The sequence below is a fragment of the Tenrec ecaudatus genome, chromosome 5, assembly GCF_050624435.1.
Source record: "Tenrec ecaudatus isolate mTenEca1 chromosome 5, mTenEca1.hap1, whole genome shotgun sequence".
NCBI classification, from domain to species: Eukaryota; Metazoa; Chordata; class Mammalia; order Afrosoricida; family Tenrecidae; genus Tenrec; species Tenrec ecaudatus.
Genome location: NC_134534.1, coordinates 55,991,029 through 56,063,117, shown reverse-complemented (window position 1 = coordinate 56,063,117; position 72,089 = coordinate 55,991,029).

Here is a 72,089-nt window from a genome sequence, read left to right as displayed (position 1 = left end):
CTCTCACAATGTCCAGATCCCTTAATGTCTGATTTCAAAAAAGGATTGTGGACATTAATCAACACATGCCTGCATTTTCTTAGAATTAAAAATATCTCGCTAGACTTGCAGAAGTCTCTAGTCTATTTTTTAAATTCAATATATAGTAAATTTCCCTCCCCTTTATGTGATTTTTGTGTATGCATGTTAATGGTTTTTAACAGAGCTCACTCAAGTATATTTTAATTTTAGGTGGCTTTAGTCACAAATATAAAACCTTGTTTATTTCAGATTTAAATTTTATTTTGCTTTGTTTTCATGACTCTACTTGATGACTTGGAATTGTGACGCTGGAGGAAAATATTGAAGGTGTCACAACTTGCTAAGGAAACAGACCGATCTGTATCAGAACACTGCTGCCAGTGTTTCTTAGAAGCGAGGATGGCAAGACTTTGATTTACAGACTGTGGACAAGTTGTCCAAAGAGATCAGTCCTTGGAGAAAGCCTTCATGTTGGCCAAAGGAGAGGGGCAGCTCAAAAGAGGACGACCTCATGGAGACAGAGTGACGCTGTGCCTGCACCATGGGCTCCGGCACAGGAACGGCTGTGAGGCTGGCTCAGGACTTCCTAGTGTTTGCTTCTGTTGGGCAGAGGGTCCTTTTGTGTTGGCACCAACTCCATGGCACCTAATAAAAACAAACTCGAAGTGAACGGCTTGTTGTAGAATATCATTTTTTTAACACAACTCAGGTCTTGGCTTCAACGCTTTTCAGGAAGATATGGGGTTTCATTTCATAGACAATGGGGACATTTCATTGTTTGCCTCATTTTCTTCCTAGAGCAGGTTCTATCAGATGAATGGGAAAAAGAAAATAATATATAAGAATTGTCATTGTAGACAGGAATATCCAGGACAATGGACTGTTTTAAAAAATCTAATCGTTGTATTGGGAGCTCTTACACAATATCATAATAACCCACAGTTCACTCACATCAAGTAGAATTACACAATTGCTACCACAACCAGTTTCAATACATTTCCTTTTTTCTTGAACTCCTTGCTATCACCTTAATCTCCCCCCACCTTAATCTCCCACCCCACTCCCTAAGAACTATGATTATTATTATTAATTATTGCTTAAAATAGTCCCCCCCATATCTTGAATGGAGACATGGAGGAAGGGTGGGAGCAAAATGCAGTGTCCTGGGAAGAGCATTGAAGGCAAAGCAGCGAGCACTGAAAGCACAGAGGCCTGTGGTAGAAATGTCCAGGATTAGAAGAAAGCGATAGAGAAATCAGGACAAGTGAGGGTGTTCAGATTATGGATCTTATATGCTGTAGAGAAGATTTCGGATTTATTCTGGGAAGTAAACACTGGATGGAGAAGGAAATAAGTAGCACTGGGTTATTTTCTTCAATAGTTTTATTGGCACATTATGCCCCTGTCATGCACTTCAGTAGTGCAGTCACGTTAAGAAGAGTTGTACAATCCTCACTACAATCAACTTTACAACATTTCTTCAGTCTTATATTCATTGTTATTACCTCCCATTATTCCCCACCCTCACCGGCCAAGGGACCCTTAGCAAGGGACTGTTAATCCAGTTACTGTCTCTACTGATTTAACTATAGAGGATTTAATCTACAGAAAAAAATTATTTAAAAGCAAGCAACAAAAAATCTTAACAAGTATAACAAAGTGAAACAGATGAAAGCTTCAATAGAAAAGAAAACAGAAAACATTAAAGACTAGAACAAAATAAATAGATGATAAGGAAAATTTAAACGATGGGGTTCTGAAATTTAACCTAGCTGCACCTACAACCATCCACTTTCCAATGTGTCTGCCTTTTTGGCAAAGCCGTTCACCTCCTGGTCCATGGTCATAGGGGATTCCCCAGGAACTTGAGCTCACATATTTCTCCTTTATTTAAAAAAACCCTGACCCTTTATGTTTACAATAAACTGGTTGCGTGTGGTAGGAACAAAAGTGGAAGCTTAAAGGGTATTTAGAACATTGCCCCTGCCATGGAGTTCTCTTTGACGCACAGCCACCCAACAGGACCGAGTAGAACGTCTCCTGTGCATGTTCAAGGCCAAGTCTTCATAGACTTAGACGGCCTTGTCGATCTCCCTCGTAGCGGGTTCAAACCGCTGATTTCAAACCGCTGGCTCTGCAGTTAGTGGCCTATCACAGGCTCCCTCCTCAACACAGATTCCCTTCTGACTCAGAGACCCAGGACTGAATGTCACAGAGGAGTCCGTCCAGGGAGAAGGAAAAAGAAGACGGAGAGAAGTCTTGTATTGACAGGAAATGGCGAAGGGGGCTGAGAACACAGCGAGTCAGGAGGACAAAGAGTAAGCGAGCTCCTGACCGTCAAGTGAAGAGCCTGCTTCCAGTATGAGACAATGGCCAGCTGCCTCCAACCGGTTGAGTGAGATAAGACTGAAAAACTGTCCGTAGATTGTGGCACAAGGGAAATCATGTATGGCCTCGGAAAACACCGTTCTGATCGCTCTGAGACACAGTGCTGGGAATGAGGGCTAACTGACGTGGCTTTAGCAGAGAATAACCGTAAAAAATGGAAACAGCAAATCCCGATGATCAAGTCAAGGACATTTTTTATGTTTGCCAACTGTTTTGTTGATATGTTCATTTATTTAGCTTGTGTGTGGGAAGGAGCAGTGCTGTCCAGAGAGGGAGAGGCATTTCGTGGGGACAGAGAATATAAGGTGGAACGTGGTGTAGTATGTTTTTATAGTGATGGGAGGCATGCGGTGGCAGCTGAAATAACGATGCGGACAAGAGGGGGCCCAGTGTATCAGTGCAGGAAGTGGCTTTTGTGAAGAGCCCTAAGAAAGAGATCCCTGTCAAGGGGTACAAGTCAGTTACTTTGGGAGGTGCAAGCATGTAATTCTATTTTCGGGGATTAGGTCAAGAAGTGGAATAGAGGTGCAGACATTTTTATTTTTACAAAACATTGCCTAATTTGTCTTCAGATGATCTGTGCAACTTACAGTCACCAGCATCATACCAGCTACACTGGCATCATTCTACCATCATTGAGTATGACACTCCTCAATTTCCAAAATATGGTTCTAAACTGGAGCTACATGTTTATTTTATTCTGTATTTTTCTCATTATGACAAAGGTTAACTTTTATAGGAATTCTCCCACTGTGAGTTGCTTATCCATATATGATGTTTGCTTTTTATCAATCTTCTTTATTTTCTTCTTTTTTAAATGTTGGTTTGATAGTCCTTTGCATAATTCATATTTGACACCTACATTGGCTGTAGCCATTTGAAATACTGTTTTTGGCCTATCAATTAGAGATTACATTTGTTGTCTTTCTTTGAGCACAAATCCATGAATCATTTATTTTCAAGTTGTTTCACCTGATTGTTTGCAATTTAGTGTTATTATTTAAGAAATCTAACACCTGCCATTTGATCTCCTTTTTGACTCATTTTAAAATTGCTCTTGTTTTTAATAATTTATATTTTATTCTTACCTTTTATTTTATGATTTCACTTTGTTATTGTTGTTAGTGTTTTTGTATTTTTGTATGTTTTCGGTATGTGACGCCCAGGACTACGGACTCTGCAGAGGCGGTAACTGAATTAATGGCCCTTCGGGGCCACTGCAGGGAGGTTGGGGGAGAATTAGAAGCTAATATCGAGTTCAAATGGGGGAAAGTTTTAAAATAGATCTTGGTAATGATTGTACAACACTTCTTGATAGGCTTTAACTATTGAATTGTATGCTATTTGGATTTTATCCCAATAAAACAATTATATATAAAAAAATTCCTTTCCAATTACTAGACCACACAGATCAACATCTATAGTCATTTCTATTAGGCCTAGAATTTGATGACAATCTAGATGTCAAATTTACACATAAGTTGAGGAAGGGATACCGTTTTCTTTCCTCTATATAATAAACATGTGCCAAATAATCCACTTTTATTTAACCGATAACTTGTGTAATTAGAATGATCTGATTACTGTCATATTAATCTTTTGTTTTCACAATAGAATCATATAGTTTTATTTACTGTAACTTTTTATTGTAAAGTCAGCTGATATGTAGGTAAATACCTTCTTCTTTTATCTGAAATTTTTCAAAGGTGACATGTAATTAGGATAAATGTATGCATACATAGAGTCTAAACACACATACACACACCCATATTTATGAGTTAAGTTTGAATTACTCTTATGCATTTGCTTCTTTACTCTGTAGCATAGACTATTAATAGAATTTGGAGAATGTGCAAGGTCAATTGAAGGTTATACTCCAAATTAGTGCTGTCATGTAGGCTTCCTTCTACTGGCTAAAGAAGTCATTGGTTAATCCAGATTCAGGCTTGAGAGGTGGGGAAATAGCCTCCACCTCCTGTGGTTAGTGATGGCAAAGTGACAATGCACGCAGGTTGTGCACCACCAAATGCATTTTATAATCAGTTAATAAACTCTTCAAACTTCGACTGACATTTCAATTGGAACTAAGAACATTCTCTATATTGATTTGGAGGACACTATCATTCGTGCAAGATTAATTGCATTCATAGTCCCACTTAGTTTTCTATACCTATACCCCTTGCATTGTCCCTTTGCAACAGCTAACAGCATAACAGCCCACTGGTCTTAGCTAAGCACTTTTTTGACTAGTCTATCGTCATTTGGTCTCCAAGCATGTGAGATACCTGCCACGATCGACAAAGCTCTCTACGTAGGTCAACATAGACTGTAAGTGTATTATTGGCCCACTCATGACCAAACCCACTGAGTTAGTCTTTCTATTTTTAAAAGATTGTATATATGTGTTTTGAGCCACTTTGTTTTAACATAGTTTGCTAAATAGCCCTAGTTAAGCGATACACTCTGATTTAACACCTTTCTTGTTATTCCGGTCTTCCTTCATGTGTTTTAATTTATTTGAGACTTTTATTATGATTCAGGTGATAGCACTCCCTTGTTCTTCTGGTCTCAGGGTTGTTGAGGCACAGGAACTGCAGCAATGGACTAACCCACAACAAACTCTGTGACACCGGTGCCGGGCTCAGAAGTGTCGCCAAGTATCAGGGTCCTCCCGATAGAACCTAACAAAACCACTGGCTGAAGAATGATACATCAGGCCAATTCGCATCCTGACGCACTCAGAACATGTTCCTTTAAAAAGTTCTTTGCGTCTTGGAGAATGGGAAGTCTCACAGGGCTGTAGAGCAGATGGGGTAAGGCTTCCCAAAGAAATGATTATTGGACAGCCCTTACTTCTCTTGAGGAGTAGCCGGGCACATTGCTATCATGGAGACAAATAAACTCTGGGTACAACTTCCCTGGCTATTTTCTCACCAATTCAGTTTTCCATTTTCTTCAAAGTTCCCCCGGATTGTTCCCCCTGATCATCCTGTGTCCTTTGAGAAGATCTTTCAAAATGACACCTTTGGAATTCCAAAAGCCTTCTGAGATGACCTTTCTGTCTTACATTTCCAGTGCTTGAGCAGATCCCCATGGAAATCAATGCTTCGATTAAAAAAGTTAAGCTACCCTAATAAGACAACTGTGTTACTGAGAAAACATGTTTGTAGCAGTGATAGCAGAGCCGGGTTTAAGCACATCTTGTGTGTAACGCAACCATGCAAGCATGAACTGGAAGCCTGGGAGCCGTGCTTTTTGACTTATCCTAACGATATACCATCCATCTGGAAGACAGAAAAGCTGTGCGGGTTATCCTAAATTTTGCTTTGTTTTACATTTTGGCTTGTAAAGCTGGATTGAATAAAAGTCCTGCCTGGTTTATCCTCACCCAAAACTCAATCTTCATAGTTATTTGCCTAAAGAAATAGGTTTAGCGGAGGATGTGTTTTCTAGCCGTTAAACTTTAATTGGATAATCTGAACCCAACAATTCATTTGAGCTTGACATTTTGTTTTGTTGTCTGTCATTCTTATCAATGAAGTTTTGCCATCCCAGCTAAATGTGACATTAAATGTATAGTTGTAAGACTGCAAAATAGGTAATTCATACATTGTAGGTGCTTTCTTTAAGAATTTGCTCTTCAGTAAAGCTCTCAGTGTGTCATTAACCTCAGTCTGCCACTCTGGATTTACTGTGCCAAATGTGCAGTTACTTTATAAAGGTGTCATGAAGGAATCTAAAACCCTCATCAAACTTCCCGATCAATCCCAGTGATGTAGCTGTGAAGACACACTGAAAGCCTTGCACTGTAGACATGTATGTGAGTAAATATCAAAGAGCCAAATCTTAGGAGCAGGGCTGGAAGATAGCACCAGGTGTTCTGTTTCTATGAGATGGGCATGCCAGTTAACTCTTATTAGGAGTCATTGGGATGCACTGAAGTAAGTCTCTGCCTTGCTGATTATTTCAATTAAGCAGGCATTCCATTTAACAGAGTAATGAGTAAGTAGGACTCTCTAATTGGGACACTCAATTTCTGCTCAGTGAATTGTCATACAAAAGTTTATTTTCTCTTTCCCTCACTACACCATTCTTTCCACTGTGGATTCTTGGACATTGATAATTAGCTGTTCAGAAGTGATTGCTTTATCTTAATACATGGCAATTTCACATTGACTGCTGAGAATACTTAGTTCAACCATCCTAAACTTCTTTCTTCAAACTCATCAGTATTATTCAATAAACCAACATTAAGGGCTTATTTCAAAAGTGCTACTCAAACTTCTGTATAGAAAACGGTAACGATCGTTATGCCCGGAGGACAGGGTGACAGGTAGTTGTGAGGGGCACCATGGCCTTCAGAGTGACATCTTTGCTTTTTAAACCTTTGAAGAGGTTTTTCACAGCAGATTTGCCTAACGCAATGCATCATTTCATTTATTGGCTATTGCTTCAATCAGTGTTGATTGCCGATTGAAGTATAATGGAATCCTTGACAGCGTTAATAGGTTTTCCACTTATCATAATGGGTCTGTTGTGAAGATTTGTGTTGCGGTGTGTTACATTGATGGTGACATGTGTTACCTAGTGAAGGTTGTAATCTTCAATCTTCCTTAGTAGATGCTCACAGTTTTTTTTCACTTTCTGAAAGCAGCATTGTGTAATCTGTGACTCACAGGTTGTTTATGAATCTTCCTTCAATGTTAATAAAGCCTGGTGTTGAAGATGATTTGCTCAGTGTACAGACTGAGTAGGGATGATGAAAGGATGTCACTTCGACTCTGATCTTTTCTGGTCTAGGATTATAGATATATTTGATTTGCCTTTTCTTAGCCCTTATATTTCAATGGGACACATATTTATTTTCTACAAAGGAAAATAAAATGATAGATATTTTTAAAATCACTTCTTTTTTTTTTCATTGACAGAATGGTTAAACATTCAGCTGGTAAATTACAACTTGGTTTGGTCCCACCCAAAGTTTAATGAGAGAAAGCTTTGGGAGTCTAGTTCTACATATTATAGCCTGGAAAACCAAATAGGGCAGTTCTACTTTGTCACACGGAGTCCCTTTGAGTTAAATCTATGAACAGCCGTATAACAATAACAACTGTAAGTGAACGTCTCAGCATTAGGGGATGAGAATACAATTATTTAAAAGAGTAAATAACCTGAAATGAAAAGGACAATAACTAGATTTCCTTGTTCTATCAGATGTTTAGATCTACTCAGCATTGGCTTTAACTTTTCTTGCCCATATCCATCAGCAAATGTGCATGTGATCCATCTGCTTTTCTTACATAAACATTGATTATAGACCTAGGAAATAAACAAACCCTAGAGTTACAAAGTAACCTTAAACACGAGCAATTTTCCAAGCTTTGTTTTATAGAAGATACTGGGCTCCAAGAGCAGACATTGGAGGCGAGGTTGTCTCTTTATCTATAGCCAGGTTCACCTAACCACCATGTGATTCATTGCTTAATTCTTGAGAACCAGGAGCTCTGGATGAAATAAGAGAGTTTTGTTATATGACATTATTGCTTTACCAGGGTTCCAATGAACTCTCCATTCACTTTTGGGTTAGGAAACCATAGATATCTTATTAATCTTTTCAGAAGTCAAAGGCTGACCCAGGTAAAACACTTGGAAGCACGTCTTTCATTAAGACTTAAAATCGGATAACTGTCCCCTCAATCCAGACCTAGAAACAAGGGCCTGTCCACTTTGCTTTAGTAACTTTTGTAAAATTATCTTTTGTTTCTGACAGCTCAATAAGGGAAAAATGCCTGAAGTATGAAATATGAGTCTGAAGACTTAGAAGTAATAGAAGAATGAGTGAGAAGAATTACTTGTCATTTAGCCTGAGTTTTGTGCAGCTGCAAAAATCCAGTCCAACAGATGCAGCTGCTTCGACCTCCTCTGCCTTGTCATTCTTCCAGCCGCATTTTCCTTAAAAAGTGTCATCGACTATTATAATCATTTATCTCATGTAAAAATAGAGTGCTATCTAATTTGAACAAAGTTATTCTTCATAGTTGTCGCCTCAAAATTGCGAAATAAAGTAAAAAAAAAGGTTGTATTCTTGTAACTACAATCTTGGCTACAGCTTTTACCAACTGCATTTCATTATGTCTCTGGGCAGTTCGGCAGTTCCAGAGGATGTAGACACACATTTCCCCCAAACTTGTATGCATGCAAGTTAAATAAAAAGATGTGATAACTGTATGCATATATATTATATATAGAGTATATATAGTGAATTGTTTTCTAAAATGACAGTAATCCTGAGTTTATCCATAAGAGAGAGAAAGGCAGCTAGACCTGATTTTAAGGCTTCAAGCCAGTGTTCCCTGTATGCAATCTTTTCAGAGACTCATTGGATTGCACTGCTGTGTAAGGGCCAGCAACTTTTCTAGCTCCCAGTCTCCATATATGAGAGCAATTGATTCAAAACTTGATTGTAAATGTGTATTTATTTCCAGTGAAATTTACTCTGTCAAAGTATGATGCATTTGAGGGTGTCCGATAAATAGTGTTTTGCTTCTTTAGCCATCCACCCACCCTCATACTGGTATCTTGAACCAATCAAGAAAAAAGAGAGATGAGAGCATTCGTACATGGAGGCTACAAATCTTGCTAAGCGGCAGAGATCAACACACACACACACACACACACACACACACACACTTGTGTTTTTAATTTAATGTTAAACCTCAGAAACAGAGCTGGAGTGGGGCAGGCCTTTCCTCCTTCATTTAGGACACGTGTCTCCTGAGGGAAGTTCACTTCCAAGAGTGAAACTCTGTTCCACTTCTGTGCAATTCTCCTTTCATACCACAAATGGGACAAAAAGCGAAGGTGGGAATTGAGAGAGGCCAGAGTTGTTATATGAGTGAGCAGATTCCCCACAGGCAAACAAATTAGAAATGAAGGGTTTCCCCCAAGGTCACCCAGGTTGAAACTCCCCCAAACTTGCATGTGCTATTTTAAAATTCTTATTTTATCCAACCGTATTTTTATGTTATATAAAAACCAGTGAATATGTAGCTAAAATGAAGGCTTAATGCAAGCCGTTTGAGAGAAAAGAACAAAACGAGCTTACCTCCCTTGCCTGGCTGCCAGGCAGAGTGGTCTGGGCCAGTTGGCAACACTATCCCTTATGTCATTGTTCCATGATATGAAAAATTAGGGGATGTTTTGATCATATCGAGAGTTGCAGCAGACGTCTGATTCTGATTTATTTATCTTCTTGGGAACTGCAGATGGTCAAGTCTCTCACTCATTGCCTTTGGGATCCATCCATTTCCTGAGCTGATGGAACTAACTAGCTTGTTCTTCTTGGTACACCTGTCTCCTATTGACTGCAGAGATTGCTGATTTGCCATCAACATTCGGTTTAGGATCTTGGAGCAGATGCTTATTTGTATTACCTGTCCAAGGTCAAATTCTTGGGGAAAATAGACACGAACCGTGCTTTTCATTTTAATGGATATTTTCATTTTAAGAAAAGCAAAATTTTCGTGTTAACTTTTTCTGCACTTTTGTTTTTGTCCTCTCCTCCTTTATTTTATTACTAGATTAAAAACAGCTGTAATTTTCAGAGCTGAAACAGTACAATAAGAGCACTAGCACATGATTCAGTCCAGTATTTTCAAAATTGATTAAATTATCATGCTATCCTATCTGCATAGGCTATCTTTAAAGTACCTTAAAAGTCACATTTATTTGTTACCTACATCGAATGCACATTTTTATGTATTACATAGATGTTACATACATGTGTACATAGTATCATTTAAAAATTACATAACTAGCCATGGCAGTTACATAATCTGTCAATTTATGAAGGGGTAGAGTCTAGCCTATCAATCATGTCATAGGCAATGAGGCCTTGGTGTGGCCATGGACTTCTCCTGAATATTCTGGGAACTCCTGTCTTCCTCCCTGGAGGAGGGACACACACTCTCCCTTTGAAACATTCCTGTTGACAAGCCACATGGAACTACACTGATGGAGCCCCAGCCCTGGAGTGGAGGAGTCACGTGGAGAACCATGCCAGTGCTGAGATGCTTCCATCGTCACTGGATCCACAAGACTTTCCACCCACTGGCCTGTGATCTTCCTGCATTTGGCATCATCGCATGTGTTTCATGAGTCTGAAGAGGAATTTATGGACTGGTATTGGACATATGGGCTAATACTGGACTATGCACTTGATCTGAACTGGGTTGAGATATTTTCTTATACAACTACTCTTTGATATAAAGCTCATTCTTATACACATATAAGTGTCCATGGAATTGTTTCTCTAGTCAACTCAAACTAACACATTAGCTAGCATATTGCTAGTACACCCAAAATGTGGTCCTTATACATTAAAAGTACCTTTAGAATTTAAAGATTATATGCAATGTGGCTTCTGAAACTATGCCAGTGGACTTTTATACTTTGTAAACTTGTGAGAGAATGAGAGCGGATATGGCAAATGATGTCTTTGTATTATCATGAAAGGAGTTTTCATTGCACCCCCCCCACAGCACTTGGGATTCCCCCCAGAAGGTTTTGGATCACACTTCGTCCTTTTGAGTTGCTACTTATAGTTCATTTCTAAGTCTTTTTAGAAGCATTTCAAAATCCTGGTCGAAGATGTCCAGCTCAAATACCAGCTCCCCTGGGCAGGCTTTATGAGTCCTCTTTTGTGCGGCTCTTACATTGCTTTTAACAATCACGTAGACTTCTACTGAATGTTGCTTCTTTCAAAGCACTCCCATGATACCTTATGTTTGATTTTAGTGTCATGCCAATCACAGTCTCCTTTGTGTTAGAGTTATTTGTGGACCATAAACTGCTGAGCTCCTAACGCAGTGGGGAGAGTGGAAAATGTACATGCTTTGGATTTGAATAGCTCTTTGTTGGAATTCGCTGGACTTAAAATGTTTGCTAATCTCTCTAATCCTTATTTGTAACATAGGCTCTCTATTTTGTGGCTTCTTTGGTAATTATGTGATATTTTTGCCTGTAAAATGCATTGTCTGGAGAGCATATTGAGCATTCTATGAATGTATTGTCCTTTGATGTTCTTCTCCAATCTGCACCCAGGTATAATATTTTATTCATCTTTTAATTCCCAGAATTCATCATTTATTATATATTTGGCTTTAGAGAATGCAGAATTAAAGATTCACTGCCTCTTTCATAGTACAAGAGGTTATTTTAATTATTATTAGTGTCACTAATCTAAGAACTCTGTAGTACAAACGTTGCATAGTTGAAGAGTGAGTAAGAACTATTCAGGAAAAAAGAAGGAAGAATAGAAAGTTCTTTGGAGACATGTTTCCACCCCTGGAAGGGGTGGGGGTGGGGGTAATGAGGGGGCAGTATTATACCATTTCTGAGAAATCTAATCGAACAGAACAAGTATGACTAGTTTGATTTGAGAGAGAAGAAATGAGTCAAAAATAGGCAACAGAACTTCTATTGGACAGCCTTTCTGATGTATTCAAGAATCCAGAATTGACCCATGGGGATATGAGAATACACGGAAGTATTTTGAGCTTCAGGGTACTTATGTTTTTAGTAATCTCTTCAGTTATACAATGGAAAGAAGGAGGGTAGTAAGCTGGCAATATGGAGAGTGAAGAAGATGTCCTTGTAAGAGTGCTGGGGGCACTGTGTGTCTTGTATTCAGTCACATACAGATGATTAGGAGAGTAACCTGTCTGAAACACCTTCAATTGCTTCTATCCAAGTGGTCATCTACTAGAGATTTATTTTCTTTTCCTTGATATTCTGTTTAATTTGTACTAATTTATTTAGACAAATAGCATAGCTTCACATAGTTAGGTATTTATTTAAATATTACTCTACACGGTTTTTGTTTAATGGAGAAATTTACATCAGTGACTACACTTGTGTTGCCCATGGAGACAGAGAGGTGGTTATGTAGGCAATGTGTCTGGAGAGTTGTTTTCTGAGGGTAGCAAAATTTTATCTGGGGTTAGATAGGAAACGCTACTACTCAGAGTAATAGTTTTGCTTATTTCTTCTGCCTGATAAATAGGATGATAGTAATCTAACCAATGATGTGCGCCCCAGCAACTAAAAATATACCCTCTATCACTTCATAATATATTTAAATGATTTAAGCTCCTTTTCAGGGTGCATGGGACTAGGTTTTAGCCCCTTCCTTTGACCACCTGGCTTCTGAAGCCATCATTTTCATCTCTGTTTTCTTTTCTTTTGCATCCTGGAAAAAAATGATCCACAATAATCTTTGAATTATTAATTAGATGCAGCACTATGTCACCTTTTTATTGCATTTGAGGCAGATCAATTTTTATTATAAGAATTCCCCTGGAATAACATATTCCAAAAATTGAAGGAAAATGACACAGACCCAAGAATACTTTACCCAGCCAAATTATCTATTAAGACAACCTCAAAGAATACATAAACAGAAACCCAAACCTACCAAATATCCTTGCCGATCCAGTATGGGCAGAAGATGAACACTCACTGAGGGCAAATAAGAGACCATCACATAGAACAACTCCACCCATAGGGTGACAAAGAGGAAACAGCCCCCAGGATAGCATCAGCTCAATAGTGGAAAGAAGGCAAACATAAACCACACACACAAAACAAGCACATAAGATAGGCATATAGGAAAATATCCAACACAAAAGATACAACATGACATCACAGAGTCCACAAATGGATATAATAACACTTAATATCAGTGGCCTGAACTCACACATTAAAAATCAGAGGCTAACAGACTGGCTCAAGAAACATACCCCATCGATCTGCTGTCTCCAGGAGACTCATCTCAAGCTTACAGACAAAAACAGGTTGAGAATTAAAGAGTGGAGAAAAATATACCAAGCAAATGGTAATGCAAAAAAAAGCACGGATAGCAATCTTAGTATCTGACCAAATTGACCTCAAGATACAGGCCATAACAAGAGACAAGGAGGGGCACTATATAATGCTCAAGGGAACAATAGACCAAGAACCAGTGAGCATAAAAACATATATGCACCTAACGAGAGACCTGCAAAATTCGTACATCAAACACTCCAGAAGATGAAAAAAGAGATCACAGGCTCAGCAATTATAGTTGGTGACTTTAATACACCACTCTCTGAAAAAGATAGATCATTGGGAAGGAAACTCAACAAGGAGGCTACAGATCTAAATAGCACAATTGGACAACTTGACTTGATAGATATTTTCAGAGCTTTCCACCCACATGCAAAAAATTCACATTCTTTTCAAGCCCACATAGCAAATATTCGAAAATAGACCACATGCTGGGACACAAGTCGAACTTGAGTAAATTCAAGCACATAGAGGTTATACAGACATCTCTCTCCAATTATTGTGCCATAAAGCTGGAAATTAACAGAAGGACAGTGAAGAAAAAAAGGGGCAAACAATTGGAGGATGAACAATTTCCTATTCCAAAAGGAGTGGGTTTTAACCTAGATCAGAGATGAAATCAGAAAGTTTTTAGAAACCAAGGAGTACAAAAATATAATGTACCAAAACCTGTGCGATACAGAAAAGGCATTATCAGAGGAAAGCTGATAGCAATAAATGCACATATTAAAAAAGAAGAGAGACTTGTGGATGATATGCTGGCACAAAACTTACACCAATTACAGCAGAGTCAAGAGAACAATCCTACTAATAACAAGAGGATAGATATAATAAATTTAGAGCTGAGATACAGGAGAGGGAAAACAAGAAAACTATGGAAAAAATTAATGCCACTAAAAGTTGGTTCTTTGAAAGAATTAAGAGGATTGATAGACCTCTGGCAAACCTAACCAAAGTAAAGAAGGAACAAGCGATATTGGCAAGGATGAGAGATGAAACAGGGGACTTTACAACAGATCCTAATGAAATCAAAAGGATAATTACACAGTACTATGAAGGTCTATATTCTAACGAATTCAGCAATTTGGAAGACATGGACAAATATTTGGAAACTCAATCCCTCCCTAGAGTATCACAGATGGATGTCAAAAACCTCCCCAGACTCATAGCAATAGAAGAAATAGAAAACATATTCAAGGGATTATCAATAAAAAAAATCCCTAGGCCAGATGGCTTCACAGGAGAATTCTACCAAGCATTCAGGGAAGAATTGACACCAATCCTATACAAACCCTTCCAGAAGATAGAAAAAGACGGAACACTCTTAAACTCTTTTTATGAAGCTAGTATAAGTCTGACACCTGAAGTGGGCAGAGATGCCCCAAGAATGGAGAACTATAGACCAATATCCCTAATGAAGAGCAATGCAAAAATCCTTAACAAAATACTGGTCAATAGAATACAAAAGCATATTAAAAAAATTCATTTGGACCTAGTGGGATTCATACCAGGAATACAGGGATGGTCCACATACGAAAGACCATAAGCATCATTCTCCACATTGGTGGGAAAAATGATAAGAACCACAGGATAATATCAATAGATGTGGAAAAAGCATGTGACAACATCCAACACGCATTCCTGTTTAAGACACTCAAGAAGATAGAAATAGAAGGAAAATTCCTTAATATTATATAAGCCATATATGAATAACCAATAACCATCGTGGTAGTTAATGGAGAAGAGGCAAAAACAATTCCACTGAAAAAGGGGACCAGACAAGGATGCCCCTTGCCCCCAGTGCTATTTAACATTGTACTGGAGGTCCTAGTTAACAACATAAGACAAAGGAAAGGTATTAAAGGTGTTCAGCTGGGGAAGGAAGAGGCGAAATTATCATCATTTGCAGACAATATGATTCTATATATTGATTATTCCTTAAACTCCACAAGCGGAGTTTTGGAAGAAATAGGGGAATATGGCAGAGTGGCAGGATACAAAATCAACAAACAGAAGTCTATTGGACTGCTCTCCACATCAGACAAGACCACAGAAGAGATGATTAAAAGGGTAGTAACCTTTACAATAGCCAAGCACATATTGAAATACCTAGGGCTAAACATGACTAAAGAAAATGAAAGATTAGTATGAGGAAAATTATAAAACACTACTTCAAGAAATCAAGAGTGACCTCAACAAATGGAAGAATATCCCATGCCCGTTCATTGGCAGACTGAATATAGTAAATATGTCAGTTCTGCCCAAGGCACTCTATAAGTTCAATGCTATCTTGATAGGAATACTACCACCCTTCTTCAAATAATTGGAAAAACAGATTACTAACTTCATATGGAGAGGGAAGAAGCCCAGAATTAGCAGAGAACTCCTCAAGAAAAAGGACAAAGTGGGAGGGCTTGCTCTACCTGACTTTTGCACATACCATATGGCCACAGTAGTCAAAACAGTGTGGTACTGGTATAATGACAGATATTCAGACCAATGGAAAAGAGCTGAAGACCCAGAAATAAAAGCATCAGCATACAGGCAATTGATCTTTGATAAGGGCCCCCAAAATATTAAATGGTAAGCAGATGACATCTTCAATAAATGGTGCTGGAAAAAATGGATATTACCTGCCGAAAAATGAAGCAAGACCCTTACCTCACTCCATACACAAGAATAAACTCAAGGTGGATCACAGACCTTGAGATAAAACTCCAAACAATTAGGGCCATTAATGAGGGAATTGGGACAAACCTGAGAACCTTGGCACAGGGAATATACAGGCTATCAGAAAAAGGGGAGGATACAAATACAGGGGAGTCACAAATAGACAAGTGGGATATACTGAAAATAAGACATCTGTGTACATAGAAAGAATTTACAGAGAGTAACAGGAGAATCCACCAACTGGGAAAACACCTTTAGCAATGACACATCAGACAAAGGCCTTATTACTAAAATCTATGATACTTTGCAAGCTTACAATAAAAGAAAAACTAATTGTCCACTGAGGAGGTGGGAAAAGGACCTAAACAGAAGTTTCACAGAATCTGAATCTAAGTGGCCAATAAACATATAGAAAATGTTCCTGATCATTAGCCATAAGAGAAATGCAAATGAAAACAACTATGAGATACCACCTAACACCCTCAAATATAGCCCAATTCAAAACATCAGAAAGCAACAAGTGTTGAGGGGCTGTGGTGAGATAAGAACTCTCATCCACTGCTGGTGGACCTGTAGGTATATACAGTCACTATGGAAATCGATTTGGAGATTTCTCAAATGGATGGAAATTGAGTTACCACAAGACATGCCAATCCTCCTACTGGGCACATACCCAGAAGAGGCAGGAAACAAACCACGGCCAGACATCTGTGCTCCAATGTTCATTGCGGCACAGTTCACAATTGCAAGGACTTTGAAGCAACCCAAATTTCCATCAACAGATGAATGGATTTTAAAAATGTGGTACATACATACAATGGAGGACTATGCATCCCTAAAAAGCAGTGATGAACGCATGAAGTAAATCACCACATGGGAAGAACTGGAGGAAATTATGCTAAGTGAAGTAAGCCAAGCACAAAAGGACCAGTATACCATGAGTCTGCTGAGGTAAGTTTATATACATAAAAGAGAGAACAGAAAGGTAAGTGCAAAAGGGGCACAGGGAAAGAGCTACTGTATACAAACACTCCAGAGGTGAGGTCTAGGTAGTATGGCAGGGGCCAGACTAAATCCAGGGGTACATATGGAAGCTAACTAAAAAGGGGGTGGAGGGAAAAAGGGGGCAAGAAAAAAAAAGATGTGTGATGGGGAAATAGGGCACTTACCCACTCAAAGGGAGGGTATTGTTTGTGTCTCCACAGGGAAAGGGGGACCAGATATAAAGCTAGTGCCAGATGAATGCAGTGTGCCGGCAAGGAGGGGCCTGAGGACTTGGCCCCCATATCAGCTACGTGGACAACTGTCCCTCACCCCAGAAAAATTTACTCTGTAGGACGGCACTGAAGCTGCAGTTAGGGGAGAGGGGCATGTCTGATCAGAGCAAAATGGAGCAAATGAAGGGGGAGGAAGAGAGAGTGGAGCACATCCTGGCCCATCAGGCCTGGAGGACGATATCCCTGCTCTGAATGGCCAATGGGCAGAGTAGACAATATGGCTGATCCCAATATGAGACATGCCGTCCCTTGATGGCCCAGGGTCCTAAGGGGGACAACAATGGAGACTCAGTGTCGGGACTGACCCAGACTGACCCTGTGACACTGAGGCAAACCACTAAAAGTGTGCAGCAGAGCAACTGTGGGAGCAGAGCAGGGACCCCCCGAGGGAGTACAAAGGACAGAATCTGGGGACAAAGCATGGTACCCCATTGGACATGACCGAAGAACACACCTGGAGATCAAAAATCAGACCTTGATCTATTTATAGGTTTTTCTTTCTTTTAATTATCTTATTCTTCTTTGGGTAATTGTTTTCCTTTTTGTTATCATTGCCATGTTCTCATTCATTGCCTATCTTGCTATGGCTTAAGTTTTGGTGCATATTATTATCTCTACAGATCAATCTAGATAAGACAGACTGAATGAAGATTCTGGAAGAGAAAACAACGGGACCAATGGTTCCGGGAGGACACAGGAGAGGGGGAGGAGAAGTAAGGAGGTGGTGATGACCAACCCAGGAACAAAGTAGCAACAAGTGATCCAATATCAGTGGCAAAGAGGGTGTGAGAGACCTGGTAGGGATTCAGCAAGGACAAGGTAACCGAGAGAAATTACTGAGACCCAAATCAAGGTTGAGCATGATAGTGGGACAAGAGGAAAGTAAATGGAAATAGAGGAAAGAACTAGGTGACAAAGGATATTTACAGAGGTCTAAAGGCTGGAATGTACATACGTAAATATATTTATATAAGTGTGTGGGGAAACAGATCTATGTATATATATTTATAGGTTTAGTACGAAGGCAGCAGATGGACATTGGGCCTCCACTCAATCACTTACTCAATGCAAGAACATGTTGTTCTATTAAATTGGCATTTCAGAATGCACACCTTCCTGACATGATTGCTGAAGAAAAATGTGTGCATAAGCAAATGTGGTGGAGAAAGCTGATGGTGCCCAGATATAAAAAGATCTAGCATCTGGGCTCTTAAAGTCTTGAAGATAAACAAGCGGCCCTTTAGCTGAGAAGCATCAAAACCCATATGGAAGAAACACACCAGCCCATCTCACCAAGAGATGTAGAAGGGACCAATTATCAGACACCAAAGAAATAAAAATCATATCAGTGGGTGCCCACATTCCTGATATGATCCCTGAAGACAAACGTGTGCATAGGCAAATGTGCTGAAGAAAGCTAATGGTGCCCAGCTATCAAAAGATATAGCGTCTGGGGTCTTAAAGGCTCGAAGATAAACAAGTGGCCATCTAGCTCAGAAGCAACAAAGCCCACATAGAAGAAACATACATGTCTGTGTGACCACGAGCTCTTGAAGGGATCAGGTATCAAGCATCAAGGAACAAAAGTCATATAATTGTAAATGTGTGTGAGTGCAGAGTGGAGACTCAAAGCCCTTCGGTAGACAACCAGACAACCCCTTAGTTAAGTGTTGTAGGGAGGAGATGAGCCAGTCAGGGTGCAGGGTAGCAAAGATGAAACATATAACTCTCCTTTAGTTCTTAAATGCTTCCTCCCCCACACTATCACGATCCCAATTCCACCTTACAAATCTGGCTAGACCAGAGGATGTACATTGGTACAGATAGCTGCTGGAAACAGGGAATCCAGGACAGATGACTCCTTCAGGACGGGTGGTGAGAGTGTCGATGCCTGGAGGGTGGAGGGAATGTGGGGTAGAAAGGGGGAACTGATTACAAGAATCTATGTATAACCTCCTCCCTGGGGGATGGACAGCAGAGAAGAGGGCGGGGGAGACATCAGAAAGTGTAACGTATGACAAATAATAATTATCTATTATTATGAAGGGTCTATGAGGTAGGGGGGACTCGGGAGGGAGGGGGGAAATGAGGACCCGAGATTAAAGGCTCAAGTAGAAGGCAAATGTTTGGAGAATGATGATGCCAACAAATGTACACATGTGCTTGACACAATGGATGTATGTTTGGATTGTGACAAGAATTGTATGCACCAACAACAAATGATTTTTTAAAAGTAAATAAAATATAAACGGCTAACGAGCAAAAATATAATAGCAATTCTCCAATTTTTGGATGGGATAACCTTTACCAAAATTCATTATTACCTAATGTCAAATTTAACTGCTAAATATGGCCACCCGAGGAATACTGTCAACACATTGAGTTGCTCGCTGTAGGGTCAGAGGTTAGAAACTTCCAGACTCAGAGCTAAAAAGATAGGCTTCCTCCTTTGTAAAGAGATATAGGCTCAGAAATCCACAGGCCCATTCTAACCAGTTAAAGAGGGTCTCCGTGAGGTGGAATTATCATGATGACAGTTAGTTTTTTCTTTGTGAAAACCTTGAGAGTATAGTGGAGAAAAATTTCAATGTTAATGTTGAGTCATGATATATAAATATTAAAAATATATATCTGAGAAAACAGAAGTAAATAAAAATTACTCAACTTGGACACAATTTATCACATATAATTGACCGTCTTTTTCCTTTGCTAACATATTTAAGATATAAGTTGGGGAATGTAGGAAAAGTAACTTATAAAAGGTTCTGTTCTCTGTGGTTAGCAGGACAAGCTATAGAATTCCAAAGCTGAATGAACAATAAAAATGCTGGATTTCTTCAAAGTGTAGGCCGTGTTCAGCTAACCCCTCTGATGGCATGAGCATGAAGCCTCAAGTGAGGGATAGCAAGAGCTGGTACATATGAGGTAGATAGTTCTCGCTCTGTAATCCCCATCGCCATATTTTACAAATGAACTATGTGAGGGGTTTAAAGGTTAAAGAACTAGTCCAGAATCACTTGTCTGGAAGAAATCAGAGTCAAATTTAAATCCAGATCATCTGAAAGTTAACCAGAAGAACAAAACAGCTGTCCAGTATATTCCACCTCACAGCAACTTTATATGTGTCAGATAGGAACTTTGCTTCTTAGTGTTTCCAATGGCAGATATTCCAGAAGCGGATCACCAGACCTTTCCTCTGCGGCAGACTCCAATCTCCAATCTTTGGGTTAATAGCCAAACTGACGACCAGTCAATACTAAATTCTGCAATACTGGATTTTGAAAATATAAAACCAGAAAAGGAAGTTCTCACTACTATCGAGGCAATTCTAATTCCTTGTGATGCTACAGGACAGGGCAGAAATGTGTCTATGGGTTTCCAAAACTGTCACAGAATACAAAGCCTCACCTTTCCCCTGCAGAGCAGTTGGTGGTTTCAAACTGCTGACCTTGTGGTTAGCAGCCCAATTTGTGGCCCATTATGCCACTCTAATTTGGGGAGATGCATGTTTAGAGAGAATTCATAAATTAAAATGTCTATGAGGATGAAGTAGATAAAAAATGAATACAGCAGATTAACAATCATTGTAGCAGGATTAGTGGAAAGTGAAAAAGTGGAGTTCACAGATAATATGCAAATTCACATGATCCACACCAAGAAAGCAAATCTGTGAGCTGAATTTGCTGGAAGGTAAGGCAATAGGTGACCTTTGTTTATATCTTGTGAATAATCATATTCGTATGTTATTTTTCATCCCACCTTTCACACCAATCTTTGAAATGAATGAAAGTGATGGTTTAAGGAATCTTCTAAAAGGTAACAGTGGCAGTCATATTAAAAAATAAAAGAGAGCTATAGAAAAATTTAAAAGAAAAGCTTTCCTTTAATGCGATGAAAAGGAATTTATAGTATCTGCTTAGATGATGGAGAATAGGGCACTTTGGTTGGTGTATTCTGACTCTCCAAAGTCTTTCTGTTTTTGATGCTTTCTGGCTTTTAGGAATTGGTTTTCATAAGGGATAACTAACTAGGTGCTCAAAATTGCCACATACTTTTCTTCCACTTCAAACATAAAACCTCCCTGGTACCCAGAGGGAGGAACTGAAAATACTAAGCATTAAGTAAAATGGATTAGCCTTCAGAAGGGGAAGCTTCAGACTGTCAGTGCCAGGGGGGTTAATGGAAAACACTGCGTCCTATTTGCCATTTCCTCTCTATTATCTTGCCCAGAACACCTGCTTAATGAATTAGACATAAATTATCATCCTATAAGCATGTTCTTAATAACAGAAGCCTCATGGAAACATTCCTTCTTATTGCAATAATAAATTCCGAAAACTATTATGATGAAGGTTTCTTCAATACTACATGCAAAAAAAGTATAAATCCGATTAATGCATTTCTACTGGGTTTTTCCTTAAGTGAAAGTAAAATATTTTATGATTTTAGGTGGTTTACTTCATAAAGAATTTCAATTTTCCTTACTTGGAGTCATGGGTTCTTTTAAATTATATATAATCTTAAGCCTTCTAGTGATCCTTGAAAGACCTTTTTTATCTTCTCATGCTTTTCTAAGTTAGAAGAATATTTTTGGTAATTTTTCTTTTGTGATATTTTCATATGACATTGAATATATTATACATGTAACCAAATGATTATATGTAATTTATCAAATCCAAGTCATATAGATATACACACATATATAAAGATAATATATATGAGACACACACATATTGTGTATATATATGACTAGTGAATTTTTCATAAATGAAGTTTTGCTCAAACCTCATTTTTTAGTGATGCCCTATTTAAGAGAACAGCGTGTGAATATGAAATTCTGTTTCCTGCTCAGGAAAAATGTTACAGACACTGTTGTGATGCTGAACACAGTTTACAAGGACAGCACTACGGGAAGACCCCCAATGTATGAGTGGTTTTCTTGTTTCAAAAAACGGTGAAATGTTGATCGATGACAAACCTGGTTCTGGAAGTCCATCAATTTCCCAGGATGAAAATATTGACTTGGATTGCATTTGGTGTTTGCTCCACCAGGTCAGACTGTTAATCAAGCTTTCTATTTAGAGGTTATGAAATGATTGTGTACCCATGTGCAACAAAAAGGCCTGATGTTTCACCACAGCAATGCACCTACTCACACGGCCATCTCAGTGCGCCAGTTTTTGGCAAAAAAAAACAGCATGTCTCTGGTCCCATGCACCTTACTCACCTGGCCTCACTCCATGTGACTTCTGTTCATTTCTGAGGATGCAGAGGGACATTAAAGGCCAGTGATTTGATGATATAGACAAGATGAAGGAAAATCAAGGGAGGTGCTGTCAGCCCTCCAAACAGATAAGTTTGAAAACTTCCCAAGAATGAAATAACAGATTTGACAAATATACTAAGGGTAAAGTATAATGGAGAGTTCTTTGAAGGTGATAGGATTGTTTGGTAAAAATTAAAAAAACATAACATTGAAAATGAAATCCATTTTCTGGGAGATTTTATATATATATATCATATATACACATAGATGTGTATATATAAATGGGTTGGCACAAGGGCTGCAACAATGGGCTCAAACATAACAATTCTGAGGATGACACAGCATGAGACCATGTTTCCTTCTGCTATGCATAGGGTCACTCTGAGTCAGAGCTTGGCATCACCTAAGAACAACAACAATAGGAAAAGCATAAACAAAAACAAACTAACTTTCTGACATTGAGTCAATTATACTTCATACTGACCCTAGAGACTAGGATAGAACTTCCCATGTGGGTTTCAGACTTTAAATCTTGACAGGAGTAGAGAGCCTCATATGTCTTGAGCATCTGATGATTTCGAAGTACTGACTTTGCCCCTACCCCACCAGTGCTCCGAACAAGAACAACATCATAGACTTAGATAGTTGAGAATGCCTGGTGGTGTAGTGGATTATGTATTGGGCTGCCAGCCGCAAATTCAGCATTTCAAATTCTATGTGGGAAAGATGACGCTTTCTGCTATAGACATTTACAGCTTTGGAAACAAATGGGTCATTTCTACTTTGTCCTATAGGGTTACTATTAGTTAAAATGGACACAATTGCTGTAAGTGAGGTAAACTTTTTCTCTTCAATATAAATATAAATTTAACTAATTTTTTCCTATTAATTATTTTTATATTAAAATTTGGACAATAGGTACAATTAAGTAAAATAAATGAAATGAATAGTATATCTTCTTTAAAGGTGTTTTACTTATATAAGCATGCATTCCGTAGCATTCATTTTAATAACATCCACATTTCTAAGAGAACAACAAAACCAAACCAAGAACAAACAAACTCACTGCCATTGAGCTCTGTGTGACTCTACAGAACAGCATAGGACTGCCCTGTGAATTTCCGGTATTGTAAAACAAGGTGATCTTTTTTCTTTTGTCATTGCTTTTAAAGAGGACACAGCTCTCCTCTTTGTGGTTTTTCCCTCTATCCTCTCCTTCCTCTATAAGCCGTTCTGGGGCTTCATGCATCCATCTGGCAGCCTTTCACTCACAGTTCCTGCAGCAATCTCTCCTCTCCTCCCCAGGGCGTTGGCCGCACCAGTTATTACAAGTGTACTCACTGGATCCAGCCACCAGGCAAAGGCTGTACATGATCAGAAATTGGGCCCCAACCAATAAGGTGTCAACAACCAAGGTCACCATTTTCAGATGTGCGTCTAGCACCTATAAATCCTTTTTACACAGCCACCTCTGCATATCCACCTTCCATTCCACCCTGTTCTCCCCCATAGCTATGCACAAAGTCCCAATATGGCTACTGTTACAGCCCCACACAGCCCAATTGCACTCCCAGCAGGACCAGTGTACTTGCTTCCAACAAGTATAGATTCCCAGCTTTGACTGTTGGGCTCCAACTAAGTTTTACCATTAATATCTTTTTGGGGGATTTACTAAGGGTTATAAGGAGCCTAGTGGCTTAATGGGTTATATATTACTTACTCTTAACAGCAAGGCCAGCAGTTCAAAACTACTAGACACTCTTCAGGATAAAGAAGAGGCTTTCTATTTCAATCAAGATCAGAAACCCACAGGGGAAGTTCTTTCCTGCCCTATGAGGTTGCTATGAGGCTGAATGAAATCAAGGGCAGTGATTTTAGACTCACGAACCACCTGCATCATTAAATGGTGTTTACACAACACTCAAATAGCATAATGCCTGTGTGGTAAACATTGGAGGAGTTAGGAGAGCCCTTCCTAGTAAGCTTGGGGATGATAACGGAAACTCACGAACTACCCAGAGAGAAACATGAGGCCGTCTGCTCCTATTAAAGGTTTTTTTAAATAAATCATTTTACTGGGGGTTCATATAAATCTTATCACAACCCATCCATCCATCCATTGTGTTGAGCACATTTGTTGCCATTATCATTCTCAAAATATTTGCTTCCTACTTGAGCCCTTGATATCAGCTCCTAATGTTTTCTCATCCTGCCCTCCTATAAGGATTTATAACACCAGAGACCCTATATAGAATCCCTGAGTGGTAAGACCATTACAGTGATTCATACAGTGACCATGAGTGCTAATAACCTCGAGAGTAGCAGCAGGACATTGTCAGAGTGTCAGAAGGTGGGCCCCTCAGGCAACAGGGCACTCAAAAGATGACTGATGAAGAGCTGTCTTCTCAAAGCAAGTTGATCATAATGACATGTAATGGGTAAAACCTAGGGGACTTTCATTTGCTAATGGGGCATTATTTAAAATGAAAAGAAGCAGCAGGAAGCATCAATAATTATAACTTAGAATATACAAAGTATGAATCTAGGAAAATTGGAAGTCATCAAAAATGAAAAGGGCCACATAAAGATTAAAAATATTGAATGTACTGAGGACTACAAATCCAACAAAGAGGTTTTTCTTGGAAGACTCGGACAGAGTACTACAGAGAAGTGAAAATGGGGACAATTTGTCTCAAGTACTTGGGGCATGTTATTTGTAGAGGATATCTTGCTTGGTAAAATGGAGAGGCAGGAGATAGGCAAGAGGGAGGGAGGGAGGGAGGGACAATAAAGTAGAATTACACAGAAGGGAGAGAGAGAGAGAGAGAGAGAGAGAGAGAGAGAGAGAGAGAGAGAGAGAGAGAGAGAGAGAGAGAGAGAATTCTCTACAAGACAAATTGACAAGTTGGCTACAATGATGGGCTCAAACACAGCAAAAAGTTCTGAATATGCACAGGACTGGTCAGTGTTTTGTTCTGTTGTGCATGGGTTCCCTATGAGTCAGAACCAACTGAATAGCATCTAACAACGAGCACTGAGTGATATAAAACATTATGGTAGTGGGCATGGTGATGCATACTTGTGTAAGAAATAATTGCAATTCAATATGTAAGTTATTATATTACTTATTCAAATCTGAATGTTTTCTTTAAGGCATCTGGGTATTTTTTTATAACTGTTTTATTAGGGTCTCATACAACTCTTTTCACAATCTGTACATACATCATTTGTGTCCAGCACATTCGTACATATGTTACCATCATCATTCTCAAAACCCTGCTTTCTACTTGAGCCCTTGGTATCACCTCCTCATTTTCCCCTCCCCCTCCCCCTTGATCATTTATAAATAATTATTATTTTATCACATCTTACACCATCTGACGTCTCCTTCACCCAGTTCTCCGCTGTCCATCCTCTAGGGAGGAGGTTACATGTAGACCTTGTCATCTGTTTCCCTCCACCTTCTCTATATCGCCAATCTCACCACTGATCCTGAGAGGTTCATCCATCCTGGATTCCCTGGATTCCCAGTTCCCATCTGTGCCAGTGTATATTCTCTGATCCAGCTGGATATGTAAGGTAGAATTGGAATCATGATAGTGGGGTGGGGGGCATTCAAGAACTAAAGGAAAATTGTGTTTCATCGTTGCTACACTGCACTCTGACTGGCTCATCACCTCCCCACAGCCCTTCTGCAAGGGGATGTCCAATTTCCCCCAGATGGACTCTGGGTCCCCACTCTGCACTCCCCCTCATTATTCACGATGCTAGTATTTTTTTTTATTTGGTCTTTGATGCCTGATACCTTATCCCTTCGACGCCTCGCCATCTCACAGGCTGGTGTGCATTTTCCATGTGGGTTTGTTGTTTCTCAGTTAGATGGCCCCTTGTTTATCTTCCAGCCTATGGGGACCCAGATTCTCTGTATTTTGACAATGGGTACCATCAGCTTTCTTCACCGCATTTGCCTATGCACCCACTTTGTCTTCAGCATTCGTGTTGGGGTAGGCTGGTGGGCTTCTTGCACCTGGGTATTTTTATTCCATTTAAAATATCCAAATTTCTGTCTGCTGTCTTTTTCAGCTTGTTTTTCTGCCCTCTGATCTGTGACTAAAAAAATTAATATTAAAAATGGATTATATAGGGACATCAAAATTAAGGGGTAGAATATTCTTTCAAACAATTTATTAAAATATTGTTCTTCCCTAGGAATTCAAAATTTATAACCTTCACATGAAAAATGAATTTTAAAAATAATTTACATAAAGCAATAAAATTGATTCTTTCTCTCTGGTTTTGTAATCATTTGCTTCAAACTCCCAGACTTTAGACTAAATTTATGACAATTCTTGTGAGAATGATGCAGGGCCAGATACAATTTAAGGCTATTTTGCATAGGGTTGTTATGAGTCATAACCAACTTAATGACAACTAGCAACAGCTATGGAGTCTTTTCAATGGTAGCTTCAATATTCTTCTACAGCACCACATTAAAAGGCACTGCTTCTTCTGTAGTCTTTGTTATTCAACATCCAACACTAACTTGCCTAGGATGCCATGGAGAATACCATGGCTTGAGTCAAGCACACCTTAGTCCTCAAAGTAACATCGTTACTCTTCAATACTCTCAAGAGGTCTTGTGTAGCAGATTTTACCAAATGCAGTGTGTTTTTTGATTTCTTGCCTGCTGCTACTACTGTGCTTTTCTCTTCATTGTACTTACATCTATCTTAATTCTTACAATTTATTTTTATCACTGTGCTACCCACTATGGTTTCTTTTAAGATATTCATTTAATTTTGCCAGTCTCTGATAGGTGATATTAAGTGTTATAGGCTCTTTAGGAACAGGCACTTAGGGAACAATTGAATTTTTATTTTAGAATTTATGCATTAATAAATTTAAATATTTTAAACCTTTCACTAAATATGATAGAAACGTTATGTTTCTGCTCATCATTTAATTTACCTTTTGGCTTAAAAATTCTCTGCAATTGCTAAAATACCACATACACTAGCAAGATGGTTAAGCCACATGTATGGAGGATCAAGCTTTACTGATAATTAAGCAATAGTCAAATATAAAAATCACAATAGTCAACATAGAAGAAACTGAGGAGGAATAGATGAAGCAAAGACATGTTCAAACATTGCAGGCAAACTCTTATGACTTTGTCTTATCTTCAGTGACTGTATCCAGTCTGGTTCAAGTTAACATATGAAGCATAGGGACCTGTGTTAGTCTGGGTAAACTAGGGAAACAAATTCACAGAAACTCACATGTATAAGAGAGAGTTTTAATAAAGAGTAAGGGTACATCAAGAAAGCATCCCAACCCAGTGTTGTTCAAGCCCATTAGTCCAACATTAGCCCATATGTCTGACACCGATCTACAAAGTCTTCCTCAATCTCACAAAACACATACAATGATGCCAACTGCAGGAGGAAAGCCAAATCAGTGAGCGTGTAAGTATCTCAATGCTGGCAGTGGTCTCCACATGGCTGCTCCTGTACCCAGGGCGGCATCGGGGTAGGTCCATGTGGCTTTTCCTCAGGGATGTCTTGCAGGAAGTGAGGCTTGCCAGCAGAAGCAGGGAGCTGGTTAAGACAGTTGCACCCTGGTCCAACCATCAGAGAGCAAGAGACCTGAGAACTAGAAAGGTGAAGCTCACCAAGCCATTTAGCGTTCTGCCCTTTAACTAATCCCACATGTGTTTATCGGCCAGGTAGGTACAATAAACCTTAACTATTTCAATCCACCCCTTGCCAACTTGGCACCTGTACATAATTCTTTAGCCTAACAATTGCAATTAAGTAACATTTATACCTTAATCCTATACTCCTATGAATATATTCCCCCCACCTATGAAAATTTGTAAGCCAGCCACTTAATGCTGTTATCCCCCAAATTTTGGGTATCCATTTCCATACTGCCCACTTTCATCAATCCAGTGCTCTGAGGAGACAATCATATTTTCCGACACGAAGAATCTTCATTCCAGTTGGAACCTTGTGAAGTCCACATCCATAAGCCAAGTCAAATCTGGACAGCGAATCCATGAAGTCAGTAACAGTATGCAATAGTTCACAGGCTCAAAAATTGCCATCTGGTTGAGTTCTAGTCAACTCAATGTGGGCTGCCTAACTCAGCCTCCACAGGGTGCCCATTGGCTGCCTTGCTTTTAGACCATGGGATTTCACCAATACTCAACAAGCCTAGCCCCCTTGGGCTAGGTTATGAATTTTAGACCAGTCAACCTGCTCTCATCTTCTCCTCTTTTTCCTTCAAACCAATTCCTCAGGTGTCGGTGGTCCAAGTCAATCTGTCTTGTTATTGCTGATTTTTTCCCACTGCTACTCAACAATTAGATTTATGTGCTCACCTAGAAAGCATTTCAACCTGTCCATAGCTCCCTTTAATGCTCAGTCATAGAGAGTTTTCTCCATGGTTCCAGATTTTTTCCAGGTTCTGAAAAAGACCAATGGTTCCTGAGTAATCCAAAGCATGGGGTGGGGCATATCTTTTGAAAACTTTCTTTGCAGGTGTGGCTTGAACCCATCTAAAGATAAAATTTTAACGACTGAATGCAAGTGGGTTTAGCTTTCTATTTTCATATGCCTTATATTTTCCCCAGAAAACAATTGAGTAAACAGTGGGGCTTTATCTGACCTCTCGCCAGACAAAGAAAATCTACCATGAGGGAGAGGTCAAACAAACATCTACTCTCCATCTTATGATTTGTTTCTCTAGTACCCCACTCTAAGTACCATAATATGTTAGTCTAGGTAAACTAGAGAAACAAATCCACAGAAGCTCATATGTATAAGAGAGAGTTTTATATAAAGGTAAGTGTACATCAAGAAAGCATCCCAACCCACTGCCCATAATTCCAACATCAGATCATATGTCAGACACCAATATCCAAGTCCTCTTCATCTCACAAAAGACATGCAATGACGCAAACTGCAGGAGGAAAGCTGAATCAGTGTGTGTAAGCATCTCAGTGCTGGCAGGGCTCTCCACAAGGCTTCTCCAGCACCCAGGGCTGCATCAGGGAAGGTCCATGTGGCTTCTCCTCAGGGGTGTTTTGCAGGAGCTGAAGTGCAGCTGAAGCAGGAAACTGGCTAAGGCAGGTGCACCCTGGTCTGACCATCAGAGAGCAAGAGACCTGAGAACTAGAATGGTGAGGCTTACCGAGCCATTTTTCTCTCTGCATTTCAACTAATCCCACATGTATTTATTGGCCAGGTTGGCACAATAAACCTTAACTATCTCAGGACCCAAATTTAGTTGGCGTACTGCCCCCTTTCCAGAAAAAAAATTACTGAGTGCCCCACCCCACCCAGCCCTGCAATCGAAAGCTTTTGTACTGTAGCCATAATCCAAGATGAAGCTTAGGCGCCTGCATTTGCAGCCTTCCTGAATCCATCCTGTACTCTCCAGGGAGTAGTGTTGCTCACTTTGGGAAACACTGAGATGCATCACTTAAAAAGAAGTATTTTAAATCGAGAAAGATCTTCATTTCACCTACTGAGATATTTATGGAACACGTGTTACAGTTTCTAGAGAACCATACCCAATAAATTCAAGATCCCAGGTTTGTTTGCCTTACGCAATCTTGAAAAGCAGGTACATTCTGAGGAAAGCTTTCAAGGGGAGGCGGACAGAGTATAGAATCATCCTTCAGCAAAATCAGTTTAGCAAGTTCGCAAGGAAGCTAGGCTAGGGGACATGCCTTCTTTTTCACACAGAAACGGTTCCCACCACAATCCTTCCCCTCACTTACACAACGCAAGCTGATGACTTGAGGCGGTAACAATTTATTTCACAAGGTGTTCACACTTGACTTTTATTCAATTTAAGTTGGAATGTTCAGAATAGTCAGACGTTGCATTTCTTTTAGTTTGCCTATGGAGTTTGTTCATTAAATGAGAATATCTAATTTTATTCCATGCCCTTCCCCTCAATGGACAGCTCATGTATTTGCTACTACAGAAAATGTCCTAGCACATTTCTGTATTTACTAGTGTCTGACTAGTGTAATTCTCAAAAATATTAATATTTTCCCTCCAACATTCTTGAGTGCTAGGTATTTCTTTTTTTATTGTATCTTCAAGCCTATGACTTGTTTTGGCGAAGGGAATGGTTAGAAATGACTGTGCCAATTCTAAGGTCGGACCTTAAGAAACGTTTAATGCAAGAGGGGCTTCAAAAATTCATGGACAAAATATGGTAAGAAGATAACGGAATTTCCCCACAAAATCTTTGGACCCCCTCATATTTCCACTTCCTCTTTAGTCTCTGCCATCAACATGAATACATGTGGTATGTTGTATCTAGGGTAAAGATGAGAGGCATGTGGATGCAGGAGTTAAATATGGTCTAAACCAGAGGAGAGCTACCCATGCCCTGTTTAGATCAACCTATCCTAAATCAACTCATAGTTCCCTGAAAGCCAACGATTGTTGTTTCAAGGAATGGAGTTTTTCAAATATTTTCTCCAGAATTTATGGGTGGCAAAAGCTGCAAGTGTGTAAATACAAAGGGTGTGTTCTTAGAACTAGAATCATTAGGTCAGTAGGGTTTTCATATAAAAATGCATATTTCACCATTTTCTTTCCATTAGACTCTCGACTAGCCCTGTCTGACAAAATATTACAATGTCAGTGAAACTTTCTGATATTTACCAGTCTGAAGTTAATCCGTATCACATGCTTTACATTCTAAAACTATGAGTATGGTTGAGCATGCCATTTACGTTTGTCCTGGGAACTACCTATTGATGCCACTCTTGTGAAGTTTTACTTTCATGATTACATTTGAACTCTTCACAAACTAAATGCATCTGAATATGATCTTCAGCTAATTTGTAGCTTGGAGTTATTTCATGATGTTATTTTTCTTGTTTAGTATACAATTGTCATGATTTCTTCTGAATTTATTCCTGGTGTGTCTATTTTAACCCAGCTGAGATTATTTTTCATTTTATTTATTTGGTAAGCTCAATCCACCCATTTTTTATTGCTTTCCTTAAAGAAAATATTTCCCTAATCCTGTGTATTATAAATGAATTCGCTATTAATTTTAAGCATTTAATTATAAAATATATGTTGATTTGAATAATATTTAATAAGTAAACATGTTTAATTATATAGTAAGTTATACATATATAAACATGTATATCATTATTGAAAAACAGCATAAATCCTTTGGTATGTCCATTTATAGTTTCTATATTTGGAAATTGCTCCTTTAAGAGGTTCCAGGCACATTAGTCCTGGTTATTTATTCATTATGTATTTAAGTTATAGATCTGGTTGTCTTATTTTTAGATAAGCACAGAATTTGAGATAAGACAGTCTATATCCAGTACCTGTGTCTCTACTGACCATGTCACTTACCTGTCATCCCAGCAGAGTTTAGATCTATCTCTTCCTAAAAACACTGAGTAAGGATCCCTGTGCACAGCAGCACTGCTATATAAAGTTCTGAGCTTACACAGCAGTACTAAAAACATAAATTCTAAAAATAATTGGAATTAGTGACACATTTTTTAAATAAGGGTAGCTCAACAAAAATATATATTTCCTAATGGTAATCTAAATATTCTCTTTGTGAACATGAGATGCTTTTGTGAAATTTTCTACTTTCCTGAAGAAAATAATTACCATCCTAGTTTGTTAATGACCATGAGAGTATGTGTAATAGGAATATACTTATATGTTAGACACTTAACAGTGAGTAAAATCTGACCTGAGAAATATTCAATGATTACAAAAATTATCTTGAAAACAAGTGTATTTGCTGAAGAGTGACAATTTCTCACATTTCTCTGGGAAACTTCGGATGTGAAGATCTTCAAGGGGTTGTATCTATCTGGGTGACCTTGATTTCCCTCTTAAATGCCCATTGTTTCAATATGCTTTGTCATTGTATTAAATGGAAGACTAAAGCATTTCTCTGTGAAGGCCATTGCTGTACTGATTTCGAGTTCCCTGTTGATACCCTTTATTTTATAATAGAGTCCTCTCTGTGAAATCACATAGTAAACTTTTTCTTTTACAATTCTGCTTGTGCGGCCGCCTAAGTACACATACGTGCTTCAAATTTTCATGTATTTATGTTTATTCTGTACTCGTTACTACTTACCATATATTTTGAAAGCAACTCTGCACTTTAAAAGTATGTGGTAAAATAGAAAGCATGAATAGAAATAAAAGAATCTGTGGAAGTCTGAGAGGCGAGTGTACCATCAGCATGTCCTTCCTATAAGATGCTACACCATGGGCCAAAGAGGGATTCTCCAACGCACACTACAACCCACTGAAGAGCCACTCATTTAACTACACACTTGTTTTGACACTAGTTCAACAAGAACAAACAAACATCACTATTCCTGGTACTTTTCTTCCTCTTTGCAACACAAAGAAAAAAGTATGATCTGGGTAGTTGCTGTAGGGTGCTGGTGCTCACAAAAATGTTCAAGCTTCTCTGCTGATTCATGACATGATATAGCCCTTCGAGACACCAGAAATTATGTCATGCATCCAGGTTTTATTAGGCAGCAAAAAGGGAAAAGTCCTAGACAGAGCAATCATTCCAGTACAGCAAATCAAAATTATTATCTTTGACTGTTAGACTCAAGCTGTCTTCAAAGAGATCTGATGTCAGTATTTCAAAATTATACATAACTTGGAAAAAATATAAATATATACATGTATATTTATATCATGAGGACTTGGAATTTAATATGATTAAAACTTTTAAATGAAATATATATAGGAAGGCTTCAAACAGTTCCTAGAAAATTAAATTAACTAACATGTAGTGGTGTTTTCCGTGAACCTATGAAGTCACTTCAAATGTGTGTGTGTATAAATGAAGTACTTTTAGATGTACTTAACATTTTCTATTATATTTCCCTGCATTTCTAAACATAATTAATTAGAAATTTAACAAAAATGTTACTGAGTTGATTCCAACTTCTAGTCACCCTTGCAGAGTCAAACTGCATGAAAAGGCTTCAAAGATTATAATCTTTGTAGCCTACCACACAGGAGCAGATGGGTCCTAATCACCAACTTTTTGATTTTTAGCCAAATGATTCACAACTGTGCCAGATATCTTTAAATTAGTTTAACATATGTTTTTAAGATTTGGGGGTCATTCTTTACTTTAACCTTACTTGATTGAGTTAATCACATGAATGAGTTAATCACATGGATTTTTACTTTTAAGAAACAAACATGCCCATAAAAAAGTACATTTTGCATCTTTTGGAAAATTCACACATATTTGTTTTCATGGAATGCCTGAATATTTTTCAGTCTCTGGAATTTGTAGCTTTTCTCTTATGCACACACTAATATTTGTCTACAGTGTTTGATCATTATTTCTCCTTGCTTTGTCAAATAGAAGACCCACATAAGTAACTTTATTTGTTAAATCACCACAGTGTATTAATTGTTTTATCCGAAAAATCACTGATTAAGTGAGAGTAAGTAAACTGAGGTACAACCTTGGAGAATAGGTTACACAATCAAGGCTATGTATCAGCACACAATATTTTTCTGAAGAGCAAACATCATACAACTCAACTTGAACTCCCTGCAAATGTGTACATAATCCAAGTCAGAAGGATGGCCGAGTAAGGAGCGCAACAGCAATGGTGTCATTGGACAAGATCAGAAATGCTCTAAATATCACTCCCCTAAATCGGGATATATTAAAAAAAAACAGTTACAATTCCCAATCTGAAATTTTCCTTAAAATTTGGTATGAGGTCATACATTTCAAGGGGGAAAAAAGAGGCTCAGAATGAAAGCAATGTGCTTTCCACTTTGCCTCCAGCTCTCAACAGAAGACACTGACCACAGGGCAGTTTTACCTGAGCCTACACCCCAACTCCCAATCTGTTAGTACTTTAAGAAAAAATAATTTTTACTGTAAGTTATTTCCATATTATTTTATCACCACAATCTAGTGTACTTTGGCATTATGGATGATTTAAATAATTTTTGTTGAATTCAAAGGTGATTTTCCCCTTTTTTATAAAAACATATCAATTTATTCCTTCAGGATTCTTGGATGTTGGTTGATATATGGTTATTATGATCTTTTTCTAAGAATTCATATATTATTTATGCAGAAAACATGACATTTTAGAAATATGAGACCTAGGCTGACTAAATATAGGAACTTACCATCTGAGTAAAGGGCATTGACAGGTCAACTCAATAATGCTTTAGAAACATACATTCTCGGAAGCTCTAGGTAGCAGTATCTGCGGCTGGGTCACAGGGTATATCTTTTTTCTGAGCAGAATAAAAAAGATAATAATATTTCTGCCTGGCACATAAGCTATACAGTTTTCTTAGCTTATTAAAAGGATTGATAATTCCTTATTTTCGTCATTCCTCAGATATGACAAACAATTCTAGGAATACCGTGTTCATCTTGACTTGCTCCTGCATTGCCCCTCCAGGACTTGAGAAAGCAAAGGTAACTGATATGGACACGAAACTAATCTATCCTAAATAATAAACAGGTTAGATGATTTGCCTTTGTTCCTTAACAACCAATTCTATGGAAGAGTTTAAAATATTTAATGGTATGGAGAACTACATGACTTTTAGTCATGTATAATGAAATTGAAAAACTAACAATCTAGTGAGGTACTTCTAAACAAAAATGTAAATGAACATGTAAAATCAGACTTTAACATAAGGAAAATAATGATTTTTATTCTAAGGTCTCTTGTCAAACCTGGAGATTGAGTTTAAATTTTAACCTCTAGACAAGAGCCTTGGTCATGTAGTGGTTATGCATTTGCGCTGCAAACCGTGAGGGCAACAATTCGAAACCACCAGTAGCTCTGAGGGTAGAAAGCACTAGGCTCTCTACTTCATAAAGAATTTCAGTCTCACAAACCCACCTGGCACAGTTCTGCCCTGTTGTGTGGGGTCTCTTTGAGTCAGAATCAACTTGATGGCAGTGAATGAGAGTCAGGACCAGTGGTGAGAGAAGGCAGCCAGGCTGGAGGTCAACTGGAGGAAGAATTCTTTGAAAGCATTCCATAATGCTTGACAAGCTATGATTTTTAAGTGTTTGAGCCAGTAATGAGATCAATTTTGTGTCAACTTGGTTGCCCCAGTATTCTCAGTGGAATGGCCTAGTAATCTCCCACTATGTACACTTACATCATGTAATCAATTCCATAATGGGATGTAATGGGAACAATCAGTTTTAAGAGGACTGGGATGCAGAGGACTCCGTTTTGAGTTTCCTCAAAGGCTTATATTATTTCTTATATCAGTAGATCCCATTTGCTTCTTGCTGGGTCTGGGACTTGCATCTAGCTCACCCACCTCCCGTTCTTTGGATTTGACTCAACATTCTGCCTCCTTGCCTGCTGACCCTGGGAGCCATCAATAGCCTGCCATCTGACCTGCCGATTCACTGGACTCTGCAGTCACAAGCTGGACCTGCCAACTTTAGATTCATTTGTCTCTGTATCCTCCAGGCTGTGGTTTTCCTGCTTTACATTCCTGCATCTTGATTGTTCTTCCTACCTCCTAGATGGCCTATCCCCTTCCTGGTTCATCAGCTTTGCAGTAGGGAAAAGCATCCATTTTAAAAATAGCCCCCAGATTTGAACAAGATGAGATTTACCCAATTCTACAATTGTGTTAGCTGTTTTCTCAATATAGATTTCTTTCTTTATAAACGTATGTAAGCATCACTGGTTTTGCATCTCTGGAGAGCTCACCTAAACTCAGCCTTTCCACGTTCTGTGAGGAAAGTTTGCTTTTTCACTGAACAGAGAAAATGGAAAAGGCTTGTGAGACGTGATAAAAACACGCTGCCATTGACAGTCTGTAGGAAAAATCATGACCTGTGTGCCTTACATACTTGGGATGTGCATGCAATTTGAAGTGGGTGTATCCCTTGATGACTTGCAAATACAAATGCTGAAACTTTTTAAACTCTAAAGAGTCTTCCTCTAAAATTTACAGAAAAGTCCCCTCATTCTAAACATTAAAGGATTCCCAAAATAACTGCTCAAGGAAAAAGAGGCGCTAGTTATGAGAGAATCTTTGAAAAGGAAAATAGATCAACAAATGAAAGCACTATTGTTTGTTGTTTAAAACACAAAGAAACAAACGAATTCCCTGCCATTGAGTCAATGAGGACTCATAGCGATCCTTTGGGACAGGGTAGAACCCTTCCTGTTAGTTTCAGGGACTGTAACTGTTTGTGGAGGTGCAAGACTCCTTCCTCTTCCTCCCATTGTTTGTGGTTAGGTTCTGTCAACTCAGTTCTGGTGCACAGTGACCTTATATACAACAGAAGGAAACACTGCCTGACCGTGCACCATCCTCACAATTGCTCCTGTGCTTGAGCCTATTGTTCAAGCCCTCGTGTCACTTCATTTTTCCAAAGGCCTTCTGCTTTTCCCACCTCACCACGTTGGACAGCCTGTGTCCTCCTTCAGGAACTGGTCTACCTGAACATGTCCAAAATGTGGAACATGAAGCCATTCCATCCTTGCTTTTAAGGAGTATTCTTTCTGGCTTTATGTCTTCCCAGACAGATCTGCGTGTTCTTTTGGCAGTCCATGGCACTTTCAATATCCTTCTCGGCACAGGTGAAATGCAACCATTTTTCTTTGGTCTTCCTTACTCAATGTCCAACTTTCACGTGCATGTGAGGCAACTGAAAATACGATGGCTTGGGTCAAGGGAACCTTAGTCCTCAAAGTACATTCTTGCTTTTCAACACTTTATTGAAGTTTTGTGTAGCAGATTTACCTAATGCAATGCATCATTTGATTACTTGACTGCTGCTTCCATGAGCGTTGATTGTGGACCAAAGCAAGATAAAATCCTTGAACCTTCCATACTTTCTTCATTAATCATGTTGTTACATACTGTGCACTGTGAGGATTCTGGCTGTCTTTACATTGAGTTGTAGTCCACACTGAATGCTTCAATCCGTGGCCTTCATCTGCACATGCTTCACGTCCTCCACGTCCTCACTTTCAGCAAGCACAGTTGTGTCATCTGCGTGTCTCAGGTTGTTAATAACCATTCCTCCAATTCTGATTGATACTCCATTCTTCTTCCTATAATCCAGTTTCTCTGATTATTTCTTTGGCACACAGATTAAATAAATAGGATAAGAGGATACAACTCGGACACACACACCTTTCCTGATTTTAAAACATGCAGTGTTCCCCTGACAACAACTGTTTCATTATCCACGTGAAATGTTCTGGAATCCTGTGATTCGCGAGACTATCCACAGCTTGGTATGGTCTAGTAGTCAAGCCTTTGCACAGTCAATGGAACATAAACGTCTTTCTAGAACTCTCTGCTTTCAGCTGAGATCCATGTGGTATCAGCAATGGTATCCCTCGTTCCATAACTTCTTCTGAATCCAGGTCAAGCCTCTTGCAACTGCCTGTCATGGGTTTCTGCAACAGTTGTTGGAGACTTCAGTAAAATTTCACTTGCATGTGAAATTAATTATATTTTTCTACAGTTTTCTCAGTCTGTTGGTCACCTTTCTTTAGAAAGCCCGATGTCCTCCTCCAGGAACTGGTCTATCTCTACCCACAGATATGTGCGCTTAATTAAAATTCTACAATTTCTCTAGGTTCTATTATCCATTACGATGGCTACACAGAACTCACAGACAAAATTCATTATTAAAGGGTTTGTTTAGTAAGATAGTTAACAAGTTGTAATGTGAGAAATGCTCAGAGTTGAGTGTTTTATTAGGACATGTTTTCAAATTAGGCTCAATCTACGAATACATGTCTGTTCTACTCTGTTACAAGCCTCAGCTCAAAGGCGTACGCTTCATGAGTCAGTAAACCCAGCTCTCTGAATTAAGGGTCCAGAAGCAGCCCACCCCAGTAAATGTCTGCTGGAAATCCCTCAGCTCTACTTCGGTGGGTCAGCAAGTTCAAATTCCCTACTTAAATGCCTTGAAGCACTCCACTCTATAAGCCAGCCTCAAAGTGCTCCACTTTACTTGCTCCAGGGTTGGGAAAGTACATTGTTCCCTGTTCTGGCTCCTGGTTCTGCTGCTGCTCCTATGTTGTAATCGTCATTTGGATCCAAGAGGTTCACACTGAAGGGATCCTTGATCCAGAGGATGTGCTCCACCCTTGGCTCTTGCTGGTAATGGAGTGCCCTCCTACCTCTCAGAGGGCTCATTTTATGTACAGCAGGATGGCACTCCAGGGAGTCCTATTTGTATTTACTCCCAGGTAAATGCTATCAATATTCTCCTTCACCTCCTTACCAGATCCATGGAGGGAAAGGCCTTTCGGTAGGAGTTAAGAGACTGATTAGAAGAGCTACATCAGATAACCTACTGCTTCTTCAATATGCATGTTCTTCCACTCAGTTGGCCAAGTAGTTGTCTTCCAAGTATTTTGGCACAGACTATTGACTACTGCTTCCAGTGCTTTCTCAGCTTGCTGAAGCATTTCAATCGGTATTCCATCATTCTGGGAGACTTGCCTTTGGCTAGTGACGTTAGTGCAAGCAGACTTTCTTTCTTTAGTGCCATTGGTTCTCCCTATATGCTACCCCTTTAAATGGCGGGGTACCCCTCCAGTTATTTTTGGGACAGTGAACTTGTGTTATTTTTTTCTGTCTTCTTTTGATGCTGCCTTCATTATTCAATATTTTTTCCGTAGAATCTTTCAATATTGAAACTTGAGGCTTGAAATATTTCTTTTTCATTTTTTTTGGTGGGGGGACGCTTCAAAGGTTTATATCCCATCTTTATTTATTTTATAAAAATATTACTATTTTTCCTTTAGTTCTTTCCGTTTAAGATATGAGCCTTTTTTAATTTTTGGTTTTCTAAGTCTTGATCTTTGCCCATTTCATTATGATATTTATTTTGTCTTCTAAAGCTGATATTGGAAACTCTCTGTTGAGCTCTTTGATTTCACCATTTCTTTCCATGCCTAAGCTACTCGACTATTACGACCAAGTTTCAGAGTGTCTTCTGAGAGCCATAGTGAGCTATTCTTTTTTCTTGACTTTAAATGACCTCTTGCTTTTGTCATAAATGGTTCTGTTGGTGTTCTTTCACATTTTATCAGCTTTTCTGCCATTAGTTTTTGATACATCAACTCTGTTCTTGACATGTTCTTGAAATTCAGGGATAGACGCAAGGTCATATTTTGACTTTCAGGGACTTGTTTTAATTTTCTTCAGCTTTAGCCTGAACTTACGTATGAGCAATTGATGGGTTGTTCCACAGCCAGCCCCTGCTGTTGTTTTAGCCGCTGATATGGCGTTACCTCAGCATCTCTTTTTCACAGGTGTAGTCAGTTTGTTTTCTGTGTATTCTGTCTGGAGAAGTCCATGTGTACATTAGTCATTTGTATTATTGGGAAAAAGTTATTTGTTGGAACATATGGTTGGTCTTATAAAATTCTATCATGCAATCTCCAGCTTTGTTTCTATCACCAAGACCATATTTTCCAATGCTATTCCTTCCTCTGTGTTTCAAACTTTTCCTTTTCAATCGCCAATAATTATCCATGCATACGCATTGCTTACTTGATTAATTTCAGAAGGAAAACATGGGTATAATTCTTCAATTACTTTTATCACTAGCTTTTGTGTTTGGTGCATAAATTTAAATAATAGCTTTTTGATTGGATTTCCTGTGGAACAATAGTCATTATCTTATCACAAACAGCATAGTACCTGAAGATCTATCAGGAAATGTCCTTTTTGGTGAAATTGCAAGGCCATTTTCTTGACTGTGTCTTCCTCGCATAGTAAACCACATGATTTTTCTGACTCAAAATAGCCAATACCAGTTTATTTCAGTTCACTACTCCCTACTATTTTATTTTTATGTATTCTATTTCACTTTTAATGATTTCTATTTTAATGAATTTCCTAATTTTATACTTTTTACATTCCAAATTCCAATTATTGATTGATACTGAGACCTATTTCTTCTAAACAATGGGTTTAACATAAGAAAAACCATGAGGATATTACATGCTCTTGTGGTCTTTTGTTCTTTTGAATAAAGGGTCACTATGCATCAGAATCAACTTCATGACACTTAACAGCAACAACATTACTATGTTCCAGAGAAGATTAGGTTCAAAATATTTTCTAGGTACAGGACACTATAACAAGGTTCAAGCACTTTGAAAACTAATTAGACAATTGTGAGATTTAAGAAATAAAATAAAAAATAATTGGAAAAATTAGTGAGTATATTTTGAAATGATCAAAATTTTAAATTTAAACTGCACACATCTACATTTGTTTGTCAGCGTCTCCCACTCTTGTGTGGTACTTTCATAAAAACCACTATGTTAATTATTATTATTTTACATAAAGCTGGAAAGAATACCTGAAAAAAATACATAGCAGATTTAGCAAAACACCTTGATTAGTGGAGAGAGATTGGCAAAAAAATTCATAGAAGGCCTGTGTTATTTGACTGAAAATATGCCAAATAGATCAAGCAATGGGAAGACTAATGAACTATTAAAAAGTCTAGTTAAAAGATATCCAAAATACAAACCACATGTAAAAAAGAGAAGCCACATATTGAGCTAGAACAGTTGTAACCGCAATCCTTTGTACATTAGAACAAAACATTTCCCGGACCTGTGTTGTCCTAACAATTGTTATGTCTGAGCTTGCTGTACCCACTGCATCAATTGTATCGATCCATTTACCAAGACCCCTCCCCCGCTTTTTAAACTTTACTTTACCAAGCATATTGGCCATTTTCTGGAGACTGTTCTTTCTTGAAAACATACTTTGTTTAAAGAAGCTTCATAGATGTTGTGTCTGTCCTTTATTTAGTATTTATTTTAAGAAATTTTTATTTAATATATTTTAATACAAATTTACATTGTTTTCTATAAAGTACCTTCAGTGTTAATTTTTCATTTCCCGTAATTTATATAGTCTTTAATTATTGAAACACCTATAGCTTCAGGATATTGATCTTGTTATCTGAAAATTTAATCAAGCGTTTATGTTTTCTGCTAGTCATACATAATTCCAGGTTCATTTTGTTCATAATACCATGTTTATGTACAATTATTTCCAGCCCGTGTGACCTACTGCTTCTGTCTTTTTTCTTTTCCTGTTATCACTTAATTGGCAAGACTCGGATATTATGGCGAGAGCCTCCTACTCCTCTTTTTAACATTAGCAGGTATGACGTTGTCTCAGGGTTTTGGTAATTTTAAGATTTTTAAAAATATGTTTTTATTGAATTTCTAGCAAATGATTATACACCATATTAGCTCCTCATGTGGAAATTTATGTACATATTATCCAAAGATATGGGATGTAATTTTGACTTTGTGTCAACAGTCTCATTATACCCTTTCTTAACCTGCTTCCATTAATTCAGTTTCCTTGTCTCCCTTACATTCTCATCTTTGCTTTCAAGTAAGTGTTGATCACTTGGTTTCCTACAGATTTTTCTTTAAGCTACATTGAATTTGTGGGAGGTCTTGCTTATTTTATAAACCAATCTGTTATTTAACTAAAAGATAAGATTCAGTTAAAACTTTGAAGGGTAACACAGGGAAGTATTCTCAGGCATTCCTCTAGTCCAGTGGTTCTCAACCTTCCTAATGCCATGACCCTTTAATACAGTTCCTCATGTTGTGCTTACCCCCAACCATAAAATTATTTTCATTGCTACTTCATAACTGTCATTTTTCTACTTTATGAATTGTAATGTAAATATCTGATATGCAGGATTTGTTTTCATTGTTACAAATTGAACATCATGAGAGCATATGATTAACCACAAAAACAATATATAATTATATATTGTGAAATATTTATTTCTAATTGCAAATAAATGAAATTTTGTCTTGAAGCATCATATAGCATGGGCCGCCATCTTAATATAACAACAGTCTTCATATAACAACTGCATTACTACATTTTGGGACAGTATGTATAAAAAGCCAACATCAGTGTCAAGGTTGAGATAGCTTCTTTCTCACCAGATCAGCATCTCTGCATGTAGGCGGACCCACCTGGAGATGGATAGAAGAGCGGTGTCTTGGTTCCTAAGACCATAGGAAATATATGTTTTCCAATGGTCTTAGGCAACCCCTGTGAAAGGGTCATTCGACCCCCAAAGGGGTCGTTACCCAGAGGTTGAGAACCACAGCTCTTATCTCTACTAGTCCAGTAAATCTGGCCTTTTATATTTTATGAATTAGAGTTTTGTTCTTAGATGGCCACTTTCAACCTTTTAAGATTCCAGACTCCTAGGATCTTACTAACCAGACTAGAATGTAGAAAATACATAGACTTTTTGTGCCCACTGACAGTGTTGTCTCATGAGATTAAGGTCCAATAAATCTTCAAACCAGCAACATAAACCTGCCAATAGCTGGGTTACATCTAAGAGGTATCAATGAATATGCATATACATATATACATATATATATATATCACATATACATACCACACATAAACATGTATATATGCTGTGACTTGTAGGTTCAGCCCCTACTTATAGTGATGTTATGTTGAAAAGAACTAAACATAGCTGAGTCTTATGTTATCTGCTCAACTAGTATCCTGTGTGAGCCCATTGTTACAGCCTTTATGCTAGTCTACCTTGCTGAGGATCCTCCTCTTTTTCACTGATGTGATCTTCTTAAATTTCATTGACCCTCTAGCAAACATTTTGTCTTTTTCTAGGGAGTAATCTATCCTAGCGATGCATGAGATGGAATCTCACCATTATTGTTTTTAAGAAGTACAAATTTTGTTGTTGTTCTTCTTCTTCTTGAAATCATGGTACTTTCAATATTCTTTGCTAACACCACTATTCAAAAGCTTCAACTCGTCTTGGGTCTTCATAAGTCATTAAACAGCATTTGTATACCATAAAGGCAAAAGTACCATGGCTTTGTTCAAGCACACATCAATCCTCAGAGCAATATCTTAGCTCTTTACTATACTAAATACATTTTTTCAATGCATGGCTTACATTTATTTGAATATTTTCATTTCATACCTTTGTGATGGCAAGTGCTTATATCCTAAAGAGGCAAAATTAAAACTTATATGCTTGAGGTAGGCAGATATAACAGTATACTATCATATGCTGAACACTTTCTTATATGTCAGTTAGTGTACTATTCATTACATTAGTTGTCTTCATTCCATTTAATATATCCAGTAGATTATTTTGGAATGGTGATATTACATAAATCAAAGCAATTGAAAAATTTTAAATATCTCAGTATCAGACACTCGAATAAGAGGGTAAGCCCTCCAAAACACTGTTACAAAATAATAGAAACTTCCATTGAACAAAAAGGCACAGCTATTATTTCTTCATGTTGCTGTTATGTGCCATCAAGAGAGTGCTTACCCATAGCGGCCCTACGCACAACATGGGGCAGTGTTTACCCATAGCGACTCTACGCACAACACGGGACAGTGCTTACCCATAGCGATCCATATGCACAACACGAGGAAACACTGCATGGTTCTGCACCATGCTTAAAATTGTTCCTATGCCTGAGCCCATTGTTGTAGCTATGGTATCAATCCATCACATTAAAGTCCTTCCTCTTTTTGATGCCCCTTCACTTTATCAGGAATGATGTCCTTCCCCAGGGCCTGGTCTCTCAGACAATATGTTCAAATAGATAACACAAATTCTTGCCTCCTCGACTTTAAGGAACACTTTGACCAAACTTCTTCCAAGAAAGACTCATTTGTCTTTGTAGCAGTCCACGATGCTTTAATACAACATATTCTTTGATATCTTGACTGCTGCTTCCATGAACTTTGATAGACTACCCAAGTAAAATGAAATCCTTGACAACTCCAATATTTCTCTTTTTATCATAATGTTGTATATTAGCCTAGCTGTTGGAATTTTATTTTCTTTATATTGAGTTAAGTTATCTTATACAGAAAAAAATGCCGATGCCTGCATTCATTGAATTTCATCAGTAAGCGCTTGAAGTCCTCCTCTCTTTCAGTAAGCAAGACTATTTCTTCTGCTTATCACAGGTAGCTAATGAGCCTTCCTAAATCCTGATGACAAATTGTTTTTCATATAGCCCAGTTTCTCAAGTTCTGCTTAGTTTTCAGTAGAATAAATATGGTGAAAGGACACAAGCATGACATATCCTTGACTGACTTGAGACCATATAATATCTCCTTGTATTTGAGTGACTGTTCCCTGCTCTATGAACAGAGTCTTCATGAATGCAACGAAGTGTTCCTCACAATGCACAGATGATGGAGCTCTGCTCATCGATTGCCCACACAGCTGTCTTTTAACTTTATTGACATGGGAAAATGGTGCTTTCAGAGTTTCACAGGTCTGTTAAGACATTTCCAATTCTGTCAATTGCTAACATCTTGTTTTTCACAAATGCCTACAATGCAAGGTGGACTTTTCCCTTTATTACCATCAATTTGTGACCAGATTCAACTTCTCAAAAGTCATTGAAGATGAGCCTTTTGTTCTTGTCCAGTGATTCTGTTTGTCTTCCATTTTTGCACTTTAAAAATTTAAGTTTTCTTGAACTATAATTAATTCACATTCCATACAAGCCAATGCTTTAAACATATTAAAAGGGTGTGCAATCCTCATCACAATCAATTTGCTTAATTCTTGTCCTCATGATTATTGGCTCCCTCTTATTCCCCACCCTCCACTGTCATAACTCTAAGAAACTTTTAATACACTTACCATCTCAGTAAATTTACCTGTCCTGAACTTCATGTAAAGAAGACTATACCAAAAGAAAAAGAAAACCCAACACCAATAACAAAATAAAACACAAAATATTCCCTGGATACTTCAATGATTTACCATATTAGGTGCCCTTGAGACAGTTATGATACGCAGCAACTCTACGTATAACATAAAGAAATATTGTCTGGGCCTATGCCATCATCTCATTTCTTCCTAGAGTTGAGCTCATTGTTGCAGCCACTATTTCAATCCATCTCCGTGTGAACTTTCCTCTTTTTCACTGCCCCTTTACTTTACCAAACCTGATGTCTTTCTCCAGGGAATAATCTCTCCTGACCAACTGTTAAAAATATGTCCGATGAAGTCTCACTATCATTGCATCCATGAAGAATTCTGGCAATACGTCATGCAAGTCTGACTTGTTTGCTCCTTTGGCATTTCATGGTGTGGTTAATATTCTTTGCCAGCACCACAATGCAAAGGCACCAATATGTCGCTCTTTCTTAGTCGATATCCAACTTTCTCATGCAGATGAGACAGCTGAAAGTACCATGGGTTGGGTCTGGCATATGTTCATTCTCAAAGTAAATCCTTGCTTTGTCCTTAGAGTCCTTCAAAATTACAACTCCAGGTTTGACTTGTTCCTGCAGAGTTTTCTGCTTGAGTTATGCTGGCTATTTATTCCCTTTGAGCTTTCTAATTCCAGGTTTTGCCCATTTCAATATAATCGTTACTTTGTCTTCCAGCTGCCTTTTGAAATCATCTGTTCAGCTCCTTTATTTAATCATTTCTTCCATTTCCTTTAGGTACTCTAGTTCAGTAGCAAGTTCCGAAATCAGTTTTGGTTTTTGCTTCCTTTATTGCATTTTAGTGACATTTTACTCTCTTTCTGCATAATCTCCTGATGTCATCCCCACTCATCCTGTGTCCAACGCATCAAATATCAAATATCTTCTTGAGATTGTCTTAAATTTAGGTGGATACACTCAGGTTATATTTTGGTTATGACTAACTTGTTTTATTTTTTTTATTATTTAGCTTCCTCCTCAATTTGTATATAAGTGGTTGATGGCTTTTCCCATCGTCAGTAGCCGCATCGTTTTGGCTGATATTATTAAGCCTCTCCATCACCTTTCTCACATAACTAGTCAATTTGGTACCTGTTTATTCCATCTCCAAAAGTTCATGCATTGAGTGTTGTTTGTGTTGTTTGAAATGTATTTACCTCAGAAAATTGTCAGTCTCATAAACTTCTAACAAGAGATCTCCACTATCATTTCTATTACCCAGGCCATATTCTACAACTACTGCATATTCCTCTGTGTTTTCAATTTTTGCATATGATAACCAATAATTATGAATGCATCTTGATTGCATGGTTGATTCATCTCATACTGAAGAATTTGGGAGACCGCTTCCATTCACACGTGTTTGGCATTGGTTGGAACATAAATATGAATAAATGTTGTATTAACTGTACTTGCATGTAAGCACAGAACCATTGTACTATCACAGACAACTATACTTCAGAATAAATCTTGAAGTGTTAATTTTACTGACAAATTTGACATTTAATTAATATTAACTATATAACAATAACGGTTTAAAACATAAACAAATGTGAATGCATGAGCAAATTTCCATGGGACCTTTGAGCAGGATACAAAACTCTTATCTCAGTGATTTCTTTTTATGCGTGTGAATAAAAGCTTCAGAGGTCTAGTTCCAAGTTCCCTTTTCTGTTATGTAAAAGTTCTATGTACCACGAATAAACTGTAGGCTGGCCAAATTGACACAAGTTCATCAAAATATAATTAATGTAGTCCAATTTCTCTCCTTGAATTCGTATGCTTTTTCTTATTTTTATCATACTTCATATCACCATGGTACTCAGAGCCTTTACATAGTCTTGGTTTTTTTTTTTTTTTAATGTCTGCAGGTCATTTTGCTCAAAAAAAGTAACAGGTTCCTTAGGCCTTCTGGGATAAGCTTTGTCTGCCTTTGCTTTCTAAACTGTTGTTGACAATGAGAAAATAAATAAATGGACACAATGCGTTGGTGAACTGATTGTAGTGATGGACAAGGCACCTTCTCCAGGGAAGTATGGCCGCAGGCCTGCTGCAGTGAGAATGGATTTAAAACCTGGAACCTTATCTTACCTGCAGTGCTTGTTGCCTGTCAGAGTGAAGAGCAGATGATTATTTTCCCTGGACCTCTCAGCTGCTTCGCAGGCTTTCTTCACACTTAGACGAGGCATTCTGCCTGTGGCTGGATTAACCTCACTTTTTCTTGGATCTTTAAAAAAGGGGATATCAAATTGGTAAAAACTTCTTTGGTTATGTTTCTAGTCTATCTATTTTTTGGAATGTAATTGCTTTGACCTGCTTTCAGTGACATAGCAGAGGGAATTTTCATTTCAAATGATTATTATGAGCAGTTTCTTCCTAACAACTAAACCTAAAATTAACACATAGAGGCACTTCTTCTGTACTAAGTTTGCAGCCAGGTTGGGGACAAGAAAAAGTAATAGTAATCTCTTATTAACATACATGTATTGCTTCTCGGCCTGTTGGCTAAGATCTGGTGTAATAACATACATGTAATAAAATATGTGAGAACATAAATAATTTTGGTGAAATAACAACAAATACTGTTAAGTTATAATTGGAACAATTAAAAGTGCATTTACAAATAGATACACTCATTTCTGAATCATGGAGCAACTTATAAATCGAATACCTCTCAATATGTGGTCTTGGATAGTTTCATTCCCAGAATTGGTAAATTAGCTATTAGTCAATTAAATTAAAATGGAATTAATTCCAAACCAAAGTTCTGAGTTACTCCACTAATAAATGTTTAATATTCATATAATCTCTTGGATCATTAGTACATGCCCAGTCTTGAACTTGTTCTAAGACATAAAGCCTTGATCTTTTGTTTCATGAATATTTAGTTATTTTGAGCTCTTTTCCTTCTTCTGTGTGCGAATGAGACATCTTCTTTATTGCTAAAGTTATCCGTTGTGCTTGGCATGTTAATTCACTTTCTTAAACTTTTAACCAAGGACCATTTCCATTCCAATGAGCATACTTTATCACACTTTTTCAGATGATTACATTTTCTCTTTGAAGTTCTTTTTATTCTCCTGAAGCTCATATTTCCCCTCTAGTAGTAGCTTACCAAACATAACATTGAAGTCTTCCAGAAATTATTGTTGTATAATTTGGGGAATTTGGTCAGTGATTGACTGTAGTTCAAGAAGCATATAATACTATGAAATATCTACTACATATCATAAAATATGAATCATCTTCAATAATCTTATTAATAGGACATGCAGCTTATCTTAAAAATTAATTGTAATATCAAAAAATAACTATATCTTGGAGAGCACAGAATGCAAGTTACATGTAAAGAAATAACATCAATTTCTTTCCCCACATTATTTTTAAAAAGTAGTGAGTGGAGTAAACAGCATTATTATGGGTCTGTGGCACTTTGGGGAAGGAGGAGAATGATTTTTATTGTATGCTTCCGTGTACTCTCTATATTTTATACATTCCCATGTCTTACAAAGAATCCCATTGAAGTCATAAGTTTATAATTCCATGAATTATTTTAACAACTTATGAATCCCCAACTATTTTCTATTTCTCATATAGTCTCAATGTGATGATGAATAATAATGTTCAAATGTTTATTAAGTAATAGAATTGAGATGGAAAAACAGGCATTCAGTTTTCCAATTTTTCCCATCTTCTTTTGTCATTGACTATCTTTCACATATATGCGAAAATCATTACGCATAGCCTGGCATTTAAAGAATGCTGTTAGCTTATTATAGTCCTAGTTTATTCTTACTAAAATAAAAATACAAGGTGAACTCCACTTTCTACTAGCTTTCCCTTGATATATCTGCCATTGAAGAAAATAGGACCTAAAAAAATGTAGACATGCAGAAAACAAAATCTTCAGGCACATGGTAGTCCAGAGAACTAAAAAGCATAAATACCACACCCACACAAACACACACACAACACAATACACACACACAACCACATGCCAGGGCTACCAACCCAGCAGGTGTTGGAAGTTCTGAGATGCCCAAGAAATGGGAAACTCTGAGAGGAGGGTCTGATTGATTTTCATCCTAAGACACTTGATTTCTAAACTGTTGTAGAATTAAAGATTAAGGAGTCAAAGAAGGTGTTGAAATTAAAAACTATAAACAGAGGCAGTTATTTTGACAGGTAAAGCAGGGGTTTTCTGCTACTGTAAAGAGTTCCTATCTCAGAAACCCACAGAGGCAATTCTACCCTGTCTTGTCCTATAGGGTCACTATGAGGTGGCATAGGCTTGATGGTAGAGGGAATAAAGTATGTAATATACACCAAGAAGGAAGAGTAAAGTTAATTCTTCTACCATTTGATATTCTACAAAATTATGTTTCACAAAATTATAACTCATATTTCAATCACTCTTTTCCATTTCTTGCTCTTATCTCTGTTTTTCCCTCTCCCTCTGGTTTATTTTCACTTCCTCAAATGTGATTCCTACATTGGTAGTTTAATACTGCATGAGGGTAAGTAAATAGATTGATACAAAACATTGAAAATTATTTTAAAGTATAAAAATGTGAAGTTCTTGTTTCTCAGCATAGCTTCCATCTAGGTCTATACAAAGGTGATGTTACTGTATCTCTCTAATGCATCACTCTTCCATTTATAATGTATAAAATAGCATTTTGGGCAACTTCTAGTTACAGAGAGCATGTACTTCTAAGTTGTGAGAACAAAGTCTGAATGGCCAACATCAAAGCTGCAGGGTGGATGGATGAAGTTCTCCCAATGAAATTCTCACAGAACAGCCTTTGTTCTCCTTCCAGAATAAGCAGGTAACTTTGGGGATGGAAGAACAACAGCACAATCGTTCAGATTTCTCACTAAGGCAGCTATTAATTGTTCTTAACAATTCTTCGTAAAAGGCCATGTGGTTGGCCTATGTCCTTCAAGAAAATCTATCAAGCTTACACCTTTGGAATTAAAAAAACAAACAAAACAAAATAGTAGCCATAACCCTCTTAGCTGACTTCTCTGCCTTGAATATCAAGACTGATCCCCTAAGAGATCACTGTTTAGACTGGACCTTTTCCATGGAAGCATCCTAACAAGACTACAACAAATATCTTACTGTGAGAACTTGTCTGCAGTTACACACTGATTACAGAGACATTCTTAAACACATTTTGTTTTAAATATGTACTTATTTGACTATGTATGTGTTTAGATATAATCTTCTTAAGTGAATTTATATAATTGAGATTAAGTTAAAAATAAAAATTATTTTAAGGAAATTACATGTTACCTACATATATGTATATATGTACTTTTCTTGAGCAAATTTTGATTGTAATTTTCAAGAAAAATTTCCATTTCACTTGAAATTTATTATTGTGCCTTCAATATCTGTTGAATCTATGATTATGTGATCACTTTCTTTTCTCATATTAGTACTTTGTGTCTTTTTCTTTTCTAACTAGTCTTTCTAGGGCTCTGTCTTATGGATCACAACTCAATGTAAGAAACAAAAATCCTCAAGATTGTACCAATAGACAGAATCATGATAAACAAAGATTGGAGTTGTTCAGGATTTCACCTCACTGAGATCCACAATCAACACTCTTGGCAGCAGCAGTCATTAAATCAAATGATGTCTGGCACTAGACAAATCTGTGGAATCAAATTAAGGCCCCACGAATCACCTCTGACCATGGACCATGGGTGTGAACAGTCTTACTCTCATGTGGGATAGATTGGAGAGTGGATGGCTGCAGATGCAGTGAGGTTGAAATTAGCACCCTATCATTTGATCTTCCTTAGGATCCACTTACATTTGTTCTAGTTTTCAATATTTTCTGCTTTCTTTTAGATCGAGGTTTTTATTTTCTTTAATTTGTTATTCTCATTATTTTAAAAAAATCTTTTTCTGTGTATGAAATGCAGGTTTGATGAATCTATATAAAGAGTAATTGTATTGATTATATCTTTGGAAAATGGCAGAGGAAGTTGGGGAGATGAAGTACTAATGAACTTGAATGTAAGCATGAAGAAAATGTTCTGAAACTTTTTGTGGTGATGATTATACAATTCTCCTTGATGTGGCTGAACTATTGATTTGTAAGATACGTGACTTATATGTCAATAAAACTGTTGGAAAAAAATCACTGCCATCATGTTGATTCTGACTCATAGAGACCCGACAGGACAGGGTTGAAGTGTTTTTGGAGTTTCCAAGACTAACTCTTGAATGGCGTAAAGTGCCCAGGCTTTCTTATGAACAATGGCTGGTGGTTTTGAACAGCTGACCCTGCAGATCAGATCTCTTAAAGTGTTCAAGAAAAATATGAAAACTACCAGTGGACAGGTCTGAGGGGCCTGCCCCAATCCCAACTACATAGACACCTGCCCCTCCCCCCAGAAGAATTTATTTCAGAGGACAGCACTGAATCTGTAGCTCCGAAAGAGGGATACGTCTGATCAGAGCACGCATGATGAGAGCAAATGAAGGGGGAGGAAGAGAGAGTGGAGCACATCCTGGCCCATCAAACATTGAGGATGATATTCCCACTCAGAGCAGCCAATCCACAGAGAACACCACATGGCCAGCCCCACTATGAGACACGACATCCCTCACTGACCCATAGCCCTACATGAGACAACATTGGAGACACAGTGTGGGAATTCCGCCCTACCTTGATCCTACCACACCGAGGCAAAACACTAAGGGTATGCAACAGAACAGCAAAGGAACAGAGCAATAAAGCCCCCAGCGAATACCAAAAATAGACTTTGGGGCCGGGGCTTGGTGCCCCAACAGACTCGACTAGAAAAATCTCCTAAAGGCCAACAAACAGTCCTTGAACTAACTGCAAGCTTTTCTTTATTCTTGTTGTATTTTTTGTCATTGGTTTTGTTGTTGTTGTTGTTGCTTGGCTTTGCTCTGTATTGTTTTTGTGCATGTTATTATCTCCACAGGTCTGTCTAGACAGGCTGGATGAACAATCTGTAGGAGAAAACAATGGGACCGACTCTTGAGGGGGGACATGGGAGAGGGGGAGGTGGGGAAAAAGGAAATGGTGTTAACAAACCCAGGGACAAGGGAACAAGTGATCCAAATCGGTGGTGATGAGGGTGCAGGAGGCCTGGTAGGGCATGATCAAGGGTAATGTAACCAAGAAGAATAACTGAAACCTAGGTGAAGACTGAGCATGATAGTGGGACAGGAGGAAAGTCAAGGGAAATAGAGGAAAGAGCTAGGAGGTGAAGGGCATTTATAGAGATCTAAATAAATGAATAGACATATGTAAATATATTTATATATGAGGATAGGGAAATAGAACTTTGTGCATATATTTATAGGTTTAGTATTAAGGTAACAGGTGGACATTGGGCCTCCACTCAAGTACTCCCTCAATACAAGAATACTTTCTTCTATTAAACTGGCATTCTATGATGCTCACCTCCCCGGCACAGTCGTTGAAGACAAAGCAGGTGCATAAGCAATTGTACATAAGCTGATGGAGCCCTGCTATCAAAAGATATAACGTCTGGGTTCTTAAAGGCTTAAAGGTAAACAAGTGGCCATCAAGCTGAGAAGCAACAAAGCCCACATGGAAGAAGCCCTGCATGATCATGAGGTGCTGAAGGGATCAGTTATCAGACATCAAAGACAAAATACCATATCATTGTATGCTCACATCCCTGATTTGACTGCTGAAGATAAATGGGTGCATAAGCAAATGTGGCGAAGAAAGCTGATGGCTCCAGGCTATCAAAAGATATAGTGTCTGGGGTCTTAAAGGCTTGAAGGTAAACAAGCAGCCATCTAGCTCAGAAGCAACAAAGCCCACATGAATGAAGCACACCAGCCTGTGTGTTCACGTGGTTTTGAAGGGATCAGGTATCAGGCATCATCAGAACAAAAAATCATATCATTGTTAATGAGTGGGGAGTGCGGAGTGGAGACCCAAAGCCCATTTGTAGGCCATGGGACATCCCCCTAAGAAGGGTATCAGGGAGGAGATGGCCAGTCAGGGTATGATGTAGCAAAGATGAAACATACAACTTTCCTCTAGTTCCTAAATGTTTCCTGACCCACCCCCTCATATCATGATCCTATATCTACCTTACAAATCCGGCTAGACCAGAGGATATACATTGGTACAGACAGGAACTGGAAACACAGGGAATCCAGGGTACATTATCCCTTCAGGACAAGTGGTGTGAGTGGTGATACTGGGATGGAGGAGGGAGGGTAAGTTGGAAAGGGAGAACCTATTATAAATATCTACATATAACAAATATCTATGTATAACCTCCTCCCTGGGGGACGGACAACAGAAAAGTGGGTAAAGGGAGACATTGGACAGTGCAAGGTATGACAAAATAATAATTTATAAACTATCAAGGTTTAATGAGGGAGGGAGGGGGAGGGGGGAGGTAGCGGAAAAATTGGGAACTGATGCCAGGGGCTTAAGTGGAGAGCAAATGTTTTGAGAATGATTAGGGCAATGAATGTACAAATGTGCTTCACACAATTGATGTATGTTTGAATTGGTTAAGAGTTATATGAGCGCACAAAAAAAAGAAAAAATATGAAAACTAATGTGCACCTGACCAACATCATGTCTGCCTTGAAAGAAAATTAATATTATCCTTAGAAATAAGGATGGAGAGGCTTCCTCTCACATAATTGGGAAAAAACAGGATCTACTGCTTGGTAAAGTAAAGGGTCAATGAAAAAGATGGATTGATTCCAGGGCTACACCATTTGGTTTAAGCACATTTTTGAAGATGGCACAAGAGCAGACAGCCTCTTGTGCTATGGTATATTAATAGCACCTAACGAATAACAACAGCAATGCAGATCTCTAAATATTGTGTTCTAAGTTTTTATTTCGTTTAAAATGTTTTTCAGTCAATGAAACCCAGGATAGGTTAATCCACGGGGACAGCGACTAGTACAAGGATTCCTGGGGTTATGGCAGGGGAGGTGCGGGAGAGGGGTAAGGTGGGGCTGATATCAAGGCATTTAAGAAGGAAGACAATTTTTGAAACTGCTTTTGGTGGCAATTCTTTGACACTGCTTGAAATGATTGAACTATGGGATGGTATGAATTCTGGATTAGCTCCTAATAAAATTGTTTGGAAAAAAACAATAAAATTCATTCTAATTCTCCCCTTTCACTTCTTTTTGATCATTAACTATGTAAAGACCATTATTTAATTTCCACATATTGGAGAAACATGGAGCTTCTTGAAGTCAAATAGTCAAAAATCCTGGTATTTAGAAAGCAATTACAGTAAATTTGTTTTACTTGGATATATCCATTTTAATAAGCTCTAATACCAATGCCGAGAGTGTCATGAACAACTGTATAAAACATGGCATGTGAAACATATGTTCCATAGTCTTCCAACCAAACCCTCAGTCGTAAGTAAAGATGTGGAATTTTTCTGACCTCTCCTATGTAGGATCATTGCATCAGTACCATTGAATGATCATTTTACTGTGTTGTGTTATTGACCATGTAGATAATTTAACAATATCCTAATCTAATAAAAGTAAGATGGCTGAATGTAGATAATTTAGATTCCCCTTGGATTTCCAATCCTTCCATCCTCTCATCAGATACGTCACGGGGCTCTTGTTGTTGGATGACCTTCCTTGACTTGGGTTCCGGATTCTGTAAATGTTCTTGTAACTTTCAACAGCGTGCTTCCCTTGAGAGCTTTGAACCATGTCCAGTTCAACTCACTTTAATCCCCTAACACAAACAACAATGGCTATTGAGAACAACAAAAAGAGTGCGTTTATTTTTTTTTGCAATCGATGTTGACACCTCTTACGGATAAACCATTAGTTCACTTAAGAAATGTGTTTCATTTTCTAGGAGAACAAACTCAGGAAATGAATGCCAATATTTGCATCATATCTTTCAATGCAGTAAAACTATAATGATAAAAGAAAGCAATGACTGTCATTAAATGGAATGGATATCCATTTATCTTGATACTTAAAAAATCATTTTTGGGGGGCTCGTACAACTTTGATCACAATCCATACATTGATTGAATTAGGCATGTTGGTACATAGCTTGCCTTCATTCTTTTCTAGACATTTACTTTTTTTGAGCCCTTGGTATCAGCTCCTCTCCCCACACCCCTTACAACTCCCTGATGGATTGTACATTGTTATTATTTTCATCTCTCACAATGACCGCTGTCTCCCTTCCCCCTTGTTTTCTGTTGACCTTCCCCCTGTAGAGAGGTGTATGGTTATGTGTCGATCATTGCGATCGGTGCCTCCTTTCTCCCTTCCTCTCCCCCACTTTCCCCTACCCTTATGGTATCGCCATTCTCACTTCTGTTCCAGGATTGTGTGTGTTGTGAGCTCCCATCCCTTGCTATGCCTGTGTACATGCTCTGGTCTAGTCTGAATTGAGAAGCAGCACTGGGGTCATGGTAGTGGGGGGGTGAGGTAGCCTCAAGGAACCAGTGGTATATAGTGTATTTCATTGATGCACCCTGGTGACTCATCCCTTTCCTGTGGCCCCTCTGTGTGGAATTTTTTTTTAATGATAGGTAAAGATTTTTTTTAGTAAGAGGATTATAATTACCAGGGCAAACTAATACAACTAGAAAATCCACCAAATGTACCTGAATATAAAACAGCAGCAGCAACAACAAAGAAACAAACTCACTGCCATCGAGTTGAGGTCAACTCTAGAGACCCTGGAAGACAAGGTAGATTTCTAAGACTGTAGAGCAGCTCATGGTTCCGAACTGTTGGCTTTAAGGTTAGCCATACATTGTATGCACATGAGTCTTAGTGATGACAGGGTTGGCCTGCGAACCCCACTGTCTGTGGTTTGACACCACCAGCAGCTCCCTCACAGTGATGGTCTCATCTTGTCCTATAAGGTTACTCTGAGTCAGCATTGACTCGATGGCAGTGAGACCCAAATACACTATATTATCATTTCATATATAAACATTCATATTCACATTTGAAGGAAAAATTTCATTTCAAAAGTTTGAACATGAATTTTAAGTAAGAAAATTTTCATTCAAAATTCCATTGACTTCTTCTAACTCCAAATATACTTCGATTATTTTACCAATGAATGATGTTTTAGAAATATTATTTAGTCATTTGGAGTTCTCAAATCCTTATTGAAACTTTTTGGACTGACATACATCCTTCAACTCATAAATATATAAATAATTACGAAGTTTTTATCTCATTAGGAAATATTGAACATTTAGATTAAAATTTAAATAGATATTATATTCCCAGTTGTATATGCTTAATTGGAAAATTTGACTGTAATGTAAATATCATCAATACTTTTATTTCCTTGAAACGTAGGCTTCATCATCATTTGATATCATACGGGCACTCCAGTTTCCTTTTAGTTTTGCTCTATGGGAATATGATAATGTATAAAACTGGCTCAGTGTTTATTGCTTGTATAAGAAAATTGAGTGATATTAAATTTCTAATGTACAGGCATATTCCAAGACAACAGATATTCATTAATCTGTTAACATTTATCTTTCATTTTGGGGCATCCAAGATTTTTAAAACAGAACTTGATAAGAGTGTGTTAAAATGCACACTGGAAAGAGAGACCCATCTGATCTTAAATGTGGGTTTTAGAACCAAGATTAGTATATTACTAAGAAACACACATTTTGCATATTACATACCATCCCTTAAGATACCTTTGAGAATTTATGACTACGATTTTAAAAAATCTCTTGGCATGTAAAAATATTCCAAGCATTCTTAATTATTTATTTTTTCTCCGTGCACCCACCTATGTTTGTTAATAAAATCCCAGAAAAGGTTCACACGTGCACAAACACACACACACACACACACACACACACACACATCAAAGAAATCAGATATTTGATTAAGGAGACAAATTTTGCATGTTAAATGTAAGAAATATGTATTGTCTTTTATTATTTATTAACTCATAAAGAAGAGTTATTTGAGTCTCACCACTTACAAATAACAGTTAACTGTAAAAGAGGGATTCATAAATCATTAAAGTTTCCAACAATGGCAGTCATAATTCTTCAGGAATCGGTAGCCAGTTATATAGCTATGCCAAATGGACGGATGCTAAAGTACAATTTTAAATCATGAAGTGGTGGTTTAAAAAAGAACACAAGAAAGTGTTTTTTCCCCACTCCACTGCTGGTTAGTTTTAAAATATATTTTACACCTTATAATAAGTATTATTCTTTCTTCTTACATGAGAAAAATCCCTTAGATTTATACACACATAGATTTTAAATTAAGATTTCCTCTTTTGTAAGTACATAATATTCCATCATGTGGACATTTTGCAACTTATTTATAAAATATTACATGAGTTGGTGAATAATTAAGATGTTTTCCATTTTTTATTGGTGTTAATACTGTCCCAGATCCGATAGCCTAGTGGATTATGCATTGGGCAACTGATCCCAAGACCAGAGATTTAGAACCATTAGCCATTCTGTGGGAGAAAAATGAAGCTTTGTGCTCCTATAAAGCTGTAGAGTCTCAGAAGCCCACAGGGACATTTCTACTCGGTTACATTGGGTTGCTCTGAGTCAGAATTGACTCAATGCAGTAAGCTCTTTGTGTTGAGAATGAGTATTTGACTCCCTCTATGATAATTCCTCTAGGATCGATTCCTTGTAGCAAATTTAAGTATAATAAAACGCTATGTGTTAATAGATATTATAAAATTATAAAACACAAATATTAATTATAAATATATATCACAAGGCAAAATGCCTCTCATTTCTTTTGATACAAATCGATTCACATTCCAAATGCATCCAATGACTTGTATTTCCAAATTACTCTCAACAATTTGTGTTGTCACAAGCAGTGAATGAAATTGGTCTATTTCACAAATATTGTGTATTTTATGTTCTTAAAGTATTTTATAATCTAAAACCACATATACTATTTATTGAGTTACATAATAATTATTTTGCTTTTATTTCCTTGGGATTTCTTTCCTTAGTAAAATTTTTCATTTAATCCATATTTTTTCGATATTACTAATGTTTCAGCTTTGCCTTAACATTTTAAATTGATGCCCAAATATATTTTTCTGTTAGTATGAGATAAAAGCTGAAATATTAAATTTTATTTAATATTTTTTCAGTTTTATAGTAGAAAATGCTGCTATTATCAACATTTTAAAATATGCCAAAGTCTCATTTCTAAAGTTAGACTAATTGGACTTATGGAAATGTGATTAAGTGCTTGGCTGCTAATCAAAAGGTCGGGGGGTTCAAACCCAGCAGTTGTCCCATAGGAGAGCTATGAAGAAGTCTGCGCCTGTAAGATTTCCAGCAGTGGAACTGCTATGGGGCAGATCTGCTCTGCTGTTTAGGGTTGTATCATGTTATAATGCACTCAAAAGAAGTACTTGTCATGTGTTTATTTATTTCAGCAGACCTCTTATCACAGACACATTGCTCCCTTTAAAAATCATTGCTAGGACTTGCCCCGTCTAGTGTCACACTGTCTCTAATGCTCTCACAACACTTTCTCATTTGGGGTCCTGAAGATGAAGTCTGATAAACTGTATTGCCTGCTGTCTTCTCTTGTCACTCTTGACACTGATTGACCCAATCTGGCTCCAGGAAGTAGTAATATACTGTTTTAGTCTTCATCTTTCATTCCTTCCTTTGAGACAGAATAAAGCAATCATGAACCTATTGAGAAAAAACGGGACTTGTGTCTGTGTGGGCAAAATACAAAAACTACAAGGAAAACCAGTACCAGGATTTTCTTCCTTCTTAAGTGCTTAAATGCATGCATTTGACTCTTCAGAATATGACATTCTTATGTTGATCACAATCATTGCATTCAGAAAGATAGTTATAAATGATTTTCCAGGAAGCAAAGGAATCTGATAAATTTGGGGATTTATTACAAAGCCTTGATAAACTCAAATAAAAGCATATTGTATATTGAGTAGCATAATTGTACTCGTGTTTTCTATTCCTGAAAATGTTAGTTTCAAGGCTTAATAGTTATTTTCTAGTAGTTGTGATTACTGCAGAGCACACTAAGACAATTAACTGAGGCTAAAAATAACTAATCACCTTCTCACTTGGTTCTCATGTTCGTAGGACTATTTTTTATTGATCCATTTGCAAAATTGTGACAAGTTTCTGAGTAGAATAAATGTACTAATCCCAGGGGCTGTGGGTGCCAGATCGGGCTGTACTGCACTTGCTTCCCACGATCCGGTGTGGAGGCGGATCTCCAAGACTCTTCTCAAGGGCCTCCAAGTAAACTCCAACCACCAGACTTTTGGTACAACGATAAGCATGTTAATGGAATTTTCCCATTCAAGGATATAATCAATTTAGGGAGTCAAAATTGCTTGGGAGGAGTGGCCAGTAACCATTATAGGTTCATTGATATTCAGTGTATCTTCTTGACCTTCCTTATCTGTCCTGCCCTTTTCTGCTGTCTGACATTTCTGAAAATACTTCTAATTCTGCCTGCCGAATCTGTTTTCCCCCACGTTTCAGACTGCTCTGAGCAGCAAGATTTTATGAGCCTCTTGCTCAGCTGATTTCCGTTCTCTGTTTTACCTGTTAGTAATTGCCTTTCAGACGCTTCTTTCTCGGGAACAGTGTGCTTTCCAGAGATTGTGCGCTCATGAACTAAATTCCTCAGTGACCTGCGCACAATGATAGCAGCGTCCCAGAGTTTCCTGTTAGTCCCCTTGACTATGTTCCTACATTTCACTGTGACCACATGAAACATTTCAACTCTTCCCTCTCAGCTCTCTCAAGCACACACTCATACCTTTTTCTTTTAACTGAAATTATGGTTCTATACTTACTTTTCCTTCAAAAATATCTATGAATTTAAATTGCTATATTTTGTATCAGAGAAGGATAAATCCAAACTCGCCTTTTCAGAATTATTCTTTGTATGTGATTTAAATTCCATTGATTTAATTAAGTTGGGTTGAATAGTGTGAAAAATGGTAGAATATTTCCACCTATGCATGGTGAAGATTATATTAATTTTAGGAAAGAGGAACTGTGGGTAATCATTGAAAAGATAATTGTATTATTTGAAAAAGGAAGGGAAGCAATTTTCCCAAATATAAAGATACCCCTGCAATTTAAATTAAAGACTGTATGATAGAATCCTTAAATGCTGAAAATATTAATAATGTTTAATTCTATTCAAAATCAGGATACAGAATAGTCCTTATTAAATTGGTGCTTTTCCCCTAGAACTTCATTGAGGTAGGATGCTGAAATCTGTATATTTATGTCTTTTGTTGCCAACATGTATTTCTTTTTTAAAAAAACATACAAATTTCATTCAATTGACGTAATATCACATTGTATAAGTTATATATTTTTATTTATCCGCCTCTACATACTACAGTAACTATGTCTTGACTAAATGTATTTTGGTGCATATGATGAAAAGATTTTCTTTTCTGTTGTTGGTTTCACGTCATGGAGTTGATTCCACTTCACAGCGATCCAGAGTAGACTCGCTCTATAGAGTCTCTGAGGCTGTAATTTAAAAAAAACACTTTTAGTTACATACAATTCAACTATCATACAATTCAATGTGTAAGTATATTAAGGAGTGGTGCATTTATTACCCCAATCAATTTTCAAACTTAACCCTGATTCTTGTATCCATTATAATTAACTCATTTCCCAACAACCTCCTTTGTCATTCTCCTAAGTAAATATTAACCAAGATGCTACCTCTTATATATAGAAGGAACAATTTTATATAAAGTAAATTGTTCATAAAAGAAGAAAGAAAGAAACACAACTAAAGAAAATAAAACCCCCAGAAACTACAACAGAATAAAAACAGCAGAACCTCAATCCAAAAAAATAGTAGAAGATAAAAAATAGAACAAATTGAAAATGGCTTAATGGGAAAAATATGTGGTAAGATGTTCAATTTTACCCTGGAATTGTGGTGCAGTTTTGGGCAAGACTCTTTCATCTTCTTGTTCAGTGAACCTGGGCATTCAATGGACAGTTAGCCTACATGGCGATGTAAATAGATGTGGAGCTGTCACTGGGATGCATATCAATCTTCAAACTGGATTCTCAGAATGTAACCTTGGACACAGTTTGCCTTCTGAGCTTGGAATTTATTGTTAATAATTCTTTGATTACACTGGCCGGTTTACTTTTCTATAAGGACTTAGCTGACCCTTCCCTTAGATGGCTGCTTAATTTAAGACAGGTCTTTAAAATGCCAACTGACTTAATGGATCTATATTTGTGTCCATTCTAAAGAGAAGTATTATAAGATAATGCATAAATTATTAAATAATAACACATGTATAGATAAACTCAAATTTACTTTCAGGGGGTAAAGTCCAATACAGAGACTCTTAGGACAAAAAAGATCTGCCACAGAGGAGTTCTAAGGATGTAAATTTTTTTTCCAGTTTCATTTTTCAAAGGAACAATTTCATTTGTTTCATTGATTTTTGCTCTGAAATCATTTCCTTGGCTTATTTTTGAGTTTAATTTGGAATTCTTTTACCAGCTTCTTCAATCACCAATTTTAAATACTTTTCTAATCTCCAATTTTAAACATTAAAAAAAACCCATAAGTATTTTAACTGCAATTCCTATTCTCTGTTTTTATTACCATTCTGTTCAAAACACTAATTTCCTTTTGATTTCTTCAATGCCTTCTATTACTTGGAAATGCAGTATGAGAAATTGCCAGAGTTTTGTTTAATTTCTGAATAATAATTTTTCTTAAATTATCTTACTGGGGGCTCATACAGCTCTCATCACAACCCATCCATCCATCCATTGTGTCAAGTACATCTGCACTTATGCTGCCATCATCATTCTCAACACATTTTCTTTCTACTTGAGCCCCTGATATGAACTCCTCATTCCCCCCTCCCCGTCCCATCCTCCTCAGGAACCCTTGATAAGTTATAGATTATTTTCCTATCCTACATCTTCTTCTGTTGTCTTTCACTCACTTTTCTATTGTTCGTCCCCCTGGAGATATGTTGATCCTTGTGATTGACTCCCCCTTTCTCGCCCCACCCTCCCTAATCCTCCTGGTATCTCTACTCTCCCTGTTGGCCCTGAGGGGTTTATCTGTCCTGGATTCCCTGTGTTGTGGGCTCTTATCTGTAGCAGTGTGCATGTTCTGGTCAAATCTGATTTGTAAGGTAGTGGGGGGTCATGAAAGTGGGGGGAAGGAAACATTAAAGAACTAGAGGAAAGTTGTATGTTTCATCAGTGCTATACTGCACCCTGACTGACTCATCTCTTCTTTGTAACCCTTCTGTGAGGGGATGTCCAACTGTCTACAGATGGGTTTTGGATCTCCACTCCATGCCTTCATTCACATTGGGTATGATTTTGTTCTGGATCTTAGATGCCTGATACCTGATCCCATTGACTCAGGATGTAAATCTTTATGAAAGCAGACTACCTCATCTTTCTCCCATGGAGTAGATAGTGGGTTTGAACTCTGACCCTTTGATTAACAATCCACTGCAAAATCACATGCCAGTAAAAATGTGCTGGAGATAATTCAAAACTGGTTGCAGCAGTACAGCTACAGAGACCTCCAAACAGATGCAGAAATCTCAAACTCACTGCTATCGAGTGCTGACTCATAGCAAACCTATCAGATGGGGCGGAACTTCTCTGTAACTGTTTACTGGAGTAGAAAGCCTGGTCTTTCTCTGGAGGAGTGGCTGGTGGTTTCAAAGCACCAACTTTTAAGATTCCAACCTAATGGGTCACCACTATGCCAGTTTCAGAAGAGGGCACGAAAAGAGTGATACCCTTGCTGATTTCAAATATTTCTGGGCTCATGGAGAGGCTACAAGAAAGATAGACTTCTGTAGATTCTTTGACTTTGAAAACATTTGAGTTGATGGATCATAAAATAGCATCCTGAAGAACAGAAGTTCCAGAATACTTAAATGTGGTAGTGTGGAATCTATATGTAGTGCAGGAGGCAGTTGTTTGAACAGAACTGTTGAAGCCCATTAAGACTCAGCCTTGAAACGGCTGAGAAGCCTCATGACCTAAGTGTTTGCTGATTTTTTTCTGTGACTTTATGCTTTGGACAGACTGTCAAGGATGAGAAAGCAAGCAAGGTCTAGGGACAACAGGTTGTTTAATTTTCTCAAGAATGTCTGGCTTGGCAGAAGATAGAGTTGTTATGTGTATCAAATGTACTTGCTTAACAGTGAGGTAATTAACCCCGGGTTGTTTCTGCATGGATAGAAGGAGTGTGTAGAATAAACTCGGGTGCTTCAGTCCATCAGACTGCTGCCCTCTCAATACTTTCTGTCTCTCTTTTTTTCCTTAATCCTCACCCCCCACTCCACCGCCCACTTTCAGGAATGTTTGACTCATCGGCTGGCTCCAACACAGAACAAGGAAATATTTTGTAGTATAAAATAAATATAAGTGTGTCTTAAGGTTTTAGATTTCCATACACATTCCATTTGTATACTGAGCCAATCATTCAAGACGCCGGGCTGTGTGAAGACAAAGCAAAGCATCAGGCCTGGAGGAAGCCTCGTGTATAGTGGGTGATTTGCACTTGGCACCATTTTGCTTCATGAAAGTGAAAGGAATTGAAGAATTTACTAATGAAAATGAAACAGAAATTACAGCTGCTAATGTGAATTACAGATCAACGTCAAGAAAACCAGTCAGCGACATCCCACACAGGAAATACAGACATTGTCCAGGATTTCAATTGACTTGGACTTACAGTCAACAGCCATGGAGGCCACAGACAGGAGATCAAATAACACATTACACCCGAGAGCTAGCAGAACCCGGGGAGCTAGTGCGCCAGCAGGATATCTGCACACGGTTCGTTGGTATTCCTAAGGTTTCAATGAGGAATCCCTCAGAAGGAGCCAGCCTCTTCCTACTTCATAATCCCTTCTTAGTCAGCAGGCTCCACTGACATTTGCTCACCTCAGGGGACCCTGTTGGCATTTGAAATTAAAAAACCCAAAATGAATGTCAGAAGCGACTTTGTAACTAGTTATAAAGCATAGTGCAGTAAATCAAATGGAAGAAATGATGGAATGAACGAATTGAACAGGAAATCTCAGACAAGCCCAGAAAGACAAAATGAAATATTATAACAAAATAGCCAAGGATCTGGAGATTGAAAGTGAAAAGGGAAGAGCATGCTTAGCATGTCTCAAGCTGATAAAATTGTAGGGGAAATTAATTTCACATTTAAATATTGGAGGACTGTATGGGGAAAATTTTGAATGATCCAAGGTGCATCAAAAGATGACAGAAGAAAAACACACTCACTGCACCAAAAATAATTGGTCGGCGTCCAACCATTTCAATAGGCAGCACACGAACAAGAAGCAGTGATACTGATCGAAGAAGCTCAAATGCACCGAAGGCATGAGCCAAATGCAAGACTCCAGGGAATTAGGAAATAATAATCAACATGCTTCAAGAGAACTGATTCATTCCCTGGAAGCCCAAACCACACGCTCTGCCCCTTTGCCAAACACTTTGAAAGAAAACTACGTGGAAGGGATCCATGTTTGTGCCCATTCCAATGAAGGGTGACCCAAATCCAGGAATTATCAAGTGAAATAATCAGGGCCTTGTGCAAACCAAGGCCTCAAACATAACAGCAATTCTAAGGACGATGCACAACTGGTGTGCATTTCACTCTCTTGTACATGACACAGAGGCGCCGTACAACAACAGGATCTATAAGACTATGCATTCTCTATGAAACTTAAATCTATACACATAACCTTCTATGGAGGAGACTTCAGAAAGTTTGTGGGAAAGATATCTACTGTCTTTGAATTCCATTTTTCCTTGAATATTTTGAAAGGCCCTCATTTAATATATAATATTTCCTCTTAGATAGTGGTGTTATCTAAGGATGTTTATATACCTGCGATGCCGTGATGATTTAATGTGAATTATCCAATGTTGGGTGATTGCGATTGCCCTCCGCTGGGTATCTCCGAGCAGCCATCTCAGAAGAGGGATGGAGGGATTTTATGAACAGTGAGAGAGAGGAACCTGATGGAGCGTGTCCTTTGGGACTGCAGTTCCTTATCCATTGAACATCTTTGATACCAGAGACAATACAGACACCAGAGGAGTGGCAGAGGAGCAGCAATGGCAGAACTAGGAGCCAGAACATACGGCAGAGTGGTGGCATCTCAGCCTATGGACAGGCAAAGCTGGTTGAGTGCTTCTAGATAGGAAACAGGCTTGTGGAACAGGTGCAGTTAATTTTGGGAGGTGGGTTTGCTGACTCACCCAACTGAAGATGAGGGCCTTCATGTTGAGGCTCACAGCAAAGCAACATGTCCTTTGGGCATTTTTTAGCAGCCCTAAAAGAGCTGTGTAACATTGCCAGAGCAGGACAGAGGCCAGACAAAGAGACTGAAGGCCTCTGAGAGCATTAGCCTGCAGGCATGACAAAAATGGAGAGAGGAACCAGACCTCGACCTGGTGTGACCCTTGAAGGAGACATACCTGCATGAAGCAGTGAACTAACAAAGGGGTGCTGCATGCCAGGTGGGCCCCTATCCCAGCTACTTTGACCCCCTTCCCAAGAAGAGTGCACTACAGAGGACAGCACTGAAGATACAGCTCTGGGAGAGTGGCAGGTCTGCCCAGACCACATGGGAACAAACTAAGAGGAAAAGACACACACACAGAGAGAGAGTTGGGGGGGGGGGGAGAGAGAACAGGATTCTGGTCCACCAAGCTTTGAGGAAGACATTCCTGCTCAGAGCAGCCTATGCACAGAGAGGTCACAGGGTCAGACTCACCACAAGACATGATGTCCCCTTACTGACCCACAGTGCTACAGGGACAGCACAGAGATACAGACACGGTGTGGGAATTGTGCCCGGTCTGACCCCCACCACACACACCAGGGCATAACCAGAAGGGAGCGCAACCGAGCAGGAAGGGGAGCAAAGCAACAATGTCCTCCAGGAATTCTGAAAATAGTCTTCAGACTCAGGGGCAGAACTTGGCACTCATCAGACCCAATCAGAAAACATTCATAAGGGTAAGCAGACAGACCTGGAACTATTCATAGGCTTTGTTTTCTCTTTCTTGTCATGTCTTCATATATAAAACAGGCAGGATAAACAATCCTGAGGAGAAAACAATGGGATCAATGGTTCCAGGGGGACAAAGGAGAGGAGAAGAGGAGGTGGAGGAAAGGAGAGGGGAGTCAACAAACCCAAGGACAAGAGAACAACAAGAGATCTAAACTTGATGTGGAGAAGGGGATAGACTGCCTGGTGGGATTCAATCAAGTGCAATGTAGCTGACAGGAAGTACAAAGAGTCTAATGAAGTTCAAACATGATAGTGGGACAAGAGGAAAGTAAAAGGAAATAGAGGAAAGAGCTAGGAGGCAAAAAACATTTATAGACGTATAAACATAGGCATGTACATACATAAATATATTAATATATAATGATAGGGATATAGGTCTATGTACCTATATTTATAGGTTAAGTATTAAGGCATCAGACAGATATTGGGCCTCAAGTCCTCCTCAACGCAAGAACACTTTGCTCTAATAACTTGGCATTCTGTGATGCTCACCTTTCCTATTCAAGTACTGAAGACAAAATGGATGCATTAGTCTAATGCAGTGAAGAAAGCTGGTGGTGAATGGCTATTAAAACATATAGTGTCTGGGCTCTCAAATGCTTGAAATTAAACCTAGCAGAGAAGCAAGAATGCCCACATGGATGAAGCACACCAAATGATGTGACCACGAGGTGTTGGTGGGATCAGGTACCAGGCATCAGAAGACCCCAAACAAATAACCATTTTGATGTGAATTAGGGGGATCAGAATGGAGACCCAAAGTTCATCTTTAGACAATTGGACATTGTCTCACAGAAGGGTCACAAGGAAACGGACAAAGTAGCCAGGGTGCAATATAGCACCGATGAAACACACAACATTCCTCTGGTTCTTTAATGCTTCACCCCCGCCCCCTTTCATGATCCCAGTTCTGTCCTACAAATCTGGCTAGACCAGGGCATGCACAGTGGTACAGATAAGTGCTCTTGACACATAGAATCCAGGATAGATAAACCTCTCAGAACCAATAATGAGAGTAGCAATACCATAAAGGAAGGGGGGGGAGTTGGGAGGAGAAGGGAGGGAAAGGAGGAACTAATCACAATGATCGAGGTACAACCCCTGTAAGCACCCCCACCCCCCTTTGCGGGAATGAACAACAGAGATGTGTGTGAAAGGAGACAGTGGATAATGTAAACTATGAAAATAAAAGTAATTTATAAATCATCAAGAGTTCATGAAGGTGAGAGGATGGGGAAGAGAGGGGAAAAAGAGGAGCTGATACCAAGGGCTCAAATAGAAAGTAAATGTTTTGGAAATGATGATGGCAACATACGTACAAAAGTGCTCGACACAATGCATGTATGGATTGTTATAAGAAGTGTAAGCGCTCCCAACAAAATGTTTTATACAAATTAAAAAAAAATGAGTCTCTAACTGAACAACTGAATCCTGAACATTCCTTTCCTGTCACATCTCCCTGCCATCAAGTTGGTTCTGACTTGGAGCGACCCTACTAGACAGGGCAGAACTGCCCCATGGGCTCCTGAGACGGTAACCCGTTATGAGAGTACAAGGCCTTGCCTTTCTTCCTGGCTTTCTAGCCTGTTTCCCCGAAAGTAAGTCACCCCATGAAAATAAGACCTAGTGCACCTTTGGGAGCAAAAATTAATATAAGACACTGTTTTAGTATCCCAACCTGTAATGACTACATCTCTAGGGCTCCTGTTAATTTCCTTAATAAACCCCATGTGGCTATTGCAATAACTTATTGAGCCTCATCTCAGAAGTGGGAAGAATGGTTTGGGTGGCAAAAAATCTACTCTTTGCCTGTGGCAAACCATTTTGGGGGCCAGAGGGGATCAGATAGGGCTGCCCTGCTGTTACATCATATTTAAATATCACCATTTGCTTACCCCTTCTACATAGTTTGAATAGTTTGAAATCTCTTAATATACATTTTTAAATCAATATAACTATTACAACATTAATATTTTAATTAAAATTTTACCTAAGTATAGAAGAACACTTTATGATATATTTCCTACTTTTGTTTTTTCTCCCTTGGAATTTCGGAGTTGGATTAAATGTTTAATCATTCACCTTTGGTGTTGATTTATTTGCTTGTTATGCATAATTGAGTCTAAACTTGCCCAGGTAACTAAGTCTCTCCTAGGGGGTATATCAGAATCTCTTTGCATCTTCAGTTTAGCATTCATCAAAATATATTGCATATATTTATAAAACTATTGATAAAACCAGTCTTTGCTCCCTGGAAAGTTAATAGCCTTATTAGTTATATGACTCTTTTTTTTAACCTAAAATTCTTTTCAGAACAATTTTTATTGTACATTCTTTAGTATCATAAGCATACACTTTGCCCTGGAAAGTATTATTTTATTTTAAGGGCACATATTTAATAAAGTAGAGCATGATTCAGTTTAATAAGCATATCTTGTAAACATGTTATAGGACTTATATACTGTAGATAGAAATATGAATGACCTTATTTCTCCCTTCTTGGTAAATTTTGGTGGGAAGACATCATTTAAAGAGATAATTTTTATATAAAGGCATACAAGATATGTAATTGACTATGGAATCTCGAATTCTTATCTTTGTAACAGACTCCCTGTGTGATATTTGGCAAATCAGCAAACCATTCTGATTTTCTGCTTCATTATGCATAAAGGCAACCTAATAGTCACTGCTTCATACGGTCATTTTCTATATTGCATCATTAGTACACATACTTGCTTAGCAGAGAGCTAGAATTGTATTATTAACCAGTACAATGCAAGAATCACCTCCACAGTGATGCGATGCCTACATTATGAAGGGGGCTAGGAATGAGTTCTTAGAAAGCTCTCCTGAAGAGGTGACTGCATCCTAAAGCTGAATGCACATTCTTAGAAGGAGGAGGCGGAGAGGTTCAGGAATAGAGTGTGATGAGCAGTTGGCAAAGACAAATGGAGGGGACACAGGAATCTGGAAACATGAGCAGGTTTGCATCGCTGAATTGTAGGTGAAGATAGGTGGACTGAAGAAACAAATAAGGATTTGATCATGAAGAAATTTGTCTGGAATAAGGAAATCTGATTTCATTTTGTCAGTGATAGATAAAAATAGTGATTCCATTTGATTTGATTTGATATTGGTCTTTCTTGAAGACAATACGTTAAGAGCTAAAAGACAGATATCACATAGGGAAATAAAAAAAATAAATATAATGAGGAAATTATTGAAAACACTTTATTATATAGATTAAATTGCTGTTTAGTCAAAAGGACTATTATTTTTTAAATGACATCAGAAGGGAGTTTTAAGAAGTTCATGGAAAAAAGGAAATTTCAGCTATGAGCTTTTCAATCCTCTTTGTATAACTTAGAGCCATGGGAGTGCAGGGGCATATGTGTTAGACTACTAATTGCAAGTCAGCAGTTCGAAACCACCAGGGGTCCAGAAAAGACTAAGTCTCAGAAAATCACAGAGACAGTTCTACTCCATTCTATAAGTCAGAATTGACGAAATGACAGTGATTTCGGTTTGGTTTTGGTCTGTTTTAAACAACAAAGAAGACGAAGAAACCACTAACTCAAGGGGCACTAACACTAATGGGAATAGCAAATGTGGAAGAAGACGCTTGGCCTTACCAGCTAATAAAGTTTCCCAGAACAGAGTTGACTTCATGCTGTGTAACTATCACAAACTTTGGGGGGTGCGTTGCAGGATGTTTGATTGTGATCATTATACAGAGAAGTAAAAGTAATAACAATGCCTCTCTCTTTTTATAACTTTTAATAATAATAGCAGTAAGAGTAACAGTAGTGGTAGGTGCAATAGCTGTAATATTATGAATTATTCAGTAAGGATAATTTGAAATAAAATAATATTAAAAGGCTTTTAGATTCACTTCCGTCCCTTAGAAAAGTTCGTTCATCATTTTCCTTCCTGCTCTTGATCACTTCCCTTTCACATTGCTCTACAGTGTATCATTACTATTTAAATTTTTTCACTCTAGCAACTTATTTTTTTTAGTACAGATTATTGGAGTTCTTAGTCTTCTGTGTAATCTAGAATCCTTACTAAAGTCACTGAGGTGTGGATATTGAGAAATCGGAAATGGTGCCTGTTGGAGTATCAGGAACTTCTGGAAAGCATACAGTAACCTTCATCTCCCTCCACAGGCAGCCCGCGCTGAGGTGGAAAAGCAGACTCTTTATTTTCACACTTGAGGAAATTGAGTCCCCTTGGGCTTGCTCAATGCCACTTAGAAAGAGAGAGACCCTGAGATTCACATCCAGATTAAAAATATATATTATTTATATTGAATTCGGTGTTTATTTTTTATTGTAGCTGTAATCTATGTTCTGAGATGAGTATAAATAACACAATTCGAACTGCAATTTAGACTTCATGTACATGAATTAAAACACGGAATTTACCTTTACCAAAAATGATGAAATGGCACTTTGGCGATTTCACAATTTATGGTGAGTCTAGGCAATTAATGAGGGTGTGCCCCGAATCAGAGAAAAGTAGGAAGAAGGTACAACAGAAAAGGCAAAACCATAACATGACAAAGCTTCAATTTCTTAGGCACATTAAACGCTACAATTAAGTCCTACGTGCGGAAGTCCCAATACAGTGCCTAGAAAGTCAAATTCTCAATGTATGGTGGAGGTTTTCCCTTTATTCGTCAGCATTATATATATTTGATTGGGTTCCTTAAAGAACGGTTTCTCGAGAAGCAATAGGATTTTGTCTTTAAAGAGTCAGAATGGACTGACTGGACAGCAAGGCGTGGTTCTTCAATGGCAAGTATGACCTAGAGCCAGTAGGGGGCAGCAGAGCACCAGTCCCAATTTGAGAATTTTGTAAGCCACGTGGTGAAGGTTTTATTCACTGCAGGTGGCCCAAGCCCAGGGTCTTTCCAGAGACGCAGATTGGTTGGAAAGGGTAGAAGAGTTAAAGCTGTGATAAATGTGCTTGCACAACGTACAGGCTACAGTTTGAAAAAGCAGACATCCAAACCAAAGATTAAAAGCCAACCGAAATAAAGCACAAGTGTAAGTTTCTAAAAATAGTTAATAAAAGGCTAGCATGAACTGAAGGTAGGTATGATAAGAATCTCACTTGTTGGGAAGGCAATTTTTCTATCTGCTTTGAAACTGGGTCCACGATCCTCTTGGAGGTATATTCAATGTATCAAACTCTCACATTCACTTGCCTTTATGAGTGTCTCAGACTTGAAATGGCCAATGCATCCACAAGAGCATCCTTGTAATTAAGGAATTTGAATAAGCTTGGAGCTTCAATAAGAGTCTTGAAAGCCCTATTTTCTTTTTTAAAATAATTTTATTGAGGCTCATCCAATTCTCATCACAATCCACACACACATCCATTGTGCCAAGCACACACACGCACACCTGTTGCCATCATCGCTCTCAAAACACCTGCCTTCCACCTGAGCCCTCAGTATTGGCTGCCCACCTTCCCCCTTTCTCACCACTCCCCTACCTTACAAACTCTTCACAATTCATAAATCATAATCATTTTGTCATGTGTTACACTGTCTGATGTCTCCCCCAGCCCTATTGTCTGCTGTCCCTCCCCC